Source organism: Cynocephalus volans, chromosome 7, assembly GCF_027409185.1.
Source record: "Cynocephalus volans isolate mCynVol1 chromosome 7, mCynVol1.pri, whole genome shotgun sequence".
In the NCBI taxonomy this organism is placed as follows: domain Eukaryota; kingdom Metazoa; phylum Chordata; class Mammalia; order Dermoptera; family Cynocephalidae; genus Cynocephalus; species Cynocephalus volans.
Genome location: NC_084466.1, coordinates 153,374,606 through 153,445,527, shown reverse-complemented (window position 1 = coordinate 153,445,527; position 70,922 = coordinate 153,374,606). Strand labels below are relative to the sequence as shown.

Here is a 70,922-nt window from a genome sequence, read left to right as displayed (position 1 = left end):
CTGATTGAGACTTGAGTTGCATCCCCCAAGTTTTATGTTAGAAACTTGGCCCCACTGTGACTGTTAAGAGGGTGGGAAATCCTATTATGGTAATTGAAAGGTGGAGCCTTGAAGAGGTGATTGGATTGTAAGACCACGCAGTAGTGAATGGATTGAAAATGGTGTCAGGGGCGTGGTTCTGAGGGCTTTAAAAGAAGAGAAGTTTGTTTTTCTCTGCTCTCTCTGCTTCTACCATCTTGCAACATGAGATCCCTGGGTCACTGTTACCACCACCAGGTGGACTTTGGACTTCCCAGAAACAGTTTGTCAGAAACTGTAAGCAATAAATTTTGTTTTCTTTATAAATCACCCAGTTTCAAATAGTTTGTTATAAGCAACAGAAATGGACTAATACAATAGAGATGGCATGATTTCCAGTTTTTGGCTTTTCAAGTAGTCCTATGAGCATTCTAAGTGCCTGTCTTTCGATAAACATAGAAATGCATTTCTGTGGGCACATTCCTAGGAGTAGAATTGCTGGACTTAGGGAATGTGTACACTGTGTGCTTAGCTACAGTCGATGTTTCCAGTTTTTCAAGCAATGGCACCAATTTACAATTCCCACCAGCAGTGTATGAATCTCCTGAAAGATGAAATAAGAGCCTGGAAAAAAGTAAGGTGAGACTGATGTCCCTTTGTCCCCAACCCAAGTTCCCAAAAAGGAAAGACCCCTGGGATTACAGCTGACCCTCCTACATTGAATAGATGAACTAGGGACGGAGGAGAGAGAAGGCCCTTTGATGCCCCAGAAAGATAGCCCTGCCCCTACTGGGGTTCTGCACCCTGTGGTCACATTTCACTGGAAGCCAGTCTGTATCTGAACTTGGGGATGGAGATTGGGTGGTCTCTGAGAAGAGCCCAGAATCCAGCATTTCCATCACCTCACCTTTGGGTGTCAGCTCCTGTTGAATTAAAGCCTCCAGGCTAGTCTTTGAGAAGACAGTGGCTGGCCTAGGGTCTGTCTCCTGGGAGGGCCCAGGGCTGCCATCACTTAATGGCTCAGTCTAGAAAGGTCTTTATTTGCAGTTCAATCCAGTCTCAGGACTAACCAGTTTTGCGCAACCCCTTTTCTAGTGCAGCCTTGACCAGCCATCCCTTACCACCTTGTGTTTCAGGTGGGGAAAGAGCTTTTCCTGCCCTCAAGGCTGTTGTCCAGTCTGACGAGGGGTCTGGGGTGGTGGGAGGAGGCAGCTGGCATTTACTGAGTGTCCCTGTGTGTTCCCATGAGCACAGGGTGCTGGTCTCCGGGTTACAGACAGGAAACTGAAGAAGAGAGGACTCCGCACCACCCCCGAGCAGCAGTGCCTGCTGGGGTATCTGCCCCCCAGCCCCGCCCTGGCTCTGTCAAATTCCTGGCTCACAACAGTGGAGGTGGCTGGATAAGGGAGACTTGGGAGGAAGGAAAAATCTGTGGCCATTAGCTTGAGTCACCTGGGATTCTTGCCCACTCCCCTCGCCCTGCCCCAGTAAATTCAGCAGATTCTGGGTGGGGCCTGGAAGCTGTTTTTAACAGGCGCCTTAGGTGAGTCTTACATCAACTTTGGAAAACAGAGACTTCTCAGTGCCTTTTGTTAAGAGGCTGGTAAGGACAGGAATGAAGGAAATAAGAAACAGACCTTGCCCTCAAGGAGCTCAGGGTCTGGGCGGCTCTGTGCAGCAGAACTTTCTGAGATGCTGGAAGCACTCCGCATCTGCACTGTCCAATATGGTGACACCGGCTACCGTGGCCAGGGAGCACTTGAAATGTGACTGGGATGACTGAGGACATAAAATTTTAAATTCCTTTTAATTTCAGCTAATTTAAATTTAGAAAAAGATGCTCGATTCAGTTATTAGAAAACTTTTAGGAATGTTTGGAGCAACTTGGCAAGTAACTCCTTTTCCAAATGTGACTTTTATGAAATCTAAATACAGACCAGGTACTTCTGGTGAAAATTTAGCATCCAAACTGTGATGTGCCATAAGTGTAAAATACAAACTAGATTTTGATGACTTAGAGTGAAGAAATTACAAAGTTTTCATTAATAACTTTTATATTGGCTACACGTTGAAATAGGATATTTTGGATACATCAGGTTAAATAAGATATATGGAAATTAACTTCACCTGGAACATTTAGATGGTATGTGGCTCATTCCGTTTCTGTTGGACAGCACTGCTCTGAGGATTCTCCCTTTCTTGCTAGAATTTGACCCAGAGTGCCAGGGACTTGGAGGAGGTGAGAGAAGCCCCTGATGTCCCCACTGTTCTGCTCACCAGGGAGCAGGGTTTTGGGCTGATTGCACACCTGGCCCTGCCGAAGGCCCCAAGGCTGCCTGTGATGGATCTGTTGGGCTCTGTCTGGCCGGTGGCTGTCCAGCCCCTTGGGTACTTTTCCAAAGAGGGAAAGTCCTCACTGTCCCTGCCCTGCTCTTCCTGCCACTTCTCTCCAGGTGGTGCCTTCAGAAATGAGTGTCTTCTCTAATGCTCCAAGCTAGAAAGAAAGAGCATGAGTGTGTTTCACCCTGGGCTACACTGCAGTCACAGATGAGTGGGACATGGCCACCTGCCAGCCAGGTTGAGAACTCTGCCTTTAAATTGAAATCAAATGAAGCTAAATTAAATTCTCTATCCCAATGGGCTAGAGAGCACCTCTAAATCCTAAGCTACAGAAATGTGGCCCAGAAAGCGAATTGGAGGGCCAGCCCGTGGCTCACTTGAGAGAGTGTGGTGCTGATAACACCAAGGCCACAGGTTCGGATCCCTGTATAGGGATGGCCGGTTAGCTCACTTGGGAGAGCGTGGTGCTGACAGCATGAAGTCAAGGGTTTAAGATCCACTTACCGGTCATCTTTGTGAAAAAAAAAAGCAAATTGGGTTTCATTTTTGCTTCCGCTTTTGCCCTGCCATTCCTGGAAGAGCAGTGGGAGACCTGTGGAGGGTGTCCCGTGGAGTCTGTAAGGGTCAGGGACTCTCAGGGGAGCGTGTTAGTGTGTCAGTAGATTTTCCGTTCAGCGTCCCATTTTAATCCACAGCACTTAGGACATCTGACATATTACCTGTCTTTGTGGGATTCTGGGTGCCTTGTCCACGAGCCTGCAAGCTCCAGCCCAGTGAGGATCTACTTCTGTTCACTGTGGCGTCTTGGGCTCTGCACTTGGGCCTGGCATATAGTAGAGTTTTAATGATCTTTGTTGAATGAGCTCATTGGAAGCATGCTGTCCTAATCTGAGGGTCAAATGTGGCCCTTAGCGGTGGGGAGATTGACCTCCCTGAAATTATACACCCAGTGGCTGAGTATATGCATTTTTCTTGGGAGAGATTCCATGTAGCTTCCATGAGACAGGTGGGGCCACATACACAAAGTCCTGTCACTAAAGGAGGGCATAGCTGGGCCTTAGATTCAGGGGAACTCCCATCTTAGGGTGACTCCTCACACTCATTATGTTCTACATTAATGCCACCCAATGCATAAATCCTGGCTGATCAGGCCTGGGAGACAGGAAATGTTGAAGTCAGGCAGTGAGAGAGAAATCTGTGTCCCATCTCAGGAGGATTGAGGTCTGGTCCAGCCAAGATGGGCTGGGGAGACTCAGGCCTCAGGCTGGCCTCAGTCCCCACGAGCTCTCGGCAGGAGCTCGTGGGAGAGCACTGGTCCTGGCTTGTGGATCTTCTGCTCTGCTGCCTGCTTAAAGTCAGTGACTCAAACTGTACAACCTGAACCTGTACACTTGTGCCTCCCCAACCGTCTTCCGCCTTCCCCAGGCCACAGGCAATGCTACTCACTTCATAGCCCCTCTGACCACGGAGGGAGCCCCCACACAGCAGGGGGACTTGAGCTTCGTGAGGCTCTTGTGTCTCCTGGCTGTGCCTATGGTCTATTGGCTTTGATGCATGCTAGAGTTGAACTTGCAGACTACAGTGGAACCCAATTCTCTCTGTATTCAGGAAGGTTACAGGGCATAGGGACTCAAATGGGATGTTAGTGTTGGGAGTTTGCAGCTTTGTCTGGTGAATCCTGCAGCACAGACTCACGGCCTCCTTGGAAGAGGCCTCTGGGGAGGGAGGCTGAGCTGGTCGGTGTCGGTGCAGCAACAAGGGACGGTCCTTTTCACCTCTGAGAGTCAGCTCTTCCCTGCCTGGTCCTGTCCCATTCACATCTGACCGCAGCTTAGCCCCAAGACAAACATGCTCAAGCGTGTTCTGATACTTTCTTCCTGTTGGATTATCTCCTTCTATGCTTTCTTTGTGTACTTGGGGCCCAACATACTGTAAGACAGAAGATTGTAAAATAAAAATGATCCTGTTTTTATCATTTCAATTTGTGTTTCTTTTTTTTTTTTTAAAGATGACCGGTAAGGGGATCATAACCCTTGACTTGGTGTTGTCAGCACCACGCTCACCCAGTGAGCTAACCAGCCATCCCTATATGGGATCCGAACCCGTGGCCTTGGTGTTATCAGCACCACACTCTCCCAAGTGAGCCACGGGACGGCCCTCAATTTGTGTTTCTTATTAAAATTAAACATTTTGGAGTTATTCACAAGACAAGGTCTTACTTTCAAAACAGCTGTTTCGTCTGTCTTTTTGATTTATTTATTTATTTAGTTGTTGGTATTTAAGAGCAGGGATACTAAGGCAGGTGATGAAAGCAGAATTTTATGTAAGAGCATAGCGATGTTTTTCACAGCTGACTGAGAAGACATTAAAATGCATGTGTTTTGATCTTCTTTTTCTGGATTAGAATATGAAGAATCAGTTATTGCAACAGACAGTAAAGTAATTCATTTCTGATGCACCCGCAAGCCAGGCTTCTAGCAGAATCCAGAATGACACATGGAACTGTGTCACACAGATCAGACCAGAGACATACTCTGCGTATCAGCTGAGCACAAACCAAAGAGCAGGTGCTATTAGGCACACTAGTGTGACGATCATAATAAGCACAGCTGCCAACCGTCCCAGAAATTACAGCATGCTGGGCTCTTGCTCAGCACTTGCGATGGGTCATCTCAGTCCTCCCTGTGGCTGCATTAGACTAGATGTTATCATTGTCATTCCCATTTTCATATGAGAAACTGAGGTGGGCTTCGTGTCAGGCCGTGGAGCCCAGACAAGAAGCCTGGCCGTCCAGATGAACCATGGCCTTGGAGCCATCACTCTGTTCCTGAGGGGTCAGCACATAACCTGCTCTGGTGTGGAGCCTGGGCTCTGCCATCCCCGTGGCCCTGCCTCTGACCCCAAGAGAAGGTGAGGACTTGAGGCAGCAGCTATTTCTGGAATTAGCCATATGCTCATTTTTTTTGCTTCAGTTATTTCACTAATTGAGGCAAAGTTTCTGGGAGGTTTGACATTAAGTATCTGCTAATCACCTCAATGTATCATTTTCACTTTACAGGCTTAGACACAACCTTTAATGAAACTTGAAAACCCAACTCTACTTGGGGAAGTGATATTAACTCCTGTTTCTAACTTTGTTTCCCAAAGTACCTGATGACTTGGACTTCCAGTTAAGCTTGATTGCCCAACACGTAAGATGCTCCAACTGCCCTGTTTATCCAACTTGAAAGTCAGCCTTGATTTGGGGCAAATTGCCTGACCTTTGTCCTTATCTGGGAAATGAGGGCTTTAAACAAGATGGTTTCTCAGGTGCCTCAGTTTGGATCTGAGGTTCTGTTCCGGCAGCTTCCATGCCCAACTGGATTGCGAGTCTTAGGAAGCAGGGCAGAAGTGGGCCCTTCTTTGGGTCCCTCGTCAAGGACTAGCACTGATTACTGAGCAAACTGGTCTGAAGAAGTCTGGAAGATGCCAGCAGTTTCGGTGAATGATGTGAATGTAAATTACTGCCTAGAAAGTATCCGTAGAAGATAAATGTCTGAGAGCTTCATGCTATCTCTGAAAAATGTTCCTAATCTTTTCTTTGGAATCCCCAAAGATAACTTTAAGGGGGCGTGACGTATGCTGCCTGCGAGAGTCCTGGCATGTTAGTGTGTCCCCTGGCATGACACAGGATGTGGAGTCTGGGGGTCCTCTTGTCATTCGGGGTCAGGGGCTGCCTGCCCAACAATGCTCTGAGAAACACAGCCAGTTCCTCTGGACTGTGCAAATGGCTCCTCTGTTCCAGCACCAACCCCCTCTGGAGTGGGTCAAGGCCTAGCGGGACTGGAGGCAGGGTGAATGGGACACAGGCCTGCAGTGTGTGCTGACACAGTCTCAGAAGCTGTGGCTGGGATGGGGTTTGGTTCATCGGGGGACGGGGAGATGTGTAGACCACTGCCCAGAGAACCAGTTGCTGCTGGACTGGGTTGGACCCACCCCTCTGGAAGGGAGATGCTTGGCAGCCTAGGTTGGGGTGCCCCGCTCCCTACGATGAAATGTCTCCACATTTTTAAAGTGTAAAGTTATTGCTTTTGGCTATTCCTAGGGAAAAGCATCTTTGGGATTTGTCCATAATCGTTTATTTTTTGCTCAAAGTTTTGGGTGTGAAAACCTCAGAGAATCGGAGTCAACCAAAAACGTTCCAGTGATGTCAACCATGTTGTCATCAGAAGGTGAAGATAATCCCAGCTTAGGAACATTCAGAAAACAGATCATTGCAAATTGGTTTGTGACTGTGTAAACTTGTTTCTTTCAGCCTGTTTCCTAAGAGGAGGAGGGGGTCAGGCCCAGGAATAGACACAGGAGCCATGACAGAGCATGGCTTGCTGGTGATGGAGGGAGAAGTCCCTGGTCTCAGGCCCAGATCTTCTGCGTGTGCTAAGGAGCCTCGAGAAGCACCCATCTCTTTCTCCCCGTTTCAGCCTGCTCCCTGTCCCCAGAGAGTTGATACTAAGACTCTTCCAGCCCAACACTCTAATGTGATGAGTACTTTTTTCAACCCCCAAATCTAGTTCTCCCATAAAAACCAGCATATTCTTCAAATTAATTAAAAGGAGGAGCTCGTTTAATTACACTGGAAATTGGTGTTTTATCTTTACTGAAGTATAGAAGAGGAGAAAAGTAGTGTGGGGACCAAAAAAAGAAAAAGGAAGAAAAAAGAAAGGTGATTTGGGTTTTTACTTGACTCTGAATACTTGATGTTTTTGAAACATTTCCAGATTTCCTTTACGGGAAAGAAATGAAAATGATCCAAATGCAGGAGGATTTTTTCCTCTCTTTTTTTTTGTCCTGAGCTCAGTACCTGGATTTTACGGCATGTGCTAAAAATTTGCATTGACTGAGTGCATTCAGAAATTTGCCTGAAAGGGTTATAGGAACTGAAAAGGAGTCAAAATAAAACAAAACGGAAAAAACAGAGCTTCAGGCCACAGATAAGAATCATATAATTTACCAAGACATATCATTTTGGTGTTTTCTTAAGTGTGAAAGCTAATTTGGAAAAGGTAGGGAAATGCACTTGAGGTTGGCAGGATGAGATACCTTAACGGGGCCCTCAGAATCGCCTGTTTCTGCTCCCATCACAACTAGGGAAGGTGGGGAGTGGCTCTCTGTGGGTGTCAGGGATGCTCACGCCAGTGGACCCCAGGCCCAGCCCCCTGATAGCCCTACAGCAGAGGCCTGTGACAGCAGTGGGCCCAAGAGACACTGAGAAATGGGTTTTCAGTGACGTAGAGACTAATCCTAGAGAGGCAGAATTCTAAAACCTGCAGAATTTTAAATACAAAATTCTATTTTAAATACAAAAAAAAAAAAATACACAACATTTATGGGGATTTCTCTACTTATGACTGTGCTATATTTTTATATGGGTTGCCTGCCTTCCGTTCTAATTTTCTTCCTTCAGGAAATTTTTGTGAAAGTGAACATAAGAGCCTGTCTTGCCTTCATGGAGCTTGTAGTCTAGTGGGTAAGGAACACGCTGGTCACACAGGCCACACAGATGAGCAGTGGAAGGGCTGCAGGAATGAGGGTGGCACCTGACTTGGTCTAGGGGTCAGGGAGGAGCCCCTTGGCTGAGGTCTGAGCGTGAACAGGATTGAATGGGTCTAGCAGGACTAGCCGTGTTGGGGGAAATAGGAGACAGCTGGGAAGGCTGGGGGCGGCAGAGACACTCTTGTCTGTGTCCACACAGACAGAAACAGAGATAGGGTGGGGTAAAGACAGCGAGAGAGGGGTGATACTGCAAGGGGGTGTCGGATGTCGCTTTGTATAGCCCTGAGACTGAGCAGGGGTTCTGAGGTTAGGTGACCTGCCCAGAGCTACACAGTTGGTGTGGTGGTTTCTCTTGTGTCCACTGGGCTGCAAGTGCCACCAAGCCAGGTATGTTCCTGCTCTGCTCACCCTGAATCCCCATGGACTCCAAGTCCAGTGGTCCTTAGCTGCGCCACAGCCTCCACGGTGCTCTGGGAGGATGGGGCAGGCATCACATAAACACTTGGGTTGGTGAAGAGACATTCTTACTGATTCTGAGCTGGCTTGAGTCTGAACAAATGTGGGCTTTGGCCAAATATTTATTTTTCTGAAACAGAGACCAGAGCAGTTCTCGATAGAAACTCAGCTATGAGGACTTTTTAAAGTCAATTCTTTTTTTTTTTTTTTAACTTGAGACATTTTTTAGTCCAGGAGGAAGTCTGCTCTCTCCAAGTCCCGACCTTCGTAATGAGGCTGGGATGCTTTCCAGATCTTTATGAAAAAGATTCCACTCTTCTGTGATTGATTCGAGGAGGTTACTAATTTCTCATATCATAGATCATTTGCTTTGTGGGAGACAGTTGTGCCTGAGCCAAGATCCACTCATTATTTTCTGGACACTTTTTAAAAAATTTTTTTTATTAACTTGTTTACATAGAACAGAGGACACAGAACAGCTCTTGAAGCTCGGCTGTCTGGTTTTACATACTTCGTGGCGTCCTCTCTGTGCTTTACCCCCAGAAGCAGCAGGTCTCCCTGATCATTGGCAAGTTGAGCCCCGACAGCCGCAGGTTGAACAGTGTCTTAGCTGCACTCAAGAGAAACATGAGTATTCTTGGGGAACATTCCTTTCTCGTGATATTTATTGAATGCTAACCTCTCCAGCTTCAAATGCTGAAACTTGGAGAGATTTTTAAAGGAATTATATCCCACCAAACACTTTTAGGTTGTCTTTATTTAACGGAGAAGAGAGAGAGAGAAAAAAAAAACAATCTCTTTTTGATAGACTGGGCATGTCCATGTTTGGCATCTTAGGTGATAGGTCTGTAAATAAATACTTGTTTGACCTATTTTTCAAAGGTTGGGAATCTAGAGTCCAGATTTGAGTGGGGTTATCAGAAACTGGGTCTATTTTCTAAAAATCTAAATGAAGTCTATGAGAAGGAGGGTCATCATTTTAAAAATCATTTCTTCTCTGGATCTCTCTTTCCATCCAAAAAGTGGCCCCTGCCTTCAGGTGTCCTGAGGGCCCAGCACCTCCACCTCTGTGTCACTGTGTCTGTTGAACAAGACAAGTCTACTCTGTTGACAAGACAAGTCAGTCTTGTCCAGACTTTGCTGATCTGCAGCTTTTGTGGTTTTCTGTATTCTGCCACCGATTCAGGCTGGGCTGGGTCTTTATATACCAGGCCCACATCCCTACTGCTGAGCTGAGAGCCTGTTTGCAAAGAGGAGAGGGAGAGAGGGAAGAGAGGTCAGCATGGTGGTGGTGGTTATGGTGCCGCTTCTTGAGCACTCAGAGTTGCGGGCAACATGGGAGCATTTTTCGTGGATTGTGCCATTTAATCCTCACAGCTCTCCATGCAGTAGGTGCTGCTGTTGTTATGTCCAAGCTACGGGTGCACACACTGAGGCACAGAAGCGTACCGCAGTTTGCCCAAGGGCACGCGCCAGGACGGGGTGGACGTGAACCAGACGGGGCGTGTGTGTTTACATACTCGGAGTGTGGCTTTTCCTCCTTGCTTCCCCACCATGTTTCTCTTTTCACGAAAGGTATGCACCCATGCCTACATGCTGTAGCATACAGAACGAGATCCCAGGGCATCTCCATCAAAGGCTCTTTGGACATCAGTGTCCTTCAGAGCCACGTTGTCTCTTTTGCACTTGGACCTGGTGCTCTTTTTGGTTTATGCATGTTTAGAAAGGTATACGCCCTCCCTGGGGAATTCTGTGGTCTGCTCCGGGTTTTCCATCGCAGTGGCAGAGAAGGCAAGGAAAAATGTCTTTCCCGTGCTTGTCATTCTGAGCTAAATGGAAACTGGATTTTTTTTTTCACCACAACTGAGCATGATGGTGTGTCTGATGGGATGATGTTATTAATTCACACTACCAAGATACCTTGAGAAATGAGGGGATAAAGGGAGCCTTCAACACAACTTCTTGTTGGCACTTTGCACAAAGCCCATTAGCTCAGCTCTGCCTGGCCTCTGTGGCCCTGCAGCCTCATTCCAGCCCCTCTTCCACCCAATCTGATGAAGGAGGCCAGGAGTGCACACGTTTTCAATAGGTGGGGAAACTGAGGCTCAGAGACGAGGCTTACCAGATGTGAATCCACTAACCAAAGTCCTTGGCCCTCTCCATTTTCTATTTGCCACACTTTTTTGCTCAACATTTATTGTTATTATTATGTCTTCTTTATTGCCTTTGTAGTTACAAAAGTGATCCTTCCTCTGTAAGTAAAATTGGAAGCATGAGGGAAATGTGGAAGGGGAAGGCAGAGCCCCCAGATCCTGCACCACAGTACACTGGACATGCTTTGATGTCTGAAGGTGATGTGTGTGTCCTCCGTCCTCGATGAAGTCAGGGGCAGTTTGGGCTTCAGCTCATGTTTAAACCTAGCTCTGCCACTTATTGCGATGTGATTTAGGGCAAGCCACTCAAATGTCCAGAGTCTTGGTTTTCTTGTCTGCACAATGGGGCGATTACAGCTACCTTTAATGTTGTCCAAAGTCAGGAAGAGAGGAGATGAAGCAGGTTCCCAGCACAGCACCTGCCCCAAAACAGGTGCCCAGATTGTGCTAGTTCCCATCCCCATGCCCTACATCAGTGCTTCTTAAACTTTCCTCTGTGGTACTCTGAAGGCAAAAGACAGTAGGTTCTCCCTGGGACTCCCCAGGCTGTCCCCAAGCATCCTGCAGCCAGCAAGGCCTGGAACTCTGTGTAGATTTTGTATCACTTGGTAGTGTGTCTGGGTATAACTTAATTTAAAACCAATGTTTCCAGTGTTTGAAATGTTTAAATACTTTTAACATGGAAACTTCCATTCATCTTGCAGCTTTGTGCAGCCCCTGGCACACCTTTGCACACCTCTGGGGGGCCTGGCATACCTCTGCACATCCCTGGGGGGATGACACACCTCTGCACACCCCTGGGGTCCACACACTCTTGCTGGGATTGGTGCTGGAGATGTTCTCCTGGCTTCTTGCCACACCTCGTAAGGGTGGATCTGTCTGGGGAGCAGACAGTGAATGTTGACTGCTGTTGACACCTGGAGAAATCCTGCCTCACCTGTTCTGAAACCCTCCAGAGGACGTTCTCATTTAGTCAGGTTGCTTGCTCTTTCCAGCAAAAAGAAAGAAATCCCAACCTAGTGCTTTCAGGCGGTTCTTCTTGTTCAAGGGTTAACCAGACTCTTATTTTGCTTATCTTTGGAAATAAGCAATGTTTAAAACTATTCAGATCGCCAAGGCCATCTGGTGGGGAGCGCGCAGCTGCTCCTCTTTCAATGGCGCCGCCTCTAATTTATTCATTCTGGGGTGCTGTGTACATCTGCAAAATCATTATTCACAGTTGGTTTTGAACGTGTGAGCTATGTGTCTATGCGAGACCTTTCTTCTCTGCCCGTCCTGAAGGACATCTGGGCTGGGCATCTTCTGCTGTTTGGCAGACGTTTACTGTGCCTGAAGTTAGGTCGAAGCGGGCAGGAGGACTCTGGGGCCCGGGGGCGGGCGGAGCTCTCTGCACCCTTCGGCCCCGGGACATCGTCTCTGCACATTTTTCTGTGAGCCATTTCTTTTCACTCATTTTCTAAGCATGTTAAGGAAAAATTTTTGGAATACTACTTGAATGTACCACTTACCTTTGTGGTCTAGCTGTACAAGAGCCAAAATGATCCCTAGTCTGAAAATGTGTCACTTTTTCCTGGTAGTTAAGGTTTGTTGTCAGAGATGTCTGAACCCTTGAAAGCATGCAAAACGAATAACAACAGAGTTTATCAAATGCCATGAGTTCCTGAGATCATTGACTCATGTGACAGTGAGTTGAGAAGATGAGGACCAGTGTCTAAGTGGTGAGGGGACCTGCCTACGGTCACATGGCTAGTGAAGCGGTGAAGCCAGTGCTCAGCCTACACCTTTGGATCCCCAGCCCGTCCGCAGGCCCAGCCCGTCCTCAGGACCAGCCCATCTGCAGGCCCAGCCCGTCCTCAGGACCAGCCCGTCCGCAGGCCCAGCCCGTCCGCAGGCCCAGCCCGTCTTCAGGCCCAGCCCGTCCGCAGGCCCAGCCCGTCCGCAGGCCCAGCCCGTCTTCAGGCCCAGCCCGTCCGCAGGCCCAGCCCGTCCGCAGGCCCAGCCCGTCTGCAGGCCCGCTCTCTCTCGCGTACTCTGTAAGTCATAAGAGGAAGCAGGGTATGGCATCAGATTCCCTGTGCCACAGTTTCCCCATCTGTAAAATGGAGATAATAATTATACTTTCCTTTTATGGTATGTAAATTATTTTAAAAAATTAAAGAAATAATTTTACTCCTTAGATTATCATGACATTTAAACAGGATGATCCGTATAACCACCTGCCTGGTCATGTGGACATAGGAGCCCCTCCGTAAATGTCAGCTGGTGTCACTCTTGTTGCTGATGTTACTAAGGAGCGAGAGCCCTGTCTGGATACAGGCTAGGAACTTGCTATGCTTTCTGGAGTTTGTTCCTTCTCTCATTAACTTAAAAACTATTCACAGAGCCCTCACCCTGTGCCAGGCGCTGTGCTATGCAGGACTGAGCATCACCGACCCTGTCCTTTTGCTGAGCTTACAGTCCAGCCTCACCTCCTCGCCTGGAGATGGGTGGCCAGTGACTGGGTGACAGCTGACCGTGAGAGCCTCAAGTTCTGAGCATCTTCCCTGTGGAGCTGCTGGTAACAGCTTCGTCTGTGTGGTGCAGGAGAAAGGTCACAGGCTTTGCAGCCAAACAGACTTGCTGCTGGATTTTGGTCCCACCACTGGCTAGCCATGTGACTCTGGGCATGTTGTTAACCCTGCCATCCCTCAGTTTCCCCCATATAACTTGGGGATCACATATAACTGACCTGGAAAGTTTCCATCAAGAGAGGATCTAGCACAGTACTCTGCACATGGCAGACACTGGCTGTAGTTCATTTCCGACTTCTTTCACTGTCTCTGGGGTCACTTACAACACTAAACTGAGTCCATGTGCACCTTTGAAATGCTTTACAGGTATATGACTGTGGTTGCTTTGTTCTCTAGAGCCATCTTGGGCGACTTCACAGCAAACCACGTAAGCGTGTCTTGAGTAGGCTCTATTTTGTTAGAAAACTGTAGTTAGTAAATATACAAGCTTGAGTGAAAAATGTAGTCCTTACACCGATTTGATTTACTGTTGGAAATAATAAAATAACTGCTATGAAGTAGTTTTCTCCCCAATTGGTTTCAGAAGAAAATTATTGATTGTGTCACAAAGACCTTTAGAGTCTTTTGTGCACATTGACATCACTGAGTAACAACTGCAGCGTGAACATGTTTGAAGTCTCTTGTCCACCCCTGCCCCATAACTGAGAAAATCTGATTGTTTTGTGCATTTCAGACAGACGGAGGCATTTGGCTATGTTTGGCCCACATATCGGGCACAAGAGAGCTGGAGCAGATTACCCTATTGGAGAGCAACTATTTACTGAGCTCATCATAGAGAATATGAAAAAGATCCCATTCACCCTCCTGCTTTTGGCTGTCGGAGACTGGTTCAGTGAGTCACTGCTGTTGTCAGGATGTTTTTTGGGCTTCCTGGAGCAGAGCTGGTTCCTCTCTGGGCTGGGTGGGCTTTATGGCTGTCCTTGAAATGGGATACACATTTCTGAGTGCGGGCATTTTTCTGGAGCCTCTTGAGCCTTTGTTCTGGAGTTAGATGGATGTTCCCAGAGGACCTGGGCTGTGTATATTTCATCTTTGTAGCTCCAGCAAACACAGGCCCTGTACATAGTAAGTATTTGATAAACACGAGCTAAAGTGTGTGGCCAGTAATCAGAAGAGAGGCACTTTGTGTGTCTGTGGACTCATCCATCAGCTCTTTTGCCAGCTGATAAAGCAAGCAGCCGTGCCCGCTTCTCAGTGCTTGCTGCAGGACCTTGGCCTCTGAACAGCCCCAGAGACTAGCAGATGATGATAATGAGTTTTTATTAAGGAAAAATTAACTTCAAATCACACACCCGTGAGTGTTAGAACTGAAAGGGCTAGTCACCCAAGTCCATTTTTTACATATGGGGAAACTGAGGCCCAGAGTGATGAAGTGATTTGCCCAGGATTACCTGCCAGGATAGTGATCGAATCTGCACTGAGACTTTGTTGGGGGAATCCCAGCTCGGGGGCCACACTCAGGAGCTCTTGCCTTGTTGAGAACGTGCCTCCTTAGTGGCTCTGAAGTTTGAAAATGTGAATTGTCACGGAAGCCACCATCTGGTGCCTTGGGTGCAGCGTGTTCAGTCATACAGAGCCCAGGCTTGTCCCTTTGATGTGCAGGAACAGAAAAGGGTTTGGGGGTGCTCCAGGGCTGTCTTCTGTGTGTGAGGCCCTTTCCATTCCTCCCCATTGTCTCTGTGACAATGGTGACTGACAAGGGGCTGGCCCTGCCTCTTCCTCCTTCCGCTGGCCCCTGCCCCCTGCCCCTCCTTGCTGTCTGTCCTGCTTCACCCAGCTCCCACGCTTGGCACCAGGCCAGCTCTGCGCACCTCTGTTCCCTGATCCCTTGTCTCTATCTGGTGCTGTACCTGTCGCTGTCACCCATCACACTTTGCGGGCTGGAGGAGACAAGTCTGAGTGATGAATAGAGTCTGAGCTGAGACAGTTTAAGACTCAGTGCCCCAGGCCGACAAGGCTCTGGAAGGAGATTGAAGACAGTAGCTGCATTTCATCCTTCGCCTCCCTGTATCTCTGTGAATGCCTGAAGGGATCAGAAGGGGGAAGAAGGTCCTGGGTCTGGATGAGCCGCTGGACTGTCCAAAGCCAGGCCAGGGTGATAGGTGTGGAGGCGAGGATGGACTCCCCCTGATGGGGTGCAGGGGGAGACTGGGTGTCAGGACAGTCTGGGTCTCTTGCCCCCGCCTTGCGTAATGCACTATGTGACCTTGGGGAAGTACAGCGTCCTGTCTGTAAAAGGCAAGGCCAGACAAGCAGGTGCCTGCAGGTTTGCACTGTTGGGTTGATGATTCGCTGGAGCTCGCCCAGGTTTTGACCTGGGCTGACTGTGCCCACCATCATTTTTGAGGCATTCCAGATTTTTCATATTGTGAATGACTCTGCAGTAGAAAACCCCAGGAATCTTCCCAAGTTTCTTTCTTCTGTCTCTCACCTCTCTGCTAGAAAGAGGTGGCTGGTTTATGCCAGACCTTCGGGGATGGGCATGTTTCTGGAAAATTGGCCTTTCCCTTTAAGCACTGAAACACATTCTGGATGGGCCCAGTTGTTCTGAAGGTGCCTAGCTTTTCCAGAGGTGTACCCACAGCTGTGTCGGGCTCTCCAGAGCTACTGGCTTGGTTATTGAGGCACCCAAATGATCCCAGTCAAGTCCGCTTTGTAATAAAACTGCTATAAAACCCAGGTTTTACTTCCTGCCTCTGTGTGCCTGCCTCCAGCTGCCACCTGCCTTTTCCCATTCAGATTAGTTGTAGACAGAAAAATTGGACATCTATGCCTAGGACTATATATATGTTTAAAGCAAGTAGCTCTGGAGTGAGGGCCAAGGGCCTCTCCAATAAGAATGCAAAGAATACATTTTATTCACTGGGGCTTGCTGTGTGCTAGACGCTAGCTTAAGTGTTTTGTGTGTCTCATCTTATTTCCTCTTCACATTCATTCTGGGAGACCAAGACAGTTTTATTCCCATTATACAGAAGAGAAAACCAAGTCACAGAATGGCTAAGTTAGTTGTCTGAGATGATAAAGCTGGTAAGAGATGAGTTGGATTGAAATATAGGTCTGCCTGCCTCCAAAGCCTTGTGTAATGCCTTCTTTTGACTGCTTAGAAACCATTTTTGCTACATCCTACCTATCTACAAAGTTGAGAATCAGTGTTCTCAGGATGCAATATGCTGGCTGCATATTGTGGAGATTTGATCTCAGCTAAAATGCCTGTGTCTTATCATATGGTTTATGGAATGAAATAATAGCTTAGAATGTACTTTCTGTGCTGTAAAACCTATAAAGTAGTCGTGATTAACCAAAATAATATTGATGACAAACTTACTACAGATAGTATGCTTTAAAAATAACTAAAAAACTGCCCGGGTTTTGTGTGCACACATTTTGGGCCAGCCAGGAAGACCCTGCAGATCATGGTTTGAGAATCCATTTCAGACAAAGCACAGATGAGGCGTCTCAGGCATCCAGAAAGATGAAATCTGGCAAGGAAACGACAAGGATCAGATTACAGGAAGGGCTTGCTCAGGGACAGGAAGCAAGGAAGAAATTATAGTAATTCTAAAAGGAGGTGGAGAGGAAGTCCTCTTCCTTAGGAGGCAGGGGACAGTGGGGTCAGTTGTCCAGATAGCTGCAACAAAACAACGGTGGTTGCCATAAACACATATTTTGCCAGAAAAAAAAAAAAACCTGTTGTGTGACAATCAGGGCAGCCGTGCCTTGATTTGGGACTAGCTCCCATTGAGATTCCAGCATCCTTGTGACGTATCTGCTTCTGGTGTTAGTCAAGGGATTCTTTAAGGAAAAATCACTGGTCGAGTTGATTCCCTGTATCTTTGGATGAACTGTTCATGGTTCACTTTGCTCACACAAACACACTTTCTGGAACCCATAAACCTACAGTCATAGTTTGGTTTAACTTAGTGACATCTATTGTTCATAACCTGTACAAGAGTGTATCGGTCAGCTTTTACCGTATGACAAGCCACCCCAAAACTCACTAACTTGAAAGAGCAAGCTTTATTATCTCTTCTGTCTGCAGGGATTAGCTGGGGTCAGCTGGGCTCCGGCTAGTCCAGGTTGGGCTCAGCCGGGTGGCTCTGCTCCACGTGTCTCTTGTCCTCCTCCTGACCAAGCCGTGTCCTTCCCATGGTGATGGTAAAGATGCAAGGGGGCACGTGGACACACACGCTGTGTCTTTAGGCCTGGGATTAGGACAGGCACACGGTCGCTTCTGCCTCCTCCTGCTGGCCAAAACAAATCACCCAGCTCAAATCGAAAGATAGAGAAATATTCCACCCCTTGAGTTGGAGGAATTACGAAGTCATTCATGTGGCAAAGAGTGTGAGTACAGGGAGGAATAATAAATTGGTACAATAATGCAATCTATCATAAACAGTAATAAACTACTATTATCTTTTAATACTTAGGTGGTCCAGGACTATGTATACATAATAAGAGCTAACATTTATTGAGCACTTACTATGGGCCAGACACTCTTTTAAGTACTTTACACAAATTAGTTCACTTAATGCTCACAGCAGTGCTGTGATATAGGTCCTATGATTATTCCCAGTTTACATCCAACGAAAAGGGGAGAAGACAGGTTTAATGTCTTGTTCCAGATCAAACCGGGCAACCTGGCTTTTGCACTCAGGCTCTTAACTCCAAAGGTATATGTGATCTGTTGCCAGCAGGGAGTTCTTTTGAAAATACAGAGGACTAGTTAACTTAAGTGACATATCTAAGGTCGCTAGGTAAACACAAGTTTGGAATCCTGACCTGTGTGATTGTGAAGTGTGTCCTTTCCACTATGTTACAGGCCAACGAGTGTTAATAGAGGGATATAGCTTTATTCTGCTTATTAACTGGGATGTGATCAAAAGTGTAAAACTCCAGGTATTAGATTGAAACTGGTCATTTGTTGTTTGTACAGAACTCTTCAATCTTGTTAGCTTTCTTCTCAGTCTCAGCGACAATGTTATGGTATCTTTGAGCTAAATGTAAAAAATATTCCTTACTCTACTTGTAGATTAAAATTCCTTGAAAAAATATATTTCCATGTACATAGCCCAAAGAGAAATGTCAGCTGTTAGACATACTAATCGGAAGAAGGCTTTGTGTTTTAGTAAAGGTTAATTAAGACCCATTGAATTTTTTCCCTTAAATCATAAAAGTAAAATAATGTAATTAGCTATTTTTTTCTTCTCTCTCCCCAGAGGGCAGATGTAAATGTTCTAACTAAATGAAGCTATTTGTTTAAATCCATCCAGATTTCTTTTGAAGTTTCATACATCTTTCTTCTGCTATATCAGCTTATAGCTACAATAATTTAATAAGTTTTTCCTAGGGTGAAATTGGAGCCCTTTATCGATCTTACGCTGAGGGGGCATTCAATTACTTAATCTAAGTGGTATTTCTGGGTCTCTCAATTACAATTTTGTTATAAATGGCTTGCTAATGATGCTTGAGGAGCATAGGTTAATAGGGGCCATCCAAGCGAGGGCTGGGGAATTGAGCTTTCTATTTTGGGGCCAGTTATCTGATCTCTCACACTGGTACCAAGTTCCCACAGTTATAGTCAACATCCATAGGGCACAGAATGGAGCCCAGGGTGGGACGCCATCTCACTGAAATGAACACCTGAGTACTTTGGTTTCAGACATGAATGGGAGTGCCAAGGCTCCTGTCTAATCTGAGTCGACTGGCACCAAAATGCGGACATTCCAGACGGGAGAAGTGCAGGGGGCGTGCATTACGGGTTTTTGAAGGAAGAACAATTTGAGCGTTCGGTTTCTGAATGACTGTTCTTGGGATAATTTGTGGCATATGGAAAAGGCCAATTATGGAAGATAATAGCCACCCATTCTCCTTTCAATACAGTTGCACTAATTTAATTTTTCTTTCCTGAGTTATGTTATTTAATAGCTGTACATATAGCAAAGATCCTTTTGAAAGAATATGTAGTGTACCTCCATATTAGTCTGTTTCTGTTGCTTAAAACCAAATACTTGGAACTGCATGGTTTATAAGAAAACAAAATTTACTGCTTATAGTTTCAGAGGCTGGGAAGTCCAAAGTCCAGGGAACACATCTGGTGAAGGTCTTGGTGGCGACGACAGTGATGCAGGGTCTCACATTGTGAAATGGGGGAGCAGAGAGAGCAGAGAGAAAGACAGACTCTCTCTTCTTTTAAAGCCCTCCGAGCCACGCCCTGACCACCATTTTTAATCTATTCACTAGTGCATGGTCCTACAGTCCAATCACCTCTTCAAGGCCCCACCTTTCAATTACCATAATAGGATTTTCCAGCCTCCTAACAGTCACAGTGGGGACCAAATTTCTAATACATAAAACGTGGGGTACACAATTCAAGCTTCAGTGACTTTTGGGGGGCATGATTCAATCCACCACCACCTCCCTTCTTGCACTTGGGCAGATCCCACCCCTGACTCCTCTCCCATCTGTTTCCTACCCCTCCCCCCCCCGCAAGGGTTTCCTCTCCCAGCACTTCCAGTGGTCCTCATGGGCTTTGACTCCCCAGCCCAGCTTCTCTCCATGGGGCCTTTGCTCCCCCTGGTCTCCATGTAACTGGCTTCCTTCTCGTCATTTGGGCTTTGGCTCAAATGTCCCTCTGAAACTGGTCACCCTGGCTATTGTACATCCCTTCCTCTAAGTCAGCAGTTCTTCGCTGGGAGTGGTTTTGCCCCCCAGGGGACATTTGTCAATATCTGGAGACATTTTTGGTTGTCACAGCTCAAGGAGGGGTGCTACTGGCTTCTAGAGAGTCGAGGCCCAGAATCCTACAGTGCTGCTGAGAATGCTACCCTGCACAGAACATCCCCTGACAGCAAAGCACGATCCAGCCCTTGCACTGCGTTGCAGTGTGGAAAACCCTGTTCTAATGGTTTTATTGTTTTCTCTCTTTTTATTTTCTTCATGGCCTTTATTAGTGTCTGAGATTGTCTCATTCATTTGTGCCTTCTGTATAGTCTGTGCCCCGCAGCCTCCAACCCCTGGCGGAATATAAGAATATAAGCTCCGGGTGGGAAAAGGCTTCCTTCTCTTGGTCACCCCTACACTGCTCCAGTCAGGGGGGATTTTTCTGGAAGCCTTGAAGCTCTAGGCCCTCAGCTTATCAGGGTGCCAATAGTGTATTCACCTAGTCATAAGAGTGTTATTTTTAATCAACTTTATCAAGGTATGTTTTACATACTATACAGAGGCTTTATGTTTTGGTAAAACGTTTAAGTGTAAGATATTTTTATATTTTTTCTCAAAGAAGTTTGACAACACCAACAAATTTCTCCAACTCTCCAGACACCAACTGGCTGTCCTGACATTCTCTCCAGACTGGCTACAAAAGGCAGGGGAGGGGTTTCCCACAATCTCCTCCTCAGGTGTGATAGTTCGCAAGAACGACTCACAGAACCCAGGAAAGTGCTTCACTTACTATTAACAGTTATCATAAAGGATACCCTCGTTACAGGGGCCACTCAGCTCCTGGCTGAGGCTCCCCAAAATTGATATCGAACTCACAGGTCCAGCTTCCTGCCCCAAACAGAAAACCCAAATGACCCAAAAGTCAAGTGTTGGTGAAAATGTAAGTCAGCTTTTATTTAGGAAGACCAGTGACCTGAGGATGTTAGGCTAACCCATCTCTCCAGTAAACCTGATGGCCAGGCTAATGAAAAGCAGAAGGGAGGGCCATGTGAGCAGCAAGGGCTTCAAGCAAGGTCTCAGGTGCAAGGTCACACCAAGACTCTGTCTGTTTTCTGCTCCCATCTGTACTGTTATCTCAGGGTCTGGGTAGTATGTGCAAGTCTGCAGCTTCAGCCTGGCTGGAAAACAACTCTACATTCATGTAAATAATGTCATGTTGACCCATAACCAAGGTTCAAATCATCAAATCACCATGGGAAAAGAAGAAACTCAGAGAAATACATACCAAGAGAACAACTGTGCCTTTTAAAAATCTTTTAGAGCCCATGTGCCTTTAGGTCCCAGCATGGCTTTGGTCCCGCTCACTCCAACAGCGTTCAGGAACAGCCAGCAGAAGAGATGCACAGGGCCAGGCAAGAGGTGGGGGTGTATGGGACTTCCATGCCCTGTCCCTGTACCCCAAGCACCTCCACGTGTCCACCAGCCTGGAAGCTCTCCAAACCCCGTTGTTTAGGGGGTTTTATGGAGGTTCCATTATGTAGGTGTGATTGGTTAAATCATCGGCCACTGGTGATTGACTCCATCTCTGGCCCATCTCCCCTACTTGGAGGTTGGGGGGCCCGTCTGGAAGTTCCAATCTTCTAATAAAGGCTTGGTCTTTCTGGTGACCAGCCCCCATCCTGATGCTATCTAAGGGCCCACCAAGAGTCACCTCATTAGCATAAACTCAGGTGTGGTTGAAAGGGGATTGTTAGGAGTAATGAAAGATTCTCCTCTCACGCCTATTGCTCAGGGAATTCCAGGGATTTTAGAAGCTGCGTGTCAGGAACCGAGGAGGAAGACCAGAAACGTGTATATGCATTGTTATATCACACCCCACCCCAGCTTGTATTGACTTCTGGCCCCCCACACCTGGCCTTCAGAAGGTATTTGTTGAATGAATGCATGAATGGTAGGAGATGAGACAACCCTGTATCTGAGTGTTTTTCTAAGGCTCTAAGGCATCTTGAATCATTCTTAAGGCACACTCAGTGCTTTGTGTTTAAGAAGCGAGGCCCAGAGGGGCCGGTCTGTGCTGCGAGTAGACACGCGGGGCGCCCTGCCCCCAGTCTCCTCTCTGTTGACGCTGTCTGCTCCCCCCTCCCCATGTCTTTTTATTTACTTTGCTTGAAAGAAGATACCTTTGCTCTTGTTCAGGAATGTTTTGCCCATTCTGTTAGGTACAGATTATGTACTTACTGTCTTGGAGCCTCATAGTCCATGTTTTTGTGTTTGTTTGTTTCGTTTTGTTTTATCTAATTAGACTTTCTGCAGCAGACAGACAGAAGGATGTGAACTCACCCCCCACTGAGCTCCTGGTTGGCGGCTCATTTTTCACCAGCTTGGCCTTGTCTTTGACATGTGAAAAATGTTTTCTTGGCTTCAGTGATGGAGTTTCCAAGTAGGGGGATCTTGCCCTTTTGTTTCTTTGGTTTGGAAGAGTTGTTTGTACCAAGCAATGGGTCAGGGGTGGTTGAGCAAATTTGGAGTGGAGGTTTGAGTCTTGAGGTTCCTGATGTGCCCCTGCAGCTGCCCTGAGGGGTATGAGGCTTTTGGCCTGGCTTCCCAGAGCAGTCTCCTCCCACGCTCATGCCACCTCCCACACCACCCCGCCTTCTCCCAACTGCCCCAGCGCCTCCTCCTGACTCACATCTCAGTCTGTGCTGACCAGTCTTTCTCAAACTGGTTCTTTGAGACCTCAGTGGAATTCTCTGGCCACTTATGTTTTGCACATTTTGTGTATTATATTCCTCTCTTATAGATTCACAGGGCCTATTAGCATATTAGAGGACATGAAAAGTCCTGCTGAACAGGACTTCTGTGCAATTTTGTCCATCCCATTTTTTCTCCAAATAATTTAAGCATGGAACACTTACTGACAACATGCAGAACACTTTGTGGGTGGAAGGCATTTTTTGGAAACAACACCTGGCTATTTCTTGGCCAACGTATTTCTAGAAAATGTGGACTTTTCAGTCCAAGGGAAGTGAGCATTCCTTCTGCTGACTTCTGATCATTCAGTCCTTCAGCTAATAGAAGGAGGCTTTAAGGTAGGTTAGTTAATATCACCTCTTTGGGGACAGTAAAGATTGTTTAAGGGGTTTGTGTGTGTGTGTGTGTGTGTGTGTGTGTGTGTGTGTGTGTGTGTGTGGTGTTGGAGGTAAGTCTGTCATCTTTGATAATAATATCAAGTAATTCTCAAGCAAAAAGGACGAATGACATGGTATAGGGTCTCCCATCTTTGATTCCATTTCAAATGTTCTTAACATTCACTGACAATTAAAAATCATAATACTAATAGTTGTGGATGGTGCTATTATTATCAATGTTTTCTACTTTTTATGGGATGCTAAATAGGTCAGGCATTATGCAAACTCTTTACATGTATTAACTAATTTAATATTTGTTACAAACTTTAAGGGAGGTACTCTTATTATCCTAATTTTCCTAGTGAGGGAACCAAAGCTCATGCAGTTGTATGGCTTGCTGAAGGTCACACAGACAGTCAGTGGGTGGCCTACCACTGCTAGAAATTAAGGAGGTCTCCTTTTCTGCCCCTCTGATGCTCTTTCTATGACATCTACAAAGAAGTGTCATTTGGGCAACCATACATTTTATAACCACAGGATTCTATTAATGGATTTTTAAGAATTATGTTTTCCCCAGGATGATGAAAGTGAAAAATTATTTCAGGGTCTGAAGTATTATGTTACTCAGGGGATTACTGTACATTGGATTTAATTGCTTAATAACTTAACGTCAAGTGGATTTTTATATGATAGACTCTACTGAAGGAGAGAATCATTCAATTGTTTCTAAATTTTCATTAACTTTTGCTTCCTAAATTAATGATAAAGGTTGGCTCTGTTGATGCTATCGGGAGGGAAAATGCATATTTTCTCTGCAAGCTTCTATCCTAAACATCCTGCTTCTTATTATTCTTCAGATTTTCACTTAAAGGCACTGATATTTCAATTCACCCCTCAAATTCATAGCCATTGACTGTATGTGAATCTGAGAATGAATCTGAAATCCTGGGATTCAGAGATTCCACAAGTCAGATGTATCAAGGCATAGGATTAGAGAATATGAGGGACTGTGCACAATAGGAGGTGTTTGAGGTGGTGCTGGTGGTGCTGGTGTTTGGGGCCACATTTGGTGGCAGAGATCGGACCCCAAAGCCAAGCACAAGGACCTGAAACCTCTCCCTTTATCCTCTATGACTTTCTATGCCTTGCTTGTGACCAAGCAGGCTTGGCTGGAACTTAGAAGTAGAAAAGAGAAGTGAACATCTGGGCCTGCTTGGAAGATGACCCCTGGGCTATGGCTATTGCTGCATAATGCAACACAACTTCCTTTTCTTTAGGTAATCTGAGACTTTCAAGAGTTTGCTCCGCACGGAGAGGAAACATTCCCAAGGCCCTCGGGATGTGAAAATGGAAATCTTCACGGGCATCTCCATGGCTGTCCTGTTGATCCATCAATGAGAAGACCATGATAACTTCTAATCTCTTGTGTGTTTCTGTGGTCTACAGCCATAACGCTTCCGCTTTTTTCTGTGCCATGGGAAAAACCTGAGGGGCAGGCAGGATTGCTCCGGAACATATGACCTTCTCTGCGGTCACAGTGGCTCTTACAGAGCATGACGAGTGTAGATTGCTTCCTTTTGCTGTATTCCAGAGCCAGACCAAAGAACGTGCTTTGTGGCTGCTTGTTTTTATCCTTGTGTCTGTTGCTCGTGTCTTTCGATCATCTTACGTAATTGCAAAATATCCTTAAACTTCTCCAGCACGACTCGTGTGCATCTGGACTCCCGGGGGCTCATCCATGGCTCAGTGAGCCAGCAGTCCCCAGGCGCTACCATGAGGCACTGCATTAATTGCTGCATCCAGTTGTTACACAACGACACACACGAACAGCAGGTCGGCTGCCGCGGAGGCCCCCATCACGGTCACCAGGTGTGCTCCACTTGCAGAGGAGAAAACAAAATTCTGTTTCGCGTGGACAGTAAGCAGATGAACTTGCTTGCTGTTCTTGAAGTGAGGACTGAAGGGAACGAGAACTGGGGTGGGTTTTTGCGCTTTAAGAAGGGAAAGCGATGTAGCCTCGCCTTTGGACTGATAATAATGACCCTGGTGATGGCTTCTTACATCCTTTCTGGGGCCCACCAAGAGCTTCTGATCTCCTCACCTTTCCATTACGGAGGCTTCCCCAGCTATCCCAGCTTGATGGATGGCGAAAACCCAAGCGACGTGAAAAAGCATCATCACCAACCCTCTGTAAATAATATTTCATACGTGAAGGACTATCCAAGCATTAAATTAATTATCAACAGCATCACAGCCAGGATTGACTTCACGACCAGACAGCTCCCAGACTTAGAAGACCTCAAGAAGCAGGAGTTGCACGTGAGTAGCCTTGTGATAGTCTCGATTGATCGATTTTAAAAAATGGATGCATCCTTTTCTATTATTATTTTGGGGAACACAGAAAAAAAAATGACTTGAAAATTTCTCAGGTATAACGAGAGTAACTTGACAGCCTTACAGATCAGAACACACTGAGAGACTGCTGTCTATTTATGCTATGGAACACCAAGAAGGGAATTGGCTGTCTGGAACAACCCAGGTAGAAATGTTTAAGGGCTACCCCCTCTTATAATTGCTTTCCAGACTTCTCGCTTGAAATGTGGTCATGGTGATTAAAGTTGCTTTTGCAGATCACCATTATTTGGAGTTTTAAAGTTAAGCTGAATTTCATTTCCTGTTTCTATTCTGTCCTAAACAGTATTTTTGTCTTTAATGGTGATTTAAATATACAACTAGTAAAAAGATTTCAGTTCTTTAATTTAATTAGATTGACTCGTGCATGTGTGCGTGCGTGTGTGTGTGTGTGTGTGTGTAGGAACTATAAATCATGGTAGAGAGGATTTTGATTAAACTTCTATCTTTATTTTCTCCCCCAATTTTTTTTTTTTTTTTTACTTTAGGAAAAAGGAAACATAGTTATTAGCTGTCTATCAAGTTTTGCCTTATTTTATTTTTATTTTTATTTTTATTTTTATTTTATTTATTTATTTATTTATTTTTTTGTCTTTTTCGTGACCGGCACTCAGCCAGTGAGTGCACTGGTCATTCCTATATAGGATCCGAACCCGCGGCGGCAGCGTCGCTGCGCTCCCAGCGCCACACTCTACCGAGTGCACCACGGGCTCGGCCCCTTATTTTATTTTTTAATCCTTGTCAAACAATAGTTCGAATTTGAACACTAATTGGTATTAGGGCAAGATCATATTGTGGTTGGAATGTGTTTTTGCTGATTTTTCCCCCTCGGTGTGTCTCTCTTCTTTTTCATTGCAGATGTTTTCAGTAATCCCCAGGAAATTCCTTCCAAACAGTAAGAGCCCCTGTTGGTATGAGGAATTCTCAGGGAGGAACACCACCGACCCCTACCTGACAAACTCCTATGTGCTCTACTCCAAGCGGTTCCGCTCCACCTTCGACGCCCTGCGCAAGGCCTTCTGGGGCCACCTGTCGCATGCCAGTGGGAAGCACTTCCGCCTGCGCTGCCTGCCACATTTCTACATCATCGGGCAGCCAAAGTGTGGGACCACCGACCTCTACGACCGCCTGCGGCTGCACCCAGAGGTGAAGTTCTCTGCCATCAAGGAGCCACACTGGTGGACCCGGAAGCGGTTTGGTGAGGGCCACTCATCCCTTCCTTCTGCATGCGGAGCTGGGCCAGGCCGTGAGGCTGCTCTAAAGAGGGGTGGGGGGACGAGAAGGTGTCCTGAGGCACGGAGAGGTCCAACCCTTCACTTGGCATGAGACAGTTCACAGGCAAAGACCCATCAGGGGCTGGAGCCCAGTTCCCAGCCTCTCAGTGAGCATTGATTGGTTGAGTGCCAGCTATGTGCAGGGCAAGGGGACAGGTGCAAGATGGACAGCTCTTTTTGTCCTGAGGAGCCTTGGCCCATGACCCCGGCAGTGAGCAGTAAGTGCAGGGTGGCTAGCCCAGCGAGAAGAGGCCTGTTGGCTCCCAGCTCTGTGCTTTTTGGGCGGGAGCCCCTGCACCCGGAGGAGACAGAGCTGCTTCAGGAGTCAGCTTCTCTGACCTGCCCTATCTGCCTCACAGGTTCAGTATGAAAACCGCAGGGAGATAATTCTGGAGACCCTGCTCTCAGCACGAGTATGCCACGGGATGTCCGTGAACACCACCTGCCCCTTCTGCAGGCTGGTTACTGCTCCAGCCCAGCCCCAGGCCCCCTGTGGCCCTCAGGTCACCATTTTGCCCACATAACTTTTCCCTTTTGCCAGCAGATGTCTGGTTGCTGGAGCTAAGGGATGATCCATGGCCTGTTGTCGGCCAAGGTCCAGGCAGGACACGAGGGCGTGTTCGGCATAAAGGACGCAGGTTGTCCAGAAGGGAATCTTAAACGTGTTTCTTAGACTAGCTGTTAATGTGCTTCCTGACAAATGTTTGATTTCATCCTTCTGATGTTCATCCTGCAGTGAACAGAAGTGTAAGTGCTTCCTTTGTGGTTTAGCTGCGGCCGCTGTTGGAGCCAAGGTTTCAGGTCCTGACGCATTTGCTGGGCGGGTCTGATCGCTCCCCTGCGGCAGGTGCTCTCCCCTCCACGCACGCCGTGATTCTCCTTAATGAAAACCAGCTTCCCTCTGGCAGGAAAGTGGGAAGAACAAGGGCGCGCCTCTGGAACCTGGCATTCAATGTCACCTTGAACCTCTTGTTTTGACTGTGGACATTCTCCACTTTCCATTAACTTTAGCAGCTGTGGTGTTGGACAGTGTGTTTTAAAAGAATATTTGCAATTGAAATTTACCCATTCTGAAGGCAAGGGGCGGATTCAGGCTGCATGTGGCCAATGCCAGAATCCATGTCTGCCCAGGGGATGATCAATACCCCTACTATTTGGACAACTGGACAGGCTGCTTGATCAAGTAGGTCAGGAGACAGAACATCAGGGAGATGCTAGTTGGGCCCTGATGGAGAAGAGGCATCACGAGGGTTATAGGGTGCTGTCCCTCCTGTGAAGCTGCCCTTTGTCCCCTTGTCCTGTTTGATACAATGTGTGCATCCTGGATATCACTGCTGCTGGCCACTTTAGGGTCTCACCTGATGTACATGTTAACCAGCCCCAAACTCTCTGGCCCTTGAATAGGTGTGCTGCCACTGCCCAGCTTAGTGGCAGCATCTTGAAGCATGCATGGATTGAAAGAGGGCAGCCAGTTTACAGAGTCCCAGTTGCCCCCTCCTGAGGCTTCTGTGGGCTGAGCCTTTTGCTGCTGTAGCTGGGCCCCTTGGGCCTTTCCACCTCTCTGTGGTCTGTCTCCAGGAGGCCGCCAGCCCAGCAGTGACACCTTTGTTGTCAGTAACTCCTTCTTTTTGGTTCTCATAGGAATCGTTCGCCTAAGAGATGGGCTGCGAGACCGCTACCCTGTAGAAGATTATCTGGATCTCTTTGACCTGGCCGCACACCAAATCCATCAAGGGCTGCAGGCCCACTCTGCAAAGGAACAGAGCAAGATGAACATGATCATTATCGGTACGGCTTCCGGGTAGCACCTGGCAGGCTGGCCCAGCTCTGCATCGCCTACAGAGCACATGCATGCTGGCTGCACACTTCTGCTGAGCCTTCACTTCCCCACCTGGCCATCACTCTCACCCCTGCATACAGCATTCACATCACTTGTACAGTTACTATAAAGCACAAATGTTTAATTGACTTTCTAATTCCATGGAGACTCAGGGACAGCTGGAATAGCTTTTTTAAAAAAGTTGTCATTTCTTTTTTTTGTTTAAATTAAGCAGGCATGCTTGACTTCTCTTCATGATTTACTGATCTGAATGAGTTTGGATGCAGATCATAAATGCGATTAATTGATTAGTTGTCGATTTGATACTTGAGGCTTTTGCCATCCCTGGCCACTGGGACTGTATGAAGATGGAGGTAGCTTCTCCTGAAATAGGCACAACCCTAAAACAGTCTGTGACTAACTGCTAAAAAAAAAAAAAAAAAAAAAAAAGAAAGCCTAACTCTTATCAAGCTAATACCTTTGGGCATTCACAATGAAGTTGTCTGATTAGTAATCATTTAAAAAAAATTTACAAGGATGTTTTATAAATAAACACGTATATTCACTCTGAAAAAATTTTTTCTGTGTATATTTAGGTGTACACAATGTTTGATATACATATACATAATAAAATGATTACTATAGTCAAGGACATTAACACATCCATTTTATCACATAGTTACCCTTTTTTAGTTGTTGTGGTAAGACCACCTGAGAGCTACTCTCTTGGCAAATTTCCACTGTACAATACAATATAGTCATCAAGTTGTACATTCGATCTCTAGGCTTATTCATCTTACATAACTTCTTTTATTGGATTCATCTTAAGAGAAAATGTTTATCCACGTATACCTCTGAAAGAGAAACTTACTCACATATTTTGCTTAAATTGGCTACCTGAGGCAGTGATCTATTTTTTAATTTTCCTAGATCTATTATATTTTGATTCTCCAAATTAAATGAATCTATTAGTGATTATGAGGAATTGTATATAATCAGCCCTTTGAAAGATGACTTTTTAGTTATGAGCGTCTTGTCCAAGGGAACAGGCTTATGCGCCTAAGCCCAGATTCATTTATTTATTTTTTTAACTCAAAGAAGTCAGGTTACTGGGAGTCACCTCTAATGTGAATTGACTATTAGCTATTCTTTTGCAAGCTGGAGGTTCCAAACACCCCAAATCATAAGTCTAACTTTCACTGTGACTCTCATACCTTATGCCTCTGACAAAATCTTATGTTCTTATGAAAGTGCTAAAAATATTCATCCCAGGACCAGGAAACGGAGACTAAGATAATGAAGGAAAAAGGAAAGCCTTAATTTGTTTTTTTAATTTTACTTACTTTTTTTTTTAATGTAATTTTTTTGGTGGCTGGCCAGTAATAGGGATCGAACCCTTGATCTTGGTGTTATCAATACATGCTCTAACCAACTGAGCTAACCAGCCAGCCCTTTACTTGCTTTCAGATTTTAAAAAGAACAAGAACCAAAATTACTGTGCTGATATTTCCTTAAAGCAGGGTTTGGTGAGTGTCATGGAGGACTTGTGGTGTGACAGGCAGGTGGAGAGGCTGATGAAGAGCTGGCATCTAGCTCTCCTGTGCCACCAGACAGCTCTGGGCCGTGTGACAAGTCAGTCTTCCTGAACTCAGTTCACACATCTGTGAAATGAGATTGTTGGACCAGATCCATTCCAGGCTCCTGCCAGCCCTGAAATGTGATTCAGCTCTGCTTCAGCACTTTCTCCTGGTTAGATCCTTGGCAGAGGGTCTTTCATTGTCTTGGGCCCCTGGGTCAGAGAGGGCCTTCCCTCAGCAGTCTGCAAACAGCTAGAGGCACCCAGGACTTAGGACTCAGGCAGCTGGGTTCTGTGGGGCGGGGGCTCCAGATGTGTCTCAAGACCCCTGCCTCTGCTCTTGTGTGCACGGCTTTGCAGCCCTGCCTGGTCCCAGCACCACATGAACTGTCTTTCCTGCCCTTAGGTAGTAAGGTCTGAGAGTGAAGGAGCCACACCTGTCTTGCTTCATTTACCTGTCCCCAGAGCCACGCACAGTGCAGGCCACAAATTAGATGCCAAATGAGTGCTTTCTGGATGGATGAAGGATGGATGGATGGATGGATGGATGGATGGATGGACAAACAGACAGGTGGATGGTCAAATGCTTCTGTGATTCTAAAACCATCTCAATTTTGAGATGTGACAGAAGTTGTGCCAATTTAGCTTCAGATACTTCACTCATCCTTTATATTCCCTTATTCATTGCGAGTGGAATTTTCAAAGGACTTCTGATTGACTTGTCTTTTCTGTATCTTGGGGTATTATATCTTAAAAAAATAAAAAAAGAAGAAAAGGCTAGAGCAGAAATGTTCACCTGGGCGTGATTACACGTCCATCAGAATGAATAGGGCCCTGCTAACTTCCTGCATTCTTAACGATGCACTTATCCCTGACCAGAGAGACTTCATCTTTTGGCTCAGATTTTCCCCAGATGAGTGACTTTGAGACGTGTCTTATAGTTCCAATGCAAAATGCAAGGAAATCAAGTGTAGAACTGATTGATTGATGTGCTTTTCTTTTCTAAATCTCTGAAGACTGTCCTAAAAAAAAGAAAAGTTGGGAAATTGGTTATCTGAGCGAGTCAGTGTGGTTGAAATGTTTGTGTCTTGGCCTCGCCTCTGCCCTAGAATGTATGCTTAACGTTTTCATCCTTCAGTCACGCAGACCACAATAAAACAGGGCTCAGGCACCAATTCCCGCTCACACAGTCAGCTCTTAGTGAGCACCAGCTGTGTGCAGAGCAAGGGCCGGTGGCAACGGACAGATGGACGTGCTCCCTCTGCACGCCTTCCTCTCACTGGTTCTGAGAGTGTGCCTTGTGACTGACTAACCCTTATGGTTTCAAGGAAAGACAGGCGCAAACTGCATCCAGTTTCCTAAGGAGGGTCAGCTTTCCCAAACTACTCCTTTATCCTGGTGCTTCGGAAGGAAACCATCTAGCACATTCTTAGTGGGCCCTTAAAATGCCACGGAGCTATGCACCCTGAGCGAAGTTAAATATTGTGAAATTAGGGGACCAGATGCTAGTTAAAGTTTTATTTTTGCTCACCGTGGAGAGAGGAGCTGGGTGGGGCGGCGCTCAGTGTTGTGTGTTTTGCCTCAATTTCCAGAGGTCCTTGGGTGGGGTGGGGGTGTCACTACACAGTGGGTGGGCATCAGTCGGTCCTCCTCTGCCTAGAGTCCCATGTGCCAGCGATGGCTCGCCGGCTCTCTGGGTGGCTGCTTCAGAGGGAGGCGTGGAAGCCAGGCTCGGCCGCCCACACCCAGGGCCACTCTGTGGGCCCGTCTCCCGCGACTGCTCACGTGCGCTGTTTTCTCTTTCTAGGGGAGGCCAGCGCCTCGACCATGTGGGATAACAATGCCTGGACCTTCTTCTATGACAACAGCACGGATGGGGAGCCGCCGTTTCTGACCCAGGACTTCATCCACGCCTTTCAGCCGGACGCCAAACTGATCGTCATGCTCAGGGACCCCGTGGAGAGGTGAGCGGTTTCCGTGTTTTGTGTTTGGGGTGGAGAGAAAAGGCACTTTTGAAGCATTTCCTTCTCATCACACACAAGTTTGTGCCTCTTTTTTAAAAAAAACAAACAAGCTTAACAGGCAATGTGAACGCTATTTCTTATGTAAATGTTATGCTTGGGGCAGTCCTCACTGTGTTTAAACAAATTGTAGATTGTTTTCTTAGCCATTCTGACCCCGGTCTGTGGACCTTGGGTCACTGGCGGGTTTGACCTGGGGGCCTGGGGTGGTTCCTTGGGTACCGTCAGGGCTCGGAAACCACGTTTAGAAGCAGGGGTGTCGGGGATCTCCGGGAGGTTTAACTCCCAGAATGCCATGTCTCCCAGCTTGGTTGGTGCCTTTGTCCTTGTCAGCTCTGGATGTGTAGTCTCTAGCTTTCCTTGAGAGGCTGACGGTAGGAAGAAAGATGGACAAGGTTGCTTTGCCTTTAAGATCTGTGGTCACCATGGTGCTGTTCCCGCAAACATTTGAGAACCACTGGTCTCTAAAGGAATGTTGCAGAGGGAGGGGAGGCAAAGAAAGTGGACTTGCTTTTGCAATATATTTTGCAGGAATTTTTCTTTTAAATCTTGACCATTCTGACCATTTTCCACGTCTGAGCTATGGCTCAGCAAAGGCAGAGGGTCAGGGGGAGACAGGTTATCTTAAAAGTTCTTTGAAGAATCAGGTGATTGTCATTGGGTATTTTGAGTTCTTGGCAAAATGTATGTAGAACATTTTGAAATTTGGTGAAAAATTAATAAATAGTTAATTATTTGAACAACAACCAAAAATGATCAGGGGTTGACCAGTATGGATGAGGCAAAGCTAGAGTGATATTGAACAGATGGTACCCAGGTGGCCTTGTCAGTGCTGGGCAATACTTAGATCATTGCTGATGTCCCTGTGGAGTGCAGAATCTCAGGGCTGCCGGGACCTTACAATTATTTCGTCTGACACTCCTTCCAAATACCACCACATCAGAGATAAGGGGGAGCCCCCAGTGTGGTCCATGGCCCTTTGAGACAGAGAGTTCCCCAGCCAGGATGGCTCAGGACAGTTCTGTTCTTCCAATTGTGGCTATGTCTGTCTTTGGGGAGCATCTACACTGTGGTCCTATTTCTTCTCCAGAAAGCCACACAGACCAAGTCTAATCCTTCCAAAATGGAACAGCCTGCCAGATGTGTAAAAGACAGTGGCCACGGCCCTTTGTGTCTTATTTTCCTTTGGCCTAACTATGTTTTGTTATGAGTTGCATGAAGCCCCCCAGAGAGATATGCTCAGGTCCTAATCCACGGTATGTGTGACTGTGACCTTATTTGGAAGTAGGGTCTTTGCAGAGATGTACTCAAGTTAAAACGAAGTCATATTGGCTTAGGGTTGGGAGATGCCACGTGAAGAGATGGGAACACTCCTGCCACAGCCAGGGGATGCCGAGGACTGTGGGCAGCCACCAGAAACTAGGAGGGGGCGTGCAACAGTCTCCCTCAGAGCCCCTAGAAGGACCCAACTGTGCCAGCTCCTGGATTTCAGACTCGCAGCTTCTAGAACTGTGAGGGAGTAACTTCCTGTTGTGTAGCTACCAGTTTGTGGTAGTTTGTTACAGCAGCCCTGGGAACCTCACACCCAGCTGAGTCCTTTCTCAGATGGCACGCTTTCCCAGCTCCACATCCTTGCCAACTGTAACAGGATGGCATGTTTGTTGGGGGAGATTTTAGAAAATACATTGGAAATGTATAAAAGAAAACTGTTTCCAAAAACACCTGTAATCTCCCACTCAGATAACTACTATTCATATTTTGGTGTATTTTCTTCCAGACTTCTTTTCTATGCAGATAAATATATAAGTGTGTGTGTGTGTGTGTGTGTGTGTGTGTGTGTGTGAGAGAGAGAGAGAGACAGAGAGAGAGAGAGAGAGAGAGAGAGAGAACGAGAGAGAGAGAGAGAACGAGACTGTGTGAACATACAGTCTTGTGTCTTGCTGCTTTCATTTACTACTGTTGTCCCCAAAGGATGTGCATTTAAGTCTGCCCTGGTCACATTTCCTGAGTTGATCTCCATACCCCTCCTGAGGGTTCTCAGAATGGGTCCTGCTCCTCTGAGTATGACCTGGGCAGAGGAGAGTGGGGTTGTCCCCTCCCTCAGCCTGGGCATCCAGCAGCCTGGGCACATGGTGGATGTCCCTGTGCCACACCATGGGCAGGTATCACATGTGCTTTCTCTCTCTGCTCTCTGTGCACCTTCGGTGTTTCCGGGGCAGCCACTGAGCTCGGAGCAGCTCCCATGTCCCACCTGCTGGTTCCCACGCTTTGCCGGTGGGAATTCGGCCTCATGGAGTGGGCTGGCCTCCCTCGGCCCGAGAACAGTCGCCATGGCCCCATGGTGCTCTTGTGTAGACGTGACACAAAAGCACCAGCCTGGCGGGGAAAGACCCGCTGGCTGAGCTGAGCCCTCGCCGCCCGCCCACGTGTTGTTACAGCTGCCCCGTGCAGACCGCCCCAGCAGCCCCCAGCTGAAGTTCACGGGTTGGAACGGTCTCTGCGGAGTGTGCTTTCTGCTCTGCAAGTGCCTCCCGTTGCTTCTCCCTGCCTCGTTCTGAGGAAGGTCAGCCTCTGCCTCAACCTCAGGGGCTGGAGAGAGTGGAAACCGCAGCCTTGATAGCTCTCTGGGCACAGAGAGGTGGGGACCAGGCTGTCTGGACTCGGTCCTGTGTGTACTAGCCTGTCCTGGGCCCTGGGGAGGCAGGAGCTCTTGGCCTGGCCATGGTTTGCTGCGGTCCTGCAGCCTCAGCAAGAGCAGAATGGAAGGGAGAGGGGCGAGCTCCTGGGTTGAAGGGCCGGAGAGGCTGGAGCTGGAGCAGCAGATGTGGGGCTGGCTCTTCAAGGATACCAGCATGCCAAGTAGGGCTGGAAGGAGGGTCAAGGGGAGAGGTGTTCTGGCAGAGAGAAGGGGCAATACAAAGGTAAAGACCACGTGCCTTATGTCAGAGAGTGGAGCCATGTTCCCTGAGAGTGTCCCTTCTTCCTGGAGTTCTGGTTCCACCTCTGAGGACACAAGCACCATAAAGCCACAAGGACGGTGGTGCTGTCCAGGTTCAGATAGCTCAGCCAGGGGCAGGACTGCTTAGCTCGCCCCTCAGACCCCGGCCACAAGTCTGCTATCTTTAAGAAGACTCACAGCATGGTCCTCCCAAGTGGACACCATGCTTTCTTCTTTTTCTTTTTTTTTTTTTAAAAACAAATACACTGTTTATGCGAAGAACTGAAAGTGAAGCTTTCTTGCCTCCCCGGACCTCAACCTAACAGAAGTAGTTCATCAATTCCAACATTTATTTGGCCCCTACCACATGCTGGGCACGGTGCCGGGTGAGCAAGGAAGGTGACCCAGTGCCTGCCCTGTGGGAGCTGGCACTTCATCAGAGATGTGGGCATCGACTCTGTCATGACAGACATATTGGTGCCAAGGAGCAGAAGGGCAGGATGCCACAGCAGCAAGGGTGTCAGGTGCCAGCCCAGTCCCTGGTTGCCTGCTGTAGAAGTTATCTACTGCTGCATAACAAGTTCTCCCCAAACATAGCAGCTTAAAATGGTGCCCGTTTATCATCTCACAGTGGCTGTGGGTCCAGAACCCAGGCACAGCTTTCCTGAGTCCTGGACTTCAGGGTCTCTCACAAGGCTGCGGTCCTGCTGTCAGCGGGGCGGGGTCTCATCCAAAGGCTTGGCTGGGGAAGAGTCTGCCTCTAAGCTCACGTGGTCATGGCAGAATGTAGCTGATCAAGGGCTGTTGGAACAAGGGCTTTGGTTCTTTGTTGGCTGTTGGCTGCAGGCTGCTCTCAATCTCTCGCTCCTGGCTTCCCCAGCATGGCTGCTGGAGAGTCTGCTAGCAAATTGGAAGTTATGGTCTTTTGTAACCTAATCACAGTGTGATGTCCTATCACCATGACCATATTCTACTGGTTAGAAGCAAGTCACTGTCTGGCCACACTCAAGTGGGGGAGATTACAGGGTGTGGACACCAAGAAGGGGGTTCACTGAGGGCCGTCTTGGAAGTCAGTCACCTGTCACACCTGTTCTCTCCATTCCCCACCTGATCCTCGGGAAACCGGGGCCTGGCCTCGCAGCCAGAGAGAGTAACTCCAGTGTCAGAGGGAGTGCGTGTGCATGTCTATGTGCATGTCTTCTGTGCAGGTTATTAACAGCAGCAGCTGTTTTATCGCTTCTTAAACATTTATAAAAATATGCAACCATAGGAGTTTCTTCTTTTTGGAAACCCATGACTCATGGCCTCTCTGAAATGGCTGGGTTGTTCCCCATCCAAGCCAGAAAGGATGATAAAGATCGTGTGTTTAGGTCCCTCTTGAAGAAACAAACACTCTGAACCCAACTTCCCATTCCTCTAACTGGATCAGGGGCCGTTAACCCCCTCAGTCATTGACCTTGCACTTCCGCAAGTGGGAGATTCCTGGGGTTGTTCACTGCCAGTTGGATTGGACCAATTTGTTCTTTCCCTTCTACACATTGGCTTGGAGGGGGGAAAACAAGCTTTTATTTCTAGTTTTAGATTCACATTTAGCCTTTATTTCTATAATTGATCAAAGGTAGAGGTTTGAAAATGTTGAAATTGTAGGCAAAGTCAAATCCTGTTTAAGTTTGCAGAGAAGGATGTAAATAGTAAGTTCATTTTTTTTTTTTTTCCCCTGGAGGAGAACAGAGGAGTAATGGAAGGAAGTGCAGGGAACGGTTCCTATGCTCAAGGAGGCCAGGAATTCGTGTTCCAAGCTGCTTTCCATAAGAGATCTCCACGATTTAAAACCAAAGCGATGCATTCCTATGCTAAATAAGCCCAGTTAATTAAAAAGAAGCCACCAATTACAACAGAGTTGTTCTTCCTCTAATCCCATTCTTAAGTGGTAGGGACTATTCTTTTCAATACATCTCACATTAGCCTCCTGCCTCTTCGTTTGTGAGATGATTGAAAGAGCTTGCCTCTTAATTCAGAGGCAGTCACAACCCCATTAAATGTGAAAAATGGCTGGAAGGTGCTGGCCCCTCCAAACCAGTTGCTTTCCTTCCTCACGCAAGCAACATTGAGAATGGGGTCATGCATCATCTGTTAAGGACTTTGCAGCATCTATATTTGGGTTTTAATTCTGCGTGTTGTCTTCATGCAATGCCCAGAAGTGATCACCACAGGAACAGTTGGTATTTACATTTTATGATGATGAGTCAAAGGGGAAGGAGCCCAGTTAAGGATTAGAACTTGAGTCTGACCCAAACCCCTCAAGCCTTGGAATCTGGGTAGTTGTATTTTTTCATCTGCTCATATAAACTGATTTTTTAACACCCCCCTGGATTGGTTAGATAATTAATCTATTTATGATGATAAACTAGGAAGGGAACAAGGCTTTTAATGAGATGTGTCTATTTATATTCAGTCACTCATTGGGACACAGAGTAATGATGGGCTAAACGTTTGGGCAGGAATCCTGGTTTCACTGATTTCCCTCCATCTGCAGAGTGGGGCATGTGGGTGGGGAGCAGCTTCCACCTGCTGAGTGTTTGGGAGCTGTTGTCCCCTGGACAGACACAGACTCTGGCATCAGTCACATACAGCCTGAATCTGTCCCTTGCCTTCAAAATGGGTAAACTTCAATTGCAAACATTTAAAAAATACAGCCTGGGGGGCCCAGATGGTTTGCATTCCAACCCCAGCTCTGCCACCCCAGCTCTGCCACTGACCGGCTCTCTCTGTGACTTGGAGCAAGTAACTTAACCTCTCTGTGCCTCATTCCCTCATCGGTGAAATGGGGGACAATGGTCCTACCTTTAGGGTTGTGAGAATTAAATGACTTAATATGTGTAGTAACATGTTTAAACAGTGCTGGACAAATGGAAAATATTATATGATTACTAGCTATTATTATTTATATGAGGTGTCAGTAATAGCTAATAATAATGATAATAACCAAACCGATTACTCATTGACTCACTCACCAAATATTTATTGAGCACCCTAGACGTGGTAGGAGAACAACATCCATCCTGTCTGCCCTCATGGAGCCCACGTGTAGTTGAAGGGGCAGGGACAGGCCTCTGGTGAGTGATGGGGCATTCGCTGAGCGCGGGCTGCAGCCTGGTCTGTGCCCAGCCCTTTTCAGGCCTTGCCTCATCTATGCTTTGCAAGCAGTGAAGAGCTGTTGTGATGAGTTCACAGGTGAGGCGTGTGGTCTCAGTAGGCTTAAGTCTCCTCCCCAAAGTCCCATGGTTAGTACTGTGGCCAGGCTGGGATTCGATCCCAGGTGGGACTGACGGGGGAGCCAAGCTTTTTGCTGCTATGGTAGGTCTGTTACTGGGATGCAGACTCTGAGACAGCCGTTTGTGTGCAGGAGGTTTACGGGGAGTGCTTTTGAGGACAACCCCTGTGAGGGATGATGGGGCAGGACAGGCAGGGTGTTGGGTGCTGCTGCAACAGAGGTCTCAGCCGACCCCACCGGGAGCTCAAGCTGGGACAGCTCTTCCGAGTCATCCGGTTGAGGCACCTCCCCCACCAGCCGTGGATGTGGACTGTGTGGGGAGGCTTAGCCCTGGGCGAGGCAGGCCTTTTCAGCCGAGGGCAATTCCCGGGAGCCATCGACAGGATGACTCCCCAGTTTTGCCAAGTCCTGTAAGCACCAAGGACCCGGTCTTCGTGGGAGCCTAAGACTGGACTCATTCACTTCCCTCCAACTGAGAGAGCAAGATGCTGACCCTAGGACAAGAATGTGCACAAAGAGAAGGAGCTGAGCCAGGTTTCTGCTCCTGACTTGCTGTAGCCCGTGCTGCCAACCCTCCTGCACGCAGCCCAGCACCCTTGGCAGCACCAGTGATGCCGGAGGTGTGTTCTCAGGCAGGAGAGGGGAGCCTAGCACCGGGAATGCCAGATGATCTTTTCTCCTGGGGATTTGCACAAGGATTAAAAAGCAGGCTGTTCCTCAGCACTGAGGGATTCACTATTAATCTAAACTATCTCAAAGGGAAATTAGGAGACTCTCCTGTGGATAAGGGAGAGTAGGGAGAGAGGCCGTCGGAGTACAAAGGTTGTGACAGCAGCCGCGATCTGTTTCTTGTCCTATGTCCCTCCCTTTGGCTTTCACACTTTCCTTTTCTCTCTCTAAGGCTTTGGAGGATTAAGAATTAGAGGAGTGGTCTTGAGGAAGCCTGCAGCAGGCTGTCTTTATTCAAGCTGCCTGCTGATTTCCTGGTGAATTCGGTCATTCTGCTTCTCAGAAGCTGCCTGTTTGGATGTCACTAACACATCTTGATATGGGCCCTAGAAGTGGCATAAGGTCAAGCCACCTGAGGGCAAAGGAGCGGACCTCAGACCACAGAGCAGACAGCGCAGGCCTTTGTGAAGGTGTTCTCTGAAGGCCATTCAGGAGCAACCACCTGGTGAGGGACAGGTCTTGTTATTGGTGGGAGAAAACCCATCAGGCTGAAAACTCCCATGTGTTTAACACTGTTTATTTTTTTGAGAAATGTTTGCAAAGTCATTGGCAGTCCTGTGTGTTCCCACACGGATTGTTTGGAAAGGGCGGGTCTGTGCTGGAAACACGCTGGGGGAAAAGAAGCTCCTTGTTTCTGTATCTGCAGAGGTTCTAAGGTGAGATGTGGGCTGACTGGACCAGGATCCGGGGACAGCACTTAGAATCGATTCTGGGGAGCCCGGTAGAGCTCAGGGCGCTGTCATACGAGGAGGCTGTCATACCTGTCATACTGGGGCTGTATGGTGGGTCGGCTATGTTGAAAGAGGGGTGGCAGCATGTCACATACCGTGGTGTCAGCCCTGGTGTTGTAGTGCCCGTCACTCTGCAGACAGTCCCATACCTTGGGACCCAGGCCTAGCTTTGTAAGTAAGGGTAGCTTGCTCATCCTTGGTGCACCATAGTTTTCTCACCTGTAGAGACATTTGGCATCCAGATGGCTGGTGTATTGTGACAAAACGCTTTGCAAATGGTACCAGACTCTGGATGTCAGGGAGGCTTGGTTTTGTCCCCAAGGGGTTTTACCCACTATTCCATGAAATTTCCCAGTGCGCTGTGATTGGATGCCCTGGAAGAAACAAAGAAACACCCTCAGAAATCTGACCTGTGCTCAAGGAGCCTAGGACCCAGTAGGGAAGAGAAGACCCCACACAAATGGCCCCAGGGAACAGGAAACTTTGCGTCTATCTGTCTGGACATTTTTAGGCCCAAACATGGATGTTCTTATGTAGCAGAAATGAGCCTCATCAATGTCACCCCTGTGTTTGGCCTAAGGTGACCCTAGACACTTCCTTCAGGTAAGCTGGCTTGGCCAGTCCTGCATTGTCATGCCTTGTGATGAGATGTTCATGGTTTGCGACTCAGTAGGACAGAAGGGCTCCTTCCCAGCTACAGTAAATGGCCTTTGTCCCTTGTACGTGAAGTATGCATAATCGTTATTGACGACGCCATGTCAGAGGTTGGAAAGTTATTGATCTGGGATTTGAATTTGGATGCCAGCCAATGGAGAAGAATGAAGCCAGGTGCTCTGGCTTTCACTTTTGTAACTGCGTTTATTACGACCCTCATGTGGCCTCAGGACTGTGAGATGTCATGGAGGATGAGTAGGAGGACATGAGTGTGTCCACCCTGAGGGGGCTCCTGGTTGAGGAAATGTGACCGTTCACATGAGTGTCACTGAGCAGCCTGCTGGGGGGCGCTGGAGCACAGGGTGGTGGAGCCAATGTCACTGGGGTGAGCCAGCCAGGAGCGGTTGACCGCGCCAGCCGTCCACAGCTTTGGCATCGGCTGCGGATCTTTTCTCCAAGCATGGCTCTCTGAGAAGTCCGATGCATGGAGCAGTAGCTGGAGGAAATGTCATAGCCCAAGGCTACTGAGAGCCTGCACTTGTCTGAGTTGAACAAGCTTAATGATCCCAGTGACTTCAGACATGCACCCCTCTGGGATCAGAATGTTAAAACCAACAGCCACTTACTGGGGTGATGGAAATGTCTGGAACTAGAGAGCGTTGACGGTTGCACAACTTTGTGCATGTTATGCATTTTAAAGGGGTGAGTTTCATGGTATGTGAATTATATCTCAATATATAAAAAATGATGGGAACAAAAACACTGCACAAGGAGGAGAAACCAACTATGGAAGAAGGCTTCACCAAATAGCGGCATGGGAGCTAGAACTTGCAGAGTTCTCCACAAAGAGGGATGGTCGATTAAGAAGCAAATCATCACTTAAGAACTAAAACTGGTAGAATCTGATGAACTATTACAATAACCAGTGAATATCAGCTTAACCAAGTGGTAAAAAGATCATGCAGTGTGTTCTAGCATGTGTAGATACCTGAATATCCGCTTGTTATTGCGGCACGTTTTCTAGATGCCCCATGTGATGCTCCATAAACACATTTGCTTCTCCTGACCACGGCAATGAAGTTCCTCATGTTTATCTGGAATGTTCGGTTGCTGCTCTATTACATGTCATAATTGTTCATCAGTGTCCTGTGACTTATTAAGTAGTTCTGTAACAGAAGTGACTTGTGCTTCTAAATCACTGTGCACCTCAAATAGTAAACACATCGAAACAAACAAAAAGCAAAAATCATCAGCTCAAATGGCTAGCCCCCCACTCTAGTCAGCCATTGATATGTCTCTTTCCCTAAACTATGAGGGCAGGGGCCACATCCTGTAGCATCAGAGGGCTTTGGGGTCAGGCAGAGCTGGGTTTGTGTGGGTCCCAACAAACAAACCCAGCTCTTGGGCTGCTTCCTGGGCTGCTTGACCTTGGGCAAGCTCCCGAACTTCTCTAAACAGCAGGCTTTTCCTCCATGAGACAGTGTAGCATGTATTTCACAAGGGGGTGTGAAGACGGAAGGGGAACGCCCGTGCAGGGCCTGGGTGGCAGCCTCAGTAGCCGAGAGGACCACAGGAGCCAAACCCCAAAGCACTCACGCAGAGCCTGGCTGGGGAGGAGCCCATGCAGGAGCAGCTGCTCCTGCCTTCACAGAGCAGCGCCCCGTGAATGTCGTTGATGGAATTCACCCGTGGCCTGGGGTAACCATTGGGATTTTATATGGTGGGGCCTGAGGCTCACTCCTGGCCACTCCTTTGTCTCTATGGGGAGAGATGTGGTCACTTTCAGAGGCACCAGGTTGAGGCCCCACCCCCAACACACACATCCTGTCCCACTACCTCTACTGGGGTACCAGGACCCCTGACCACCATTGCACCTCCCCCCCATCCCTCACGACAACCTTTTAAAATAAATGCAGCACAGAAGGGCTGACATGTATTTGGACTTATATTTGGAATTGCCATTGGAAACAGTCCTGGCCAAATGTAACATGCATCTGTTGGGGACGATTTGAGAGTAAGAAAATGAGATGGTTCAGCAGGAGGAGGCTAGGCAGCCCTGGGACTCAGAGTTGGAAGGGAGTCGGGTCCCCTGGTCCTCACGTTGCCCCCAAACCCTCATCCCTCCAGCCTCGGCTGCTCCTCTGCCCAGGGCCAGTCTCTTCAAGCTGGACTCCCCTGGCAGTCCAGCTTGACGTGTGAAGCCAAACTTTCTTCCTGAACCTTCTGCCCACTGGTCAGTCTTTCAGGAGTGTGGGGAGGTCTCCTTCCTGCTGAGTCCCTTCATCTCCAGGGGACCGGCTCCTTCCTGCTCACCATTTGACACCTGCATGGAAGGTGAGGTCTGTTCAGGCCCTGACCTGCCTGTCGTTTGCTCCACCTCCCACGTTCTCTGTGCCTGCTTCTGCTAATGCATCCTGAGCTGGCATTCGTGTCCCTGCAGTTCTGTGATGATTTGTTATGAACTTATGTCAGCTAAACCCCTTACGTATTTTCCATGTTGGTCATTCCCCTACTTCATCATTGTGCAGTTGACTTTACAGACTAAAATGTGGACATTTAGGTTGTTCTCTTTACATTTCAACTTGTTACATGTGTGCCTGCTCTAGCTTTTTGAGTTCTATTGGATACTTATTATTGATACCTTTGCTGTCCTTGTCAACATTTTCTGAGAAGCTTTAACCCATCCAAGTGGCTCTCCCTCATCCAAGGTCATTAGCTTACTCTTTTTCCCCAGAGAGTAGTTGTGGGGGAAATTATAGCATTGTTTATTGAAGGCGTTTTAAGGAAGCTTTAGCCTAATTCTTCAGGAGGACCCAAACAGTGCTCCCTGAAGGAAAGAGCTCTGGTCTGCTTTGGCCTTCCTTTTGTTTCTTTGTGGAAAATCCGGCTGCATGGCCATAGTTCTCCTGCACACTCGGGGCCACTGTTCCAGGGTCACAGAGTGGGCGAGAGGTGTCAACAAAAACTCCTCAGTCTCCTTTGGAATTTGGGTTTAGAATCTGTATTTGTTTCCTGGGGCTGTCGTAATAAATAACCATGTACTCGGTGGCTTAAAACCACAGAAGTTTATTCTCTCACGGTTCTGGAGTCCAGAAGTCTGAAATCAAGACGTCTGCAGGGCTGGTTCCCTCTGGTGGCTCTGAGGGAGAATCTGTCTGTGCCTGTCTCCAGCTTCTGGTGGCTTCTGTCAACCTTGGTGTTCCTTGGCTTGTAGGAGCGTCACTCTTGTCTCTGCCCGTCTTCGCCTGGTGTTCTCCCCGTGTCTGTGGACACCAGTTGTTGGATTAGGCGTCCCCCTAAATGTAGGATGATCTCATCCCAAGATCCTCGGCTTGATTACATCTGCAAAGACCCTATTTCCAATTAAAATCAATCACATTCACAGGCACTGGAGTGAGGACTTGGACATATCCTTTTGGTGGTCACCGTTCAATCAACAAGAGTCGGTGGCCATTCGTTATGTTGAATTACGTCCCTGTTCAGATACTTGCTGATAAAGTAGGGCGTGGAGAACTGCCCAGCATGGGTGCTACTAGTGGGGTTCCAGGGAATCCCAAAGCCCACTGCAGATTCTGTGGGCACATCCAAGGTACCTGGAGGTGACTGAAGGGCCAGAGAAGTCACTTCTGACTCTGCCCAGGAAATGGCCTGGCCTAGACCTGAAAGGCTGTGATCATGACCTGTAGAAGGTAGAGGGGTCATGAGTTCATTTCAGCACACCCCGAACAGTTGAAAATCAGTAGTCTCACCTGAGTGGGGATGGGCTTACCTGGTTGGAACATTGGACATGTCCCAATTGTTTTTTAGGGATTACTCCTTGATCTCTAAAGATTTGTGTGGAATCAGCAGATTCTTCATGAAGTTCCTTTGTGTTTAAAATTGAGTCAGGCTTAGGGGCTCTTGTTTTATTTATGAGCCAAATGTCTACAAGAAATGTTATTATCACAAAGAAAAATCTCAGTGTGAAAACCTTGAGCCAATGATTGGATTTTTGTAAGGGAATTTATGTGATAGAATTCCAGTTCCACCAAACAATTTGGATATTTCTGTGGGCATCCTTGGTAAGAACTCTGGGCTTGGACATCTAATTAAATGTAGGTTTGGATGACAGTTTTAGAAGCATCTGGTACTTTTCATTGACGTAGTTCCTTGGGCCGAGCTGTAATATGGATAAGACTGATAGGAAATGTGTGGTCCTGGAAGGGCACCCCATCAGACAGTTTGCTGCATGGTACCTCTCGGTGCATGCGGCTGAACCACACCTTGAGGCTCATGCAAATCTTATTTTGGCATTTATTGATCTGCCATTTAGGTCATAACTATGACTGACCTTACAGTGACAGGCGCCTGTTTTGGTCCTGATATGTGTACTAATTCTGAAGGAGGAAAATAGCACAGCTGACATTGGGGCACTAGTAACAGGCTAATGTGGTGTGGTTGCAGAGAATGTACCCAGACAAGTACAAATTTGGGAAGACACTCCACTTTCCAGGGTATGTTTGCATTCTAGGCAATCTGTGGGCAGATCCCAAACATCTCAGGACTTCTAAGAGGTGTCCTCTGTGGATATTGGCAGTGGATGAATTCTCAAGGGCCATGTTGAAGGCACTTTGCCAAGTGGTGGACACAGAGGTGATTAAGATCTGGTCCTGTCCCTAAGCAGTGAGGCTTGTGGTGTTCTTACTGACATTAGAGGTGTGGGATAGTGGAGAGGGAAAATTTGCAGCAGACTCATGCCATAAGGGGACCTCAGTTTCTGTAGGAGGGGTGCGTCTGAGTCCTGGGATGGAAGTACTGGTACAATTGGCAATGCAGATGTTAAAGCCCCAGATTCATGGGTATGGAATAAGAGTCACAGAATTGCCTCTACTGGAAAGAGCGAAGCCAGGCTGGAGAAGTTGGGGGGATAGGAAGTATGGAGCTGAGAGGAGAGAAGCGCGTGACTCCATGGAGCCATGGGGACCACATTTTATATCAGCCCGGTTTCACCCTGGGCTGGGGAGTGGAGGTGATGCAGTTGGGGGTTGTGTGTGTGTGAAGGGTGTTGGGCAGAGCTGTGGGGGCCCTGAGGAGGTGTGTGCACCAGCAGGGAGAAATCTCTAAAAAAAAAATCAAAGGGGGGATTTTTGAAAGCCCCCAAAAGGAAATACTTTCTCTGTGAGCAGAAACAGAGGAGAAAAAAGAGGTAGAAAACTTGCAACCCAGAGTTATGTTAAAGAAAAAAAATTATTATGACATTCGTTAAAATGGTAAGGCCGACTTTGTTCAGGACTATTGCAATAGGTATAGGGACCACTGTGATGGGGGTTTGCAGTAGAGTCAAGAGATTGTGGTCAGCTCTGAATACAACCAGGAAAAGGAGGGATTTCACGGCCAAGGAGCAGGATGAAGGGGTTGGTGGAAGGAAAATTACTAAGAGGAAACATCAAGGGTAAGGTGTAATTCTGGCTAAACCAAACTAATAGGATTCTTGCTGAAGACAGACCAGGTGGCATCACATGGGGTGTGGTGGGCAGTGAGGACCGCTATCAGATATCAAGGGTGGGGAATTCTGGTTAAACCAACTTAGCAAAGTCAAAAAACAAAATTCCAACAAATTTAGTTTAAAGATTGAATTGGCTTTTAATAGTGCAATTCGTGAATTGGGCAGTTTCCCGTTTTTGTAATAGAAAGATGCTCCAATGAGCTGAGCAGAGAATGTGGGCTTTATGGGCAGAAAAGGGCTGAAGAAGCAGAAACAGGGAACAAAAAGCAGATTGGTCGTCACTATGAGGTTAAAGCACAGGGGACTTCCTTATCATGCTGGCTCAGGTTGACTGGGCCCCTTCTGAACAGTTGCTGTGAATCTCCTGTTTTTTGGAAAACGGGCCCTTTTCTAAGTGCAGTTTGATTAAGTGGCACCCAGAACGAGTAACTCTATTCTGGTTTGGTCTGGTCTGTTGGGATCTAGTGCAGGAGCTCAGTCCAAAAGAATGGCCTCCCATACATTTTATTTAACAGCAGGATTCTTGCTCAAATAGGGTAATGCAAAGATGGACGTGGAAGTCCAAAAGTCAAGGCCTGGTTGGGAAGAGGGTTTAGAGGAGACTGCCTAGAGTGTGGTCAAGGAAGGCTATCGGTTCCTGCATGAGAACATTGCTACATACGTGTGAGTGTTGTCTGTGTGAACAGATCCATATCTGTGGGTAAACCTATCAATCTGGAGGTGTTTACAGGCCTATGTGGGGGTGCATTTATATTGTGCTAAAAAATAGGTCCTATTAATCTAGAAAGACACATTTCATAATTTTTTCTTAATGTTAGGAACGTCTGTGGAAATGAATTTTGTGTAGAATTGGAAGACTGCAAGAGTGACAGATGTGGCTGTTTGTGTTCCCTTCAGTGCATAAAGTGGAACAGGAAGGTGCATAATATTTTCATGGGCTCTCTCGGCTGTTGTACGATCTTTGTAATCTGTGTTATTTCAAAGCTCACTGTTTCTGTGAACACAGTGGCGGCCTGAGGTGACTAGAAAGAAAAAAACTACTGCTGTTTGTTTGGGGCCAGTGTAGACATGTCTGAGTCTGGGAGAACATGGGTGGCCGTGAAAGCGGGCAGGCGGCTTGTCTGCACAAGGAGGAAGAGCAGTGCAGGGTCCCGGTGAGCAGGACCAGGCAATGAACTGCATGTTGATTTCCATTGTCACCCAAGGGTGCGACTTCACCTTCGCGGGTGGTAAAACTATCCATGTATTTCATTCACAGGTTGTACTCAGACTATCTCTACTTTGCAAGTTCGAATAAATCTGCAGACGACTTCCATGAAAAAGTGACAGAAGCTCTGCAGCTGTTTGAAAATTGCATGCTGGATTATTCGCTGCGCGCCTGCGTCTACAACAACACCCTGAACAACGCCATGCCTGTGCGTATTCACCGGGCCCCTTCACGGAGTGGGCTGTTGCGTTGTTGTTATGCAAGTGACATTGTGCATCGAGATGTTAGCATAGACATAGAGAAGCGTTTTAATGTGCAAATGCTGTTCCCCATCGCCTTTGAGCCGTGGCTAACGCAGAAACAAATATCCGCAACGTGGAAACTGTGAAAGCCAGTGCACCCGTTCAGCTGGCTGCCTGCGTGCTTCCCCACGGATCTCTCACCCTGTCACTGCACTGTCTCCTCCCTGGCAAGACAGTGAGGTGCAGTTAGAAAGATTTCCATGTAGTGAGGCTTGAAAACACACCCGGCAATTAGAATCAGCACACACGAGGACACCCAACTCTCAAATTATCTCAAGAGCATTCTCTCTAATGGTGGATTGTTTGGTCGGTTTAAAAAACTACCCACCAGTGTAAAACGTACCCACCAGCTTTTTCGACAGGGTCTCAAATGAAAAATGTCTTCTGTTGATCCCTTTATCTATTCTCTTGTTTTTCCTTCAGGAATATATTTGTAAATTTCTAGCGTTTCTTTGCCAAAAAAGCTGTTAATGGTGAATTCAGCACCTGTTAGCTAAGGGATGGTTTTCCCCGCTTGGCTCCCTGGGTTATCTGAGGGCTTCATCAGTGGGTTTGTGCAGAAGCTGTGCCTTCCACAGTGTAGCTAATGTTACCCTGCCCCACTCTGCTCAGTGCATTGCCTGTTGTGACAGGAACAGAGCCGCTGTGGGGGCTTGGGACGCCCCCAGGGTGGGGGCTCAAGGTCGGGAGGCTCTGCTTCCTTTTTATTGAGGCCTTCTTGTCTGAGAGGCAAGCGCGGAGGCAGTGGGCAGGCTTCCAGGCTGCCCTTTGTAGCCTGGCACTGAAGATGAGCCAGGGACACAGATAACTACAGAACCCGGCTAGAGTGTGGGTAGGAAAAGTGGGCTTTGGAGCCAGCTGGTGGTGTGGGTTCAGTTCCCATCTCGGGTATTTCTTAGCCTCTCTGGGGCTCAGTTGCTTCGTCATAGAGTGGGGTCATAATCCTGCTTTACCAGGCTGCTGCAAGGATTAGACTTTGATGGTTCTTTCAGGCATCCCTGAGTTCATTCATTCCCCTATGTTCTGTGTACAGTGCTGGGTCCTGCAGCAGTGACAGGGCAGGCGTGGGGCAGGGAGCTCTGGCTCCCAGAAGAGGCTGCCTGAGAACAAGGCATTGGTGGGATGCTTCCTAGGAGAGACAATGTCTGTGCTGAGGCCAAAAGAATGAGGTGGCCAGGGAAGTGGAAGCAGTGATGCCTGGGTGGAGAGAGCAGCATAGGAGAGGCAGAGAGGTCAGCAGGGAAAGCCTTGGCTCCAGCAGACGCAGTGAGGAGGTGGGGGAGGGGCAGCGTGGCAGGTGGGGGGGGGGGAGGGAAGGAGGCAGACGGGGGCTGCACCCTAGAAACTTGGTGAGCCTGGGGAGAAGTCTAGACTTTATCCTGACAGAGATGGGACCCCACGGGAGGGTTTCAAGTGGAGAAGTGTAGGAATTGAAGCAAAGTATCTTTTCTTACCCATCCTAGGTTCAAAAGACAGATGCACAAGAGAAAAACATAAAATGTATTTAAGTTTTACCTGACGTGGGATCCTTAATAGGTAAATGAAGACCTGAAGGAACAGGGAAGCCTCGTCTTCTTATGCGAGGTTTGATGAAGGAGTGGACTGTCTTGGAGAAGCATGACTGATAGAAAAGTGTGATCTCATGGCAAACTGGGGAATTCAGCAAGGCCTGTTTGCTCAGATTCTTCTGTGTCCCTGTGTCTTCAGAGACAAGGATATCCCTTTCCTCTGGGTATAATGACTGGTTCGAGGGTCTTATGACCTGCTTCAGGGGAGAAGGTGGGGAGGTGAGAGTGACCTTTGTGCTTCTGCTGTTCTCACAAATACCAAGATGCCATATTTTGGGGTAATCTGTCCTGAACCCCGTCAATAGTTACTGCAGTTCTGCATTTTAGGAAGCTGCCTGGTGCACAGAGCAACTGACTGAGCTGGGGATGGGGCCTGGGAGGGTTGTGTCTCAGAGACAGGGAGGTCATGGCCCAGTCAGGGTAGTGGAAGAGGGTAGGAGAGTGGTGGAAGCCTCTAGAAACAATTAGGAGGAAAAGAGGAACAGACTTGTGGATGGATTGGATCGGAGGTGGTTGGATGAAAGGGGAAAATCAAATCCGTGTGCATGATTTCTGGCTTGCATGCCAGGTACAGTATTTGAACCATAACTGCCCTCACTCTTGGCCGTTGCTTATTATTACTGTTTTTGCCTGTGACTGAGGGTCATCCATGCGGGGTCTGCAGGAGGGGGAGCCACCTCCAGGAGAAGAACACAGAAGGGGACTGGCCTCACTCACAGTGGACTTGATTAGTTTGTGTTGGCATACAGTGGGCGCCCACTCTGTGCTCAGCACCCTGATCAGTGCAGGAAGAAACCACAATCTACCTCGAGCTGCCCTAACTCCTCAGTCCCAAGCCCAGGTCGCTGTCATACAGGGCTCAGGGCCAAAGAGCCACAGCTGAGAGCAGTATTGTCATGAAGCAGGGCCCAGGGCTGTGCTGGCCAAGCCACACAAGAATACAGCTTCCCTAAGACTCTCGTGTCCCCTGTGATGGGGCCACATAACCACTCAGAGAGTCATGGAGGTGTCACCAGCATTGGCAGGGGTTCATGGCCACGAGGGCACGTCTCTGGCTGACATTGAAGCTCTTATTATTCATCCTAATATTTATAAATGCAGCACAAAGAAAGCTAGGAAATTCCTGAGCATTGTTAAATGGCATAATTTGAAATTCTGTACAAGCATAATTGCAAAGTTTGTACCATCATCAGGAGAAGGTCTCTGGGCATATTTTAAAGCACTGGATGAGGGACTGTCTCCCTTAGTGGGGGAAACAAGGATGCAGATTTGTCACCTGGGGTGAGGAGGTACAGGCCTCCTCCAGGGCTGAATCTTTAAGGAAATGTCCAAGGAAAATCCAAGAGGAAGCACAGGAGTGTTGTCCACCTTTCACAGGGGCCTGTTTCAGGTAAGGAAGAGCTTGGCAGGGGGCCTTCAAGGCTAGTCTGAGCCCCCCTAAACCCTATGGGGGGAGGGATATACAATTCTGGGGGGAGATAGAGGAGGAAGGCTGTTAACAGAGGGTTCCCCAGCCCCATCTGGGAACAAATTGGCCAGATTCAGTTTGCCTGGCCGCCCTTTTCTGCCCAGGCGTCTCTTGGTAGACAGGGGGCTATCAGGTGGAGCCCACCAAGGGGACTGAATGTGTATGGTTTATGATGGATTCAGCCATGTAGACTGAGCACCAACCTGGCACCATTCCTTGACACAAGCCTTCCCATGCTGGGGAAACTGAGGCTCAGAGAGGCAGTCTTCCCCCAGAGTCATCAGCCAGTAAAAAGAGGATCTGGGACCCAAATCTCGGCCTTATGACCCAATTTCTTCCAGGCTCGTGTTCGGCCCCAACATTTCCCCAACAATCAGTCTTTAGTAGTTGCTACTATATACCCACCATGCCGCAGGCCCTGGGGTCTGAGAGTAAAGGTTCAGATGGGCTGTGACTGGGGAGATGGGTCTCGTGTGCCTTGAACATGGGATGTGCCCCCACCTTGGTGCTTCTGCCACATTGTGCCTTTTGAAGCTTTCTCCTACTTGGGATCCCACATGACTCTCAAAACAAGCCTGATGGGTGGGTGGGCAGAAGGGAAGGTGGGAGGCAGGAATCCGTCGGCGTCACCACAGCAGAAGGTTCTGCTGCCTCCACCGCGGGCCCCGTTCGCACCGAGTTCTCTCTTCCAGTGATTATCTGAAAAAGACTCTGGAGAGACTCTGGATCGGGGGATGCCCAGGAGAACGTGGCTTATGCAGGGCTGGGTTGGGAGGGGCAGGGAGGGACAAGGCATGCTGGAACTCCTGACCCGAGGCGCAGTTTACTTTCATAGTTTTAAATTGTGTTTCTTGCTGAGGAAGAGCGAATGTCTGATGTAAGTGTGCAGCCTGTGTGTGACCAGGCGCTATGCACCCCCTAGAGCGTGCCAGACCCCCCACCACCTTCTCTCGGTGCAGCTGGTGCCAGGGGCAGAGAAGCTGGGGGTGCGTCCCGCCTGTCTTTAAGTGGGTTTCCTGGAGGCAGGATCTCCGCAGCCACTTCCTCCCACAGAGGAGCGAGGCTGAGCCCTTTCCCTGCTGCCTCTGGCTAGCACTTTGGCCGTGAATGTGAGAACACTGTCGAGACCGGGCCGTGAATTTATAGGCCGCATCCTGATTCTCTCCGCTTTCGTGTGTGCTTGAAACTTCCTGATAAACAGTGTTTAGAAACTCCATCAGTGGACAAGGGAAGGGATCTAACCTTTGTTCATTACTGACTCTGCAGGGCATCGTCCTAAGCTCTTGTCTCATGTAGTCCTCACAGATCCTCTGCAGTCCACTCCCATTTTACAAGTGAGGACACTGAGGCTCACACAGGTTACCTCTCCCACCCGTAGCTAGTAACAAGCAGACTCAGGGTTCAGTCCCAGGTCTGATAACCATTGGAACTCAGGGGTTTCCACCCTCCCTAGCGGGCTCCTAAAAGCAAAAGTTTGAGCCGGCAGGAGGAATGTGCTTTTAAATTCAATTATATGTTTTGTTGAGGATGAGACAGCAGCTTAGCAGGTGCCTCTGGTCAAAGGGAGATCCCCAGAGGCAGGATCAGTGAACAGGAAGTTTGTGGCTGTAACGGATCGGGGCTGTTAATCTCTTCAGTTTCCTGGAGAGCTCATGCTCAGGAGGAGGGGCAGACAGTCAGGAAGCAATGCAAACCCTCCTCTTAGAGGTGAATCCTCATTTCTGGGAGGGGAAGCGAATTTCCCTCCAGCTGTGAACCCCAGCTCAGCCACAGGAAAGGAAGCTTTCTAAGGCACATGAAGACCCTGGCATGCCCTGCCCTCCCGAGGCGCCCCCTCCTGTCCTCACAGCCCCTCCCTCTCCGTCACTGTTCTGTGCATGCGTTCTCCCCCTTTAGGTCCTAACCCAGCCCAGCTCCTGCCTCACAGTGGAGCTCCCAAAGTGTGGTCCCTGGACCAGCAGAGGGAGCAGCCTCTGGGAACTTCCCAGAAATGCCAACTCTCAGGCCCCTCCTCAGACCGCCTCAATCAGAAGCTTTGCAGGTGGGCCCCGTTGGTGGGTTCACGGGCCCTCCAGGTGGGGGTGTGTGTGCACAGGTGAGGGTGTGAGCACAGGTTTGAGAACCACCAGGAGTCCGGAGCCTTCTCCCGGTTCTCTCTCCCTGGGATGCATCTCTCCTTGTTGCTGAAGGGCTTCAGGTCTTCAGGTCATGCTTTAATTTGACCTTCCGTCCTCTCTCTCCACCCTATTGGTTTTCTCATGGTACGTACCACAATGGGCGATTTTAGATACAGTGTCTGTTTCTTTACTAGTTCAGCTCTGTCTCCACCACTAGATTGCAAGCCCCATGAGGCCAAGGCCACGTCCACTCATTAGCACTGTGTCTGCATTGCCTAGAGGGGTACCCGGCACACAGCATGAACTCAGATTATTTGCCCAATGACAGAATGAATGAATAGGAAGCTTGAGAGACTAGTGGGGAGGCTTGGTGGAGATGCCCAACTGAAATCCCTAGCAGGGGACAGAAGGGCTCAGCATGGTGTAGGCCTGGTGGAACAAGCCCCACGTGCATGAGGGACCTGGCTGCAGGTCCTAGCCCTGGCGCGTGTTGACCGCTAACTCTGGGCAGGCCTCTGCCCTTCCTGAGCCTCTGTGTTTTTATCAGTGAGTCAGCTGGCAGAGAGAACCTCAAAGGCTTCTCTCAGCTCTGACGTTTTCTAATTTTAAATGTATTGGGCACAGGCCCTCAATACTCTTTTTATTTTTGTTCTATTTTGATTCTCTATCCTATATTGGGAAAAGGTGAGAAAAAAGTGGGGCTATGTGGTTTGTCTTTCTGGTGCACGGGGTGGCAGTGATACTGTGTCCACCAGAAACTGTCCCTCAAGGTGGCCAGGGCTCTCCTTGGCTGGTGAGGGGGCTGGGGAGTGATGTGGGAATTGAAGGGGCTGTTGGAGTGTGTGGACAAGCGGGAGAGGGCTGAGGGGGAGGGGAGCTAGTCCCCTCGGGAAACCAGGAAGCTTCCCCACCTCTGGCCCCTGCTGTTTCCCTCCCCTGTCTGGACCAGCCCTGCCTACTAAGGAAGATCCTGCTGCAGGTCTTTGCCTTCCTGGGGGCAGCCGAGGGGGCTCTCCCAAGAGAGCAAACAAGGCTTCAGGGAAATATTCCGTCACCCACGGCCAGGTGCAGGGACAGCTACAGCCGCTTTAAAATACTCCTATCCTGTCACAAACACCTGGCTCTTTTCCTTCTGGAAGGTTCTCACGTTGCAAAGGCAGATTCTCTGGAAGAGGTCAACGTTGCCGGACTGGTCTCCCTCCCAGGGGGAGGCGCAGCCTGAGTGCCTGACGCCTGACGGGGAGAGAGAACTGAGAAGCCTGGGGGGCTGAGGACCTAAGACCAAGATGTTCTCATAACGACTTTTCTGTGTCGGAGGTGACACACGTGTTTATTTCTGAGACTGCACGTGCTTGTTTTCTCTTTAGCATCGGCCCAGCTTGAGGTCTGTTTTGTGAGCTGGCGTATAAAGTCGTGACCAAGTGAGGGCTGGAGGCAGCTAATGAACTTTGGAGTCAACCCATCCGCTTTCATTGTTTTTATTCCTCCCATCCTCCTGCATGTTAGAAACATAAAGAAACGGAAAAAGAATAGCAAGAGACGGCACAAGGTAGTGTCTGTAGATGTCCTGTCAAATGTCTCATCGTGGCGTTGTGACACTGCATTCAGCAATTCCGCCTGACAATGCACTGAGCACCAGGGCACGGGCCCTGTGCAGGGCGGGGTGATGGAAAAGCCGTGTCCCTATCCTCAGAGAGCTCAAGGTCCAGCTGGGCAGAAAAGGAAATGGGATGTGAGAGTTTCTGCCTAAGAAAAGGAACTGAAGGGAGGAGCTGGGGGGCGGTGGGAATTTGAGACCAGGCCAAGGCTGTTCTACACAGGGGAACCACGGGGCGTGAGCAGGGTTGGCCACAGTTGGGTCACTGGTTTGGAAAGCCCTGGCTGGTGGCGGGGTGAGGGACAGCAACGGAGAGACTAGAGATGGAAGGACCAGTTGGGAGGCTGCGTCCTCATCCAGGCAGGTGTTGAGGGGCGTGAACAAAGAGGTGGCAACGCCAAACAGGAAAAGGTGGGGATGAGACAGTTGGGCAGACCACGGACAGGCAGAGTGGGGTGCAGGGAATGCAGCAGGTCCGGAGGACATGGGGCGGGTGCAGCAGGAGAAGCCCTGGACACGGGGCCTCAGAGCAGAAAGGAAGAGGCCGCTTTTTCTTGGAGCTTTGCCAGAGTTGAGACAGAACTGCAGTGAGAGGGAGAGGTCCCCAAGCTCACCTCTCTCTGACACAGCAATTGCTGATTCAGGGACGGTCCCCAAACCACCTCAGGCTCAGTACTTTTCTAGAAAGACTCATGGAAACACTGAAGGCTTTTACACTCATGATTATAATTGATCACAGCAGATTGAAATTGGCCAAGGGCAGGAGCACATGGGGCAGAGTCCAGGAGGGGTCATGGATGGGCGCTGACGCCCCCTGGCCATGCCACGTGACAGCACTCACAGAGTATCACCAATCCAAGGCTTTGGTGTCCAGAATTCTTAGTCAGGCTTGATCACATATTGCCTGCGTGGATGACTTTGAGTCTCCAGTCCTTCCAGTGGTCAGAACTGATACTGTATGGCTCAAAGCTGCATCATAAATCAGTGTCAGCTTGTCCATGGCCAAAGCCACCTGGCAAACAAGACAGTCTTTCCAGGCAGGACATGCAGGGGCCCAGAGATCGCTTCCCAGGAGCCAAGAGCAAAGGCCTGACCGCTCTCTGGGTGTGGTTCATTCTTCACTACAGAAGCTTGATGACTGGCATGAGAGAAGAAACAGATGGACGAAGACCCAGAAAGTGCATGGGTAGAAGGAGAAAGGGTTTAAGCTGAAGTGTGCATCTTCGGCTTTGTTCAGTGCTGACGGCGTCAGGATGCGCATGCGCCCTGATGGCCATGGACGCTCACACACACCAGGCATCTGGCTGTTCACTCACCTGGGTTGTCTTTGAGGCATCTGGGGTTGATGTTTCACAGCCTGTTGGGTGCTGGGTATAGGGCTCATGCTGGGAGCAGAGAGACAGCCGGGACATTGTGCAAAGAACATGTGCACCGCTGGCCAGTGTAACCTTGACCACTTCCCTGCACCTCAGGCCTCACCTGTGCAATGGTAGCATGGAACCATTGGTGGGGTGTTGTGGGGATTAAATGCAACTCTAAGGGTAAGGATTCTTGTATGTGCAGCACAGAAACCCTTGTGAAGAAGCAAGAACATACTGTGTTAAAATCCAGTGTCTGAAGGCGACTGTTTGCTAGGGTAACTCTCATGTGCTAGTTTATAATGAAAGGCCGTGATACTTTTGGAAAATGCCTTACAGTGTTGGTGGAATTACCCCTGAAATGACGCCCTCATTCTTTGGTCCTAGGTGAGGCTCCAGGTGGGGCTGTATGCCGTCTACCTTCTGGACTGGCTCACTGTTTTTAAGAAAGAACAGTTCCTCATTCTCCGCCTGGAAGATCATGCTTCCAATGTCAAGTACACCATGCAGAAGGTCTTCCAGTTCCTGAACCTTGGTATGAGAGTTGTGCTTCTGACCACTGGGGTGGAGCGTGAGTTCCATGGATGCTGGCTATTTTTGGAGCTCTCTGGGTCAAGTGCAGACTCAGTAGCATGGGCAGGGATAGGCTTAAGTGGCAGGCCCAGGGTCTCCTTAAGGGAGGTCAGTGCAGGATGTTTTTATTGAGCACCACCTGCACACAGGTCATTGTGGACAGCATGGTAAGGAGTTCTCTGGGGAACAGGAGGTGGCCTCCCCACTGGGAGGTTACAGTCTAGTGGAAGGAGAGGTGGGAGACACAGCTGAACTGACCGAGGAACTGGTGGCATGACGTGAGGAAGGTGAGCATCGTCTCCACACAGGGCTTCATGGAAGGAAAGGGTCTGAGGGCTGAGCTTTGAAGGACTGACAGGATGTCAGTGGTGGCTGGAGCAGAGTCCTGCAGAGGACATAGCGCTTGGAGGAAGGAACAGACAACCTGCCCCACTGCAGGTGTTGTTGGGGACCCCTGGAGTCAGAGCCACGTGGCTGGATTTTGGCTGCTTGCCACAGCGCCTGGGCCTCAGGGGAAAGGGAACCTGCCCTCAGCCTGGGGACACCTGGCAGCCAGAGTCCCGAGAGGCACTTTGTGGTAGCAGGCCACGCCGCTGGCCATGCTGAAGGATTGTGGAAAGGCTGAAGCAAGAGCAAGCCACATTCTTTCCCACAGCACCTGCTACAACCCTGTCTAATGACTTCACCTGGGAGTTTTGTTAATTGAATATGTCTTGAAATATATGTGCCCACCACTGGGACTTGGGACCCTCTCATCATTTGACTTTGTTTCTCCTTTTCCTGGAGAGCTAGTCTTATGATGGAGTGTGATTACTTTTTTCCCTTCTAAGGCCAAGAACCATTTGTCTTTGATCTGGCTGCACGTATACTCTATCGCACTGATGAGCTTATCTTCCATCCCTAAGATGGGCAGTAAGGCCAATTCTGTATCTCACGTCACCTGGGACCCTGGGACATGCTTTTTCTGTGCATGGATGAAGGACTTTGGCTAAATCCTGAGAGCCCGGGGTAGAGGCCTGGGCAGTGATCTGGTACACGAATCCAGTGATAGGAGTGTGGGCCAGTGGCCAGGGTGTGGAGGTGGCAGCCCCTGCTAGCTTGTTCTGTGGCCTCTCCTCATTGATATCCTTGCTGCAGGTGGAGGCTCAGCCAGTAGGGTCTCTGGGCACAGGTGATCTCCTCCCTGAGGCCACCTCACAGCAGGACACACAGGGTGAAATGTGCTCAGCCACAGGCCCTTTGCCTCAGCAGCCAAAGTAGAAATGACTGTGGCAGAATTCCAGCAGCCAGTTAGCAGGAAAATCTAAGCCCATGGACTGTGCCTGGCGGGAGGCACAGTTATCTGAGGACAGGCTGACAGACATGGAAAGTAGCCCATTTGGGACAATTGGAAATGAACCCACGCGCTAAGCCTCAGGTGAGCGCTGCAGCAGCATGAAGTGCCTGCGGGGCTCCCCGAGGGTGGGCTCTGAGCACCGGCCAGAGCAGCTCTGTGCTGCTTCACAGTCTGACTTCCACCGTCCTCCCTCAGATCCTCCAAAGTGGGTCCAGCCAAAGAATTTTAATCCCCAAACACATTCTTCCTAAAGGAAACTCCCGTCTCAACATGAAGCATAGCTGGGATTTTTGCAAAGTTCTTTTACTTCCTGGCTTGACTCCTGCCTTTTTCCTTTTATTCCAGGGCCCTTGAGTGCGAAGCAAGAGGCCTTCATGACAAAGAGCCCCGCGTCCAATGCACGGCGCCCTGAGGACCGGAACCTGGGGCCCATGTGGCCCGTCACACAGAAGATTCTGCAGGACTTCTACGGGCCTTTCAACACCAAGCTGGCGCAGGTTCTTGCTGACGAGGCCTTTGCATGGAAGACCACGTGAGGGCTGAGCTCCTGCTGCAGGCTCTGGGTCCACTGATTCCAGCATCGCCATGATTTTAAAAATCTCTCTTTGTGGAGGCGCGGTGTGCTCCTAGGTGGAGTTGACGGAGAAAACCTCTGGGGACGCAGTTTTCTTTCCCTCCCTGGGCTGTGTGAATTCTGTCCCTTCCAGAATTTCCTTTGTGGTGTTAAATAGCACAGCCGCTGACCCCTCACTGGGCTCCTCCGTCTAAGGCCACCATGTGCTCCACTTCCACAAGAATTCAATTCTTCTCCAAGAGTGCCCAGAGCTCCAGGGTGACGCAGGCGGGCACTGTTCTGGGTGCAGAGAGGGGCTGCAGGGAGGTCGCTGCCAGCCCTGCTGCCTTCGGGAGAGCCTGAGTCTGGGAGTTGGCAATTCTGGGATCCGATTAGGCATGCCAGAGGTCACGCCACAGGGCTTCTGAGAACTGACACAATTTACATTCAGTTTTGAAACACTTTTCTTCAGATCTAGAAGGTCATTTGGGTGGAGAATTGAGGCTCAGGAATGGAGTCATCTTTCTGTTTTCTTTTTCCCTTTCTCTCCAAAGTCAGCCCATCAGTCTCGTCAGATATAAACCCCGTCAACTTCACTGGTTCCGAGAGAAGAAAAGAAGTCGGTTATTTTGGCTGCACGTTCATCTCTCCAACCTTCTCCCATTCTGTCCTTGTAGACTTCAGTTATGTTTAACGTAGAAAATGAATGTGTTTAAAATAAACCACGTTCTACATGGGACTAGCCCTAGCTCTCTTTTCTGCCTCTTTAGATGTTTTCTCAAGAAATTCAGTTTATAATCGGAAGGGAAACATTTGCTGTTAATGCCAGAAAGTGCAACCGCAAGGAATTGAACACTTCATGGACAATCCAGCCAACTCAAGCTCTCATCATGTGCACAAGGTCATCAGAGAACTGGAGGATGTGTAAAAGCTCAGTGCTGGCCGGCTGCAGGCACCACCTGTCCGCCTTCCTATCAGAGTGAGTTTATTATCCACATTCTCCACTGTGCGTGGTCGAAGATCCTTCCTCGGGTAGGGAACTACAAGATACTTGTGTCTTGATTCAGAAACACAATGACAAACTAAATTTGGGCTGAACATGGTATGCTGAGATTCAGAACGAGATCGCAAGAAGCTGTGTCCTTAATGGAACCTTTTGGGCCACTTAGCAGCTTGGGCCAGATGGAAGGGCTGAAGGTCTTGCCATTTCTTGAAAGTCGTGGGAAAGATTGAAGAGAACGCTTGGGCCACTTGGCACACAGCCTCTGGTGGGAACTCGACGGAGCTTTGCACTCGAGTGTTGTCCAGGGAAGTGTCCTGTGAACGAAAGTTCCCAGGTCAAGACACTGTCCACCCAAGTCAGAAAGTGCGAACACCTCCCTGCTGAGTTGTAACTTGCGTGTGTGAGACAGACCAGCTTCGGTGGCCAGAGGATCTGCAGGTGCTCAGGTGTCCGACCCTGGCACTGTTTTCCTTCTGCCATCAGAGATGAATACACAGCCCATTTGAAGGCATGCGGAGGGCTCCTAGCACTGGCAAGGCGGGGCTATTTCTGCTACTAAAGGGGCTGTGTGTCCTAAACACCCACTTTCAGGGACAATCCCCTCTTTATCTTGCAGCCGGCACTTGGAGCAGCAGCCAGTTGGGAAATCTGGCCTGAGCACAAGGATGCTTTAGGGAGATATCACTTCAGTGTGTGTGTGTGTGTGTATTTATTTGCAATACAGAGTGTGTGTATGCGTGTGTGTGTGGGTGCATTTTCTGAGTGGATTCCCTTCAGTTCTGTTGCTGACGAAGCTCCTCTGCTCTGGACATAACCCCTTTTATAGATTAATTTCTCTGCCAGTTGTTGTTTCCAGTATATATTTGGCTATTCCCTACCAACCATAATTACAAGGGATTTTTCTTATGCACTCCTATGCATGTGAGTAACATGTAGTGTAACTCTGCTTCTTACAGAAGTATTACTGAAGGTGTTATTTCCAATATTATTTGGTTGATTACACGAATCTTTTTAACACACGCAGGCCCATCCCTTCAGTGCCGACCAATGCCACGCAGACACGGTCTCTCTCTCGAGGGGCCTTTCTCCGCAGGACAGCGTGTCGCCTCTGCTTCCTCTCATTTGAGGCCCAGCTCTTGCGGGCAGCACAGATGCCATGTTGAGTGGTGGCTTTCTAGCCTGTCATCCCAAACCAAAGCAAAACGGAGCATTTCTCGCGACCTGGTATTGAAGTTACTTTGTGTTCTCAAAAGCTGTGTACCAGATTGTATTAAATTGTACTCCCTTAATCGTGTAAGGTATGCTAAGGGAATCACAGTCGAGCTGTACTTTTATTACTATTTAACATGATGAAAGACGGACCATGTGACTGGTACCTGCAGCGTGCACGCTCCCTCTCTCTAGCGTAAGCGCTGCCCCTCGGGTTCTCTCCACGGCGTCCCACGTGCGTGAGTGCACACTGTCAGTGAAGGGGACTTAGGGCATGGTGACTGGTGAGAGATGAGGTGTGATCGTGCTAATGTCTGTACAGAAGGAAACGAGAGCAGAGAGGCAAGGATTCAGATGTTACCAGGAACTCCCTGTGTGAAGCCTCTTGTGGGTGGGCGTGGGGTTGGAGGCTCATCCCAGCCCACAGCAGGCCTGGCATTGTCTTCAGACATTTGAATTTGAAGGTTCGGTGACTGCAGTCCCACTTCAGGCCCCTGGCAGCTGTGATTTTGAGCCCCTGGTGTCTCTGGGTGCCTGTCACTGTCGCTGGATGCTCAGTGTCCCCGGCTGCCATTTGGGGTAGGATGAACCTGAGGCAGGAGACAGTGTATTAGTTGGTGAAGGCTGCACAACAAAACACCTCAGATGGGGTGGTTTAAACAACAGAAAAGTATTTTCTCAGTTCTGGAGGCTGGACGTCCAAGATCATGGTCGTCCCTCTGTGCACACACACATGCCCCCGGTGCCCCTTCTTACAAGGATACCAGTCAGATTGGATGAGGGCCCACCCTAACGCCCTCATTTTAACATAACCACCTCTTTAAAGACCTTATCTCTGAATACAGTCACATTCTGAGGCACTGGGGTTGGGAGTCCAACATATGAATTGGAAGGGACACAGTCCAGCCCATAGCAGGGGACTGTCTCAGGCATGAGGCTCTGGGAGAGACTCTCTCCAGCACTGCCTCCCAGGGTGGTGCCTTGGGGGTGGGAGGCTGGTGACATCCAGGCCTGGAAATGGGGAGAACCCCATCACTTCATGATGGGGCCAGGAGCAGCTTTGCTCAGCAGAGAATGTGCATGTGCAGAGGAGCGGGGCGGAGGGAAGTGTGTGGGGGCGGCGGCCAGGATGCAGGACAGGCTGGGGCATGCCTTTGAGGGTTGATAGCAGGACTTCCTCTCTCAGAGCTTTCTAGAACCCTCTCTGCTGTGTGGCCACCCACTCCCCACTCAGATACTATCTCTCAGGAAAGACTGTCATGAAGAATGTGTCCCTTCCCCATGGAATGACCCTCCTTGGGAAGGGAAGCATGGGGTGTGCTCAAGTGGAGGGTTTGTGGGGGGCAGGCAGAGAGGTGGTGTGCGGGGGCTGGTATTTTTCTGTTGCTCCAGAAATCTCACCCCATGGGCAGTCACTCTGCCTGTGGGGGAGGCAGAGCTTGTGGTAGGAAAACATCACTTTGATGAATCAGATTTTCCCAGAACTTCACCCGGTGAGGTTCCCTGGGGAGCAACAGAGAGAGATTAGTTCCTGTGGGCCAGAGCTGCATCTGCAGGAGCAGCACTGGCCCTGAGAGCTGTGTGAGTTTCCTGTGGCTGCTGGAACAAATTACCCCAAACAGTGGCTTAAAACAACACAAGTTTATTATCTTGCAGTTCTGGAGGCCAGAAGTCTGAAATCGGTCTCGCTGCACTGAGGTCAAGGTGTCAGCAGGCCTGGATCCTTCTGGAGGGTCTAGGGAGGAATCTGTTTCCCTGCCTTTTCCAGCTTTTGGGGGCCGCCACATTCCTCGGCTCGTGGCCCTTTCCTCCATCCTCTGAGCGTGGCATCTTCAGGTCTCTCTCTGACTTTGTGTCCCTCTGCTTTGTGGTCATATTGCCATCTCTGAGCCTCACCCTCCTGCCTCTTGTAAGGACCCTTGTGATTACACTGGGCCCACCAGGTAGTCCAGGCCACATCCTCATCTCAAGATCACAACTGCAAAGTCCTTTCTGCCCTGTAGGAAACAGGTTTCCAGGTTCTGGGGGTCACCACACAGACATCTTTAGGGGCCATTATTCAGCTGATCACAGGAGGGTGGTCCTGTGAGCTGGCCGAGCAAGCAAGGGATGGAGTGGGTGTCCACTGGCCAGTCCCTTATGGCTCTACCCTTGGGGCCCCAGCAGGTCTCAGTGGTCAGGCGGCTGCCCAGCAGAGGAGCTGAGCTTATGGACTCGGAGATGCCACGTCCTCCTGTTCAGGCGGGGCCCTGTGATGGGAATAAGTGGGACAGGTGGGGGCAGGGAGGTGAGGCACCCTTCTCCTGGGTGCAAATCGCAAGCCCTTCTGTGGTGTGTTTCTCCCAAGGAAATCCCCTGGTTTTTTTCATTGAGCCGAGACCCCTCCAGCCAATTCAGGGCTACAGCGCGTCCCCTTATCTGCAGTTTCACTTCCACGGGTTCAGTCACGTGCGGCCAACCGTGGTCAGAAACAGGTGAGTGCAGTACAGTAAGATACCGTGAGAGTGAGAGTGACCACATGAGTGATCACATTCACGTGGCTTTTATTACAGTATGCCATTACAATTGTTCTATTTCATTATTAGTTATTGCTGCCTTACTGGGCCTAATTTATAAGTTAACTTTACCATAGGTATGTATGCACCGGAAAAAACAGTTTACATAGGGCTCAGTACTATCTGAGGTTTCAGACATCCAGGGGAGTCTTAAAATGTATCCCCTGTGCATAAGAGGGGTACTGTTTTTCCAGCTCTGGGTAGAAGTAATTTTTGAGTACTTATAGCTCTTTATTTTTTATTTTTAAAAATTTCTGTCAAGTTACTTTGTCAGAGCCCCATGTCAGCCATATGGGCCGTTTCCAGATTCTGAAGTCTGGCTGTTGTTGAGTTCCTCAGGCTTCAGAGCGAGTAGCTGTGAAAGTTGCAAAAACAGAATGTTGTCTGGTCCCCAAAGGAGCCTCGGGGGCCAGTGACCTCCAAGGCTCCCAGCCTTACGCACTTTGGAAGGCTGACCTGCGACCTCACTTGCATCAGTCCTGCCTGATGGCCCCAGGCTGGACTCACCTGCACAACCTCTGCCCTGTCCTTGCTCCCAAAGCCCTGCTGTCCTGTGCCATCAGCTGTGACTCTGTCCCCAGCACCCCCCAACCCTACCGCCTGCCAGCCCCCTCTCTCCTCTCCTTTCTCCTGTTTTGCAAACCTGTTCCTGGTCAGGTGCAGAAGGATGGAGAACTATGGTGGTCCTGGGATCCTTGGGGCTGCATAGGTCACTGTCCCTGGAGAGTCTGTGCGGTCTAAGGACTGAGCACAAGGGCAGAAATGGTGGAATTTCAGGCTATTGTGGCAGGTGGGGAGGAGCAACACTGCCCCCTCGATCAGCACTTGCAAGTGCTGTGTACTCCTGCTGTGGGGTGCGCTGGACCGGCTCAGGCCTGCACCTGTGTTCTTCATTGTGGCGCCTATAGCAGAGAATGGAGGAGAATTAGTGCACTGTGTTCTGGGAGCATCTGCTGAGAGCCCTATGCGGGCCTGATGCCGCATCTGCACCCAGAGAATATGAAAGGGGCCTGTTCTCCTGCAATGGAGAGCCCCTTGCTTGGGCCAGCAGCACAAGGGAGGCTGGATTCCTCGTCAAACACGGAGGCCACTGGGGCTCCTGGGAGCGTTCTGGGTGCACCCTCAGCTCTGCATGCTCTGAGAGGCCCCTTTGAAGTCAGATCTAGGAGCAGGCGGATCTTGGCCAAGGCTGAATCCTGGGCCTTCCTGAGTCTCATGACTTGCCCAAGAATGCACAATCAAGCCATGTGGTGGGGACTGCATGCTCCACTCCCTGGGGAGCCTCCTTCCTGGCAGAGCAGAACAAGGCTTGGTCCAGGGAATCAGGTTGGGGAATGCTCAGCTTCTCCTCCCACCCCGGCCCACCTCTCCTGAGGAAGGAGCCGTCTCCTTCAACTCTTCTCCCACCAAAAGGGACACTCTGATCTGCACACACCAAACCCTGCCTCCCAAAGGGGCAGTGTGTGGAGGGGGTGAGCTCTGGCTCTGCAGCCAGATGAGCTGGATTCAAGGCCTGGTCCCCAGTGGAGGGCCTGGGACAGCCATTCCATAACTGGGGACACCAGTGGCCCTTTCTGCATCTCAGGTCTGCTGCACTCATGAGTGGGTGTCAGAGTTAACAAGTATAAATTGAGGATCAGAGAGGGTGCACACCTGACTGAGGTCACACAGCTCAGATCCCCAGGCCAACTCAGATCTTTTTACTTTTTAAATTCAAAGCCAATGATTTTAACCATGGTGCTATACTGTACCCCCTCCATACCCAGGTTTTCCATCCTCAGCAGCCTGTCTGTGGTTTGAATGTCAGGACTCTTTTGCCCTCCTTTCAGCACCCATTTCAAATGCCCCTGGAAAAGGGCAATGGTTTTTGGGAGTCATCTGGGCTAGGCATTTCTGCAGACCTACCCATCCTGGGGTCTAAGTGGTGACCAGGGCTTCTAGGGGAAAACAAAGGAAAGTAAATGTGACTTTCTTCTGCCAAAAGCCTCATTCAGCTGAGACTCCTGCTGGCCCGGGTGTTCTCATCCTTGCCTGGCCGGAGTGAGTTGTAGGCCTCCCACCACAGGCAGGCTTTGGGGGCGTGCAGTGGTGAGCTAGCTGCAGCAAGGAGTCCCCTAAGACCTGAGTCACATCAGAAGTGGACTTTCCTGCCCCATGAGCTCAGTCCCGCCTAATGACCTCAAAGGCATCAAGGGTACACACCCTAGCTAGAGAATGTACGAAGAGTCAAAATTTAATTTTCTCAGCAGATATTTTCTGAACATCTATTTTGCACAAGGCACTGGGCCAGGTATTGGGGTGGAGGTTGGGGGGTTGTTTGCTGGCTCATTCATTGATTCCTTCAGTCCTTCCAATGAGTGTTGGTGGAGCACTCACCCCATGCCTGGTATTGGAGGTCCCCGGAAGAGCAGACCTATCCAGCCTATGTGGAGCTGGGGTCTAGTGCAGCAGGCAGATATTGATCAGAAATGGACAACTATTGGTCGGAGCATTACCCAAAGCAATGCAGAACTGCGATAGCTATGAGAAGAGGTTCTGGGGATAGCGGCACATTCCTGGGAGGCCTCCACCTGTCCCAGCTGCTGCACTCTCTATGTCACCCAACAGGGAGGCTGACCTGAAACTGATGGTCTAGTTCTGCCTAAGCGGCATGGGGGCCAATCCCAGGAAGCTTCAGGCCCTGCCCTCCAAGGCCCTGGACTCCAATCCTATGGAAGCCACTGCAACCCTATGTTGTGTCCCCAGAGCCTCACGGCCCCCCATCCACTCTCAGAATGCCTCCTTCACCCACTTTTTCCCTAAAGGGCCAGGTGGTAAATATGTTAGACTTTGTGGGCCCAAGAGGCAAAATGGAAGATATTACGTACTAATGTAACAGAAACAAATTGCCACAAATGTTTACTGATGGAATTCAAAATACAACAATTCAGTACGAGTTTTTGGTAATATGGAGAAGACAGGAATTCTTTTGGGGGTGGGTAACACTTCGCTCAGGTGAGGCTCAGAGCTAGTGTGCCCTGTCAAGTCAACTGCACGTCTGCACCTGCAAATGCCGTCCTCACCCCCATCTCTTGGCCCCTTGACTTCGTTGACTACTCTCTCCTGAAATGCTCTCACCTGGTTTTCCACTCACGAGAGTCCTTCCTGATCCTCCTCCAGCCTCTGTGGCTGCACCTCCTCTTCATCCTGACCTTGATGTATTGGGGTGCCCGTGGCTCAGTCCTCAGCCCCGAGCCACAGGCAGGTACATGCACTGGGATAACGGGCAGTATCTCCAACATAAGTGACTGAACCAGAGCGCCTGGGTCCTGCCCCTCCTCAGGGAGCCCCTTCCCCACGGGTCCCCTGTCAGTTTCAGTAACCAGCCTGTGTAAGGCAAACTGCTGAGCTCCCACCAGGCCACTGCTCTCTCCTATACTGACCCCATAACCTGCTCTTACCGCTTGGCTGGTTCCTTCGGATAACTTCAGGGGCCTGTCCAACCGACCACCTTGACCAAACCGCACCCCACCCCTTCCGAAGTCACCCTCTCACGTTCCTCTCTCCTCCCCTCTCACAGAATCCACCATTCTGCAGCTCTGCCCTCTAATCCTGACCTCTCCTCACCATCTGCCTCTATTAGTCATGCTTTTTATTTTCTATGTTTTACATGACTGTGACATCTTGGGATCTTGCCAACTCTCCCAGGACTAGCTATTCCTAGAGATAGCAAATGACTCCCTCCGAGCACACCTCTCATATGCAAACCAGCCCATCCAAAGCCTTTACCTCCAGCCACCTCCTGTACTGAGCTCTTACACTACCCACCTCCCTAGTCACCCCAGGGCCAGGTGCCAGGCAACGTGGACAGTCCCTACACCGCAGAACCCTACACAATTATTCAAACTTGCCAGTCACTAACCCACTTACCTGATTGCCCTGGTTTGCCTGTTCCTTCCAGTGAAAACAGCAAAGGCTCTCGCTCACCTGTCCCCTTGCTCCTGACCAGCCCCTGGACTTCCCTGTCCTGTGTGGCTCTGTGTGGCATGGCCCCTCCTCTTGGGAACTGTAAGTGGCAAACTATCTTTTCAGAAGCAGTTGTCTCCTAACACACCTGAATAATGATAAAACCTACATTTAACACTCCCACCCCCACCAGTGCGATGGTGAGAACCCCGCCAAGGCCCTCCGGCAGCCCCACCTCCCCTGTTCCCCTGCAAGCCTCTACCTATGCCACCCTCTTCCTTGAAACCCTCCCCAGCCTCCCAGCTCATAAGGATAAAATGCAAAGACCTGCCCATGGCCCTCAAAGCCCTTGCCCGACCCTGCTGACCTTTGAGATCTTAGCTGTCCCCACTCGCCCAGCCACTTCAGCTGCGGCCACTCTGACCTCCCTTCTGTCCCTCAAGCACATCAAGCCCTTCCCTGCACTGGGCCCATGTCCTTGCTGTGCCCCCTGGTGCACCTTGCAGACCTTTGCAAGGCTGGTGCCTTCACCTCATTGCAGCCCCTTCCTGGCCACTTATGCTCTTGCATGCTCCAGCCTCGCCCACCTGATAGTGTTGACAGTACTTATCACATAATCGTCATCTGAGAACGTGTCATTGATGTGTTTGCTACTGCTTTATCATCCCTCTTTCTGTTGGGAATGTCAGCTCCACGAGGCGGGGACTTTGATCATGACTGCGTCCTCGAGCCCAGATCAGGGCCTGCACACAGCGGTCAGTCAACAACCTTACACGGAGCAAATGAGGGTGTGATGATGCTCCTCGAGCGTGGACCAGCGGGAGGTGACCTCACTTTGGGGGTTAGGATCAGTTTCCCAAGGGAGTGACAGGGAGACCCCAGGAGAACTCAGGCCCTGTGCAAATATCAGAACCATCAGCACCTGGAGGTGGGGAGACCAAGGATGGGTGCTGTTATGGTCCAGGCAAGTGCTCACAAGGGCTGGGAGTGGGATGGACAAGTGAGGGGTCATTTCAGAGGCACTACACCAGTGCGATAGTGACATCAGTAATGATGGCACCTACCACAACCACAAGTGTGGCTGACCTTTGCTGAAAGCTAGTGTGCATGCATGCTTATATCTAATTTCTCATTTTACAGAGGCAGAAGCTGGGGCTCAGAGAGGTTAGGTGACTTCTCTAAGGTCACACAGCCACAAAGTGCTGGACCCAGTGTTGGAATCCAGCAAGTCTGACTTCCAGTCCCATGTTTGTGAACAACAAACACGTGGCAAGCAATGGGGGAGGTCAAAGGCAAAGATTAGGCTTGGAGCTGGTATCCAGCCTCAGGGTGGAGTGGGCACGTACCATAGCGTGTATGCCTGGATTGGGTCAATGTTCTCGAAGCATCTGTAAGTATTGAGTTAGTTGGGTGAGTTGGATAGGTGGGGAAATCCTACTTAATCACATAAATATTTCTTAAGCATTTTTTATTTTTACTTATAGTATTTAAAGTACATTTATTTGTCTGTCTTTTGATATAGGGCTAAAATCTTTCTCTGAGCATGTGTCTGCAGATGGGAGTGTTGGGTCATCTTTGCTGCAGAAACCACACCATGATAAATCAGCACTGATTTCCATTTTCAGTTTTCCTAAAGGGACATGAGAACCGGAAGGCACTTGCAAAGCAGTCTTGAGGCAGAGTCCTGTACTATTTGTGTGGTTATTTCCGCCAGATTATTTCCCTCATCTGTGCTTGGACTTTCCAAAGCTTTTCAGAGGGCAGCTCTCTTTTTGCTCTCATATTTCGTCAGTTTACATCAGCAGTTCTCAAGGGAGTGGTCTAGGGATCCAAGGGACCCTTATCACCCTTTCACAAGTAAATCCACAAGTCCAAACGATTTTCATGATCACACTAAGATGTCATTTTACAATCGTTTTCTCACAAAAGTACGGATAAAGATTTCCCAAGGCTCCGGCCCGCTCCGACAGCTGATGGAAGGTGTGCGTGTGCATTCCTGTGCTTCAAAATCTCTCAGGCTGGATGGTTAGCTCAGTTGGTTAGAGCACAATGCTCTAACACCAAGGCCACTGGTTCGGATCCCCATACCGGCTAGCTGCCAACAAACCAAAAAAGAACAAAAATCTCTCAGCTTTAATTTCTAATATTGTAAATATTGATAGATATAAACCACATAAGCAAAAGCTCTTTGGGATCTTCAGTAATTTTTAAAATTGTAAAGGAGTCTTAGGACTGAGCAGTTTGAAATCTGCTGGTTTATGTAATATTTAACAAAATCGTGTATTTACCAACACCACACTCTCCCGAGTGAGCCACGGGCTGGTCCCATCAAAATTGTGTATTTATAATATTAAGAACAACTGGCATAAAAATGTTTTGGGAACAAACATAACAGACTCGTAAATATAAAATCGACTGGAGGGCGTTTTGCAGAATGGCCAAAAGCCAGGAGAGTCGAGCACGCCTGAGCGTGGGGACCTAGACACATCTGTCAATTGGGGAGGCCAGGTAAGCACCCGCCTGCAGTAAAAGTGATGAAAAGAGTCATATGCTGCCCGCTATTACTGAGCACATGGTGAGTGCCAGGTCCTGCATGAAGGGCATGTACAGGCATCTCATTGGAGCCTCACCACAAACTTGGGAGGAGCTTCTATCTTTGTTCTGGTTCCATCCTTATAAAAGTTAGGGAACTGAGGCTCAGGGGGGCCACACAACGTACCCAAAGCCCCCAGCTAGTAAGGAGCAGAGTTGGTCCTCGATCTCAGGCTTGCTGGTCTCCAGAGCCTGAATCCTAACCTTGGCTTTCCAATTCTGAGTCCCTGAAAAGGGTTTCCAAGGAGGCAGGTGGGGTGGGTGGACTGAGTGCCTTTAGCCGGAGTCTGGGGCTGGGAGGCCAGGCGACGCTCCTGCAGGGAGTGAAGGCAGAGGTCCGGCCCAATGGCATCTGCAGGGTCATTCCCTCGTGGACGCAGCAGAACTGGCAGGACAGCAGTGCCTCCCCGCTCCTGCACCCCACCGCGTGCCTGGCCTCCCAGGGGCTGCTGGGGCAGGACTCCACCTGGCTGCCACTAACCCCCTCCACTGCGACCCTTCCGTGTCCCGCATCCACCTGGAAGGCAGGAGTGTGTTGCTGACCCTGGGCAGAAGCCTTCTGACTTTGGGGGTGGGGGTGGGGGTGGGGTGGGGTGGGGGTGGGGGTGGGGGTGGGGTGGGGTGGGGGTGGGGGTGGGGTGGGGTGGGGGTGGGGGTGGGGGTGGGGTGGGGTGGGGTGGGGGTGGGGGTGGGGTGGGGTGGGGTGGGGTGGGGTGGGGTGGGGTGGGGGTGGGGGTGGGGGTGGGGTGGGGTGGGGTGGGGGTGGGGGTGGGGGTGGGGTGGGGTGGGGTGGGGGTGGGGGTGGGGGTGGGGTGGGGGTGGGGGTGGGGTGGGGTGGGGTGGGGGTGGGACTGGCGGCTCCGGGGGTCCTTCGACCTCACAGACCGAGGCTTTCTCAGAGCCGGGCTGCCCGGGCTGCCCCAGAAGCAGCCGGTTCCGAGGTCAGCACGGGCCCTGCGGGCCAGCGGCTCTCACGCCGCGGGTTCGAGTCACGGTGGAGGGGCAGCTGGACCGCAGCACCGTCGCCATGGGGACCGCTTGCTTACTCCCACCTCCACATGAGATCATCTCCAGAAATCCTGCCATCTCTGCATTTTCAACATAACGGAATGCAGGAAAATTCCTAAGTCGAGCCAGCCCGCAATTCTGAAGGCAGAGACCCAGGCAGCCTGCAGGGACCTCAGGATGTGGGCAAAGTTCCTGTGCCCGGCTGGCCTCCTACTGCCCTAAGAAAGCACGTGCCTCCCCCTCTGCCCCGAGTTCTCCGCTTCCTGCCTTCGTCCAAGCCCTTACTCCACCAGGAGTGCCCACCCCCACCCTGTTCAGCCGAGTCAACTTCTCACCCCACCCCGAGAGGCCAAGTGCAAGTGCCCCCGCCTCCACCACGAAGGCTGCCTGGATTCTCCCATTCCCACCCCCAGACACACAGCAATGGAACAGTGTTTCTAGGGGGGAGGCCGCGGGGGCCTGGAGAGAGAAATGAACGGGGGGCTAGGGAAAGAGCTGGGCGACCTTAGACAAGCCACTTAACCTCTCTGGGCCTGTCTCCCCAGCTTCTGAACGGTGTGGGGATCTGGAGGGTTTCCGGGAGCCTTTCGGATCTTGCCCTTTAGCTCTTTATTGCCCTTTGGAAACCCACCACTCTCCCTAAGCTGCTTAAATTCCTAAGGCGTCTTGCAGAGAAAGTGCAAGGGGAAGCGGGTGGGGCCGGGCGTGGCAGCCCCTCCCGCACCCCGGGGATTCTGCGACGCGCTCCCCGGTCGACCGGG

General features: G+C 49.3%; 1 protein-coding gene across 1 annotated transcript; it reads left to right on the top strand.

The window, feature by feature from the left end:
* The first annotated feature begins 24,630 nt into the window (after positions 1–24,630).
* On the top strand, positions 24,631–57,832 carry CHST15 (carbohydrate sulfotransferase 15). Its single transcript, XM_063103497.1, has 7 exons — positions 24,631–25,176; positions 26,128–26,467; positions 28,185–28,331; positions 31,746–31,902; positions 47,029–47,185; positions 55,775–55,922; positions 57,642–57,832. Exons 1-7 carry the CDS (start codon positions 24,631–24,633, stop codon positions 57,830–57,832), a joined length of 1,686 nt encoding a protein of 561 aa, XP_062959567.1.
* The last annotated feature ends 13,090 nt before the right edge of the window (positions 57,833–70,922 follow it).

Coding starts and splice junctions, on each gene's coding strand:
- CHST15 (XM_063103497.1), top strand. CDS start 24,631: ATGAGGCACTGCATTAATTGCTGCATCCAGTTGTTACACAACGACACA. Junction 26,468..28,184: donor GTGGACCCGGAAGCGGTTTG/GTGAGGGCCACT, acceptor TGGTTCTCATAG/GAATCGTTCGCCTAAGAGAT. Junction 28,332..31,745: donor GATGAACATGATCATTATCG/GTACGGCTTCCG, acceptor TTCTCTTTCTAG/GGGAGGCCAGCGCCTCGACC.